At 39.4% G+C, this 60,948-nt stretch overlaps 1 protein-coding gene and 1 non-coding gene across 3 annotated transcripts; one reads left to right on the top strand and one right to left on the bottom strand.

Annotated features, from left to right (window-relative positions):
- Positions 1–31,886: 31,886 nt before the first annotated feature.
- LOC113000581 (small nucleolar RNA R71) lies at positions 31,887–31,993 on the top strand. The gene has a single exon (XR_003265914.1). It is a non-coding gene; the product is annotated as a small nucleolar RNA R71 (small nucleolar RNA).
- A 19,087-nt stretch (positions 31,994–51,080) lies between these two features.
- LOC102664051 (cell division cycle protein 48 homolog) lies at positions 51,081–55,508 on the bottom strand. Of its 2 annotated transcripts, none has more exons than XM_041012971.1 (9): positions 55,270–55,508; positions 55,087–55,163; positions 54,021–54,094; positions 53,678–53,887; positions 53,259–53,359; positions 52,077–52,161; positions 51,750–51,971; positions 51,576–51,647; positions 51,081–51,496 (listed from the first exon to the last, which is right to left on the bottom strand). In XM_041012971.1, the coding sequence occupies exons 2-9, from the start codon at positions 55,103–55,105 to the stop codon at positions 51,437–51,439; spliced, it is 843 nt and encodes a 280-aa protein (XP_040868905.1). In that variant the 5' UTR covers positions 55,106–55,163; positions 55,270–55,508; the 3' UTR covers positions 51,081–51,436. The 2 variants fall into 2 exon arrangements, with proteins under 2 accessions (XP_040868905.1, XP_040868904.1); XM_041012970.1 differs by having other exon boundaries at positions 52,077–52,170.
- Positions 55,509–60,948: the final 5,440 nt, after the last annotated feature.

Here is a 60,948-nt window from a genome sequence, read left to right on the forward strand (position 1 = left end):
GAGGAAGAAGAAGATGCAGCAGAGGATACAGAATCAGATGATGATGATTCTGATGCCACCCCATGACCATCAGACCTTTATTTTTGCTTTTTACTAGCTATAGGGGCATGTCCCTTTGAACAATTGATTGCTATTGGTCTGTAATATTTGCATGCATTCTACTTTTGTCAAATTCTGTCTAAAAAGGGGGAGTAATAGTATTATGCATGATTTATGATTTTGAGTAGTAGGATACTATGTATGCAATAGTAGTATTATGCATGATTCATGATGTTGAGGGGGAGTTGTATGTATATGATTTTGAGGGGGAGACTGCTGCTGCTGATGATGACTGATGTAAGCTACTGTAACTACTAGTAGCTGATAGAAGATGCTGCAGTAAGAGCATGGAGACAGGGGGAGCAGAAAGCTGATGTCACATGAGATGTCTTGACATCCTGGAAAAGACTGGTAGCTGATAGAAGATGCTGCAGTGAACTGCTTCACAGCAGTAGGAGCATGAAGACAGGGGGAGCAGAAAGCTGATGTCACGTGAGATGTCTTGACATCCTGGAAACGACTTGCAACTTGCAGAATTTTGCTGTCGCCACTACAGATACCGCTGTGCTTGATTACTCTGATAATGAAAGTTGCTGATCCCACTTGCATAACTGCTCGTACCTGCTCAGGAAGTGTCTAAGTATGTTTTAGACAAAATTTGCCAAAGGGGGAGATTGTTAGTGCTTAGCTCTACTGAGTTTTAAAAGATTGGCTAAAATTTTGTTAAAACATAAGCACTTAGACAATGAAGGAAAGCTGGAGTTGCTGCACATGATGTCCAACGTTATGTCAAGGAATCAGATTGGGCTGCACAATGCACAAGGCAAGATAAATGTCAAATGAAGAATTGAAGCTGCAGGATCCACGATGTCGGATACGATGTCCAGGACATCTTGCCCGAAAATACTGGACACATAAATCTGTTATATCTTTAACAGATTAATGTGCAGTTAGCAACAGATTGGCGATCTATCTTTAGGAACGAATTAAAAGATAATTAAAGTTCGAATTACAAACTTGAATAGTTCGTTCAGGGATTAAAGATTAAAGATAAAAACTAAAAGATCAAACTATATCTTTTAGATCTTTAAGTGCAGATTTTTCAGGAAAATGATAGATCTCATCCAGCGCAAGTTGTTGCAGCCCAGACACGCACACTGCTATATAAACATGAAGGCTGCACGAGTTTTCTACTAAGTCCGGGATTGAAGAGTTATTTTGTGAGTTTTGGGACTTGAGTGTTTTGTGAGCCACCTTGATGTCACCCTAACATCAAGTGTTGGACCTGAGTGTGTAGAGTTGATCTCTATTGTTCAGAGAGCAATCTCTGGTGTGTATTTGATTTAATTGTAAACACGGGAGAGTGATTAAGAGGGAGTGAGAGGGGTTCTCATATCTAAGAGTGGCTCTTAGGTAGAGGTTGCACGGGTAGTGGTTAGGTGAGAAGGTTGTAAACAGTGGCTGTTAGATCTTCGAACTAACACTATTTTAGTGGATTTCCTCCCTGGCTTGGTAGCCCCCAGATGTAGGTGACGTTGCACCGAACTGGGTTAACAATTCTCTTGTGTTATTTACTTGTTTAATCTGTTCATACAGTCAAATACAATCTGCATGTTCTGAAGCTTGATGTCGTGACATCCGGTACGACATCTGACCTCTGTATCAGAATTTCAGCACGTGTTATGCTCAGGAACGGATTTGAGCCCGGAATGGGTCTAGGCAAGGACTGCCTCGGGAATGCCGACGTGGTCGATATCAAGGGAAATCCATACAAGTATGGATTAGGGTATGAACCCGGGATGCCAGGGAGGAGGAACGTGCCGTCAAGATTTCGGGCGGACAGGGTGTGGCCCAGCCGTATTAGCCAGTGTTTCACCAGCGCTGGAATGGTGTCCGAGGAGGAGGTGGCCGCAATAGAAGAGGAGTTCCCTCAAGACCCACCAAGTTTTGTGCAACCATGCCACCCCGATTCCCAAGTGGGAAACTGGCGCGTGATAAGCCAGTCAGAAGTCTATACCGCCGATTCAATGTAATTAGAGCCTATAGATTTCCGTTCTCTTTTGTTTTGTGAAACCTACCTTATTAAATAAACAAAGAGATCTTGTTTCATCTGTTCTTGCGGTCCCACCTTTTCTCATATCATTTTGCATGTTTTTTGTTTCTTTTGTCTTGTTTGGTATAGATATGAGGGTCAATTCTTTGAGGATCCTAACAACGAGTGTTTGACAATTGATTTCGATCGAAATATAAGCCAAACGATAAACGAGGAAGAGGAAGAGGACGTCCTGTCACCAGAGTTGGAGAGGCTGGTCGCTCAGGAAGAACGTGAAATGAAGCCTCACCAAGAAGAAACCAAATTGGTAAACTTGGGGACCACGGAGGAAAAGAAGGAAGTAAAGGTAGGAACCGGCATGACCCCGCTTATCCGCCAAGGCTTGATAACCCTTCTTGAAGAGTATCAAGATGTCTTTGCATGGTCGTATCAAGACATGCCCGGTCTGGATTCCGACATTGTGCAGCATAAGTTGCCTTTGAATCCTGGGTCTTCTCCGGTTAAGCAAAAGTTACGAAGAATAAGACCCGAGATGTCTTTAAAAATTAAAGAAGAAGTGAGGAAGCAGTTTGATGCAAGTTTCTTAGCTGTGGCACCGTACCTGGAGTGGGTGGCCAACATTGTCCCAGTCCCGAAAAAGGACGACAAGGTTCGAATGTGTGTAGACTACCGGGACTTGAACCGAGCCAGTCCTAAAGACAACTTTCCCCTGCCACACATTGACATGTTGGTAGATAATACAGCCAAATTCGCCCTTTTCTCATTTATGGATGGTTTCTCGGGGTATAATCAAATAAAGATGGCACCCGAGGATGTAGAGAAGACCACTTTCGTCACTATATGGGGGACATTCTGCTATAAAGTGATGGCCTTCGGGCTGAAAAATGCTGGGGCAACCTATCAGCGTTCCATGGTGGCGTTGTTCCATGATATGATGCATAAGGAAATAGAGGTCTACGTAGATGACATGATCGCCAAGTCTCGGACTGAGGACGAACACCTTGTCAATCTGCGTAAGCTATTTGGAAGGTTGCGGAAATACCAATTAAAACTAAACCCAACCAAATGCACCTTTGGGGTGAAGTCGGGGAAGCTGCTAGGATTTATCGTAAGTCAGAAAAGGATAGAGATAGATCCCGAGAAAGTGAAGGCCATCCTTGAAATGTTGGAACCCCGCACGGAGAAGCAGGTTTGAGGGTTTTTGGGCAGGTTGAATTATATCGCGAGATTTATCTCACAACTCACCCCTACTTGTGAACCCATTTTTAAGCTATTACGTAAGAACCAGGCGGTCCTGTGGAATAGTAACTGCCAAGAGGCCTTCGAAAAGATCAAACAGAGTCTTGCAAATCCCCCGGTGCTCATGCCACCCGTAACAGGAAGACCTCTTTTCCTGTACATGACCGTTTTGGACGAGTCTATGGGGTGCGTGCTGGGTCAGCATGATGATTCTGGGAAAAAGGAGCAAGCTATCTACTATCTGAGCAAGAAGTTTACCGCATGTGAGATGAACTACTCAATGCTGGAAAGGACATGTTGTGCTCTGGTATGGGCATCACATCGGCTTAGGCAGTATATGCTCAGCCATACCACGTGGCTTATTTCCAAAATGGATCCCGTGAAATACATCTTTGAAAAACCGACCCTCACGGGACGAATCGCTAGGTGGCAAGTACTATTATCTGAATTCGATATTGTTTACGTCACCCAAAAAGCGGTAAAAGGAAGTGCCTTAGCGGATTATTTGGCGCAGCAACCTCTCCAGGATTATCGGCCGATGCACCCCGAGTTCCCAGATGAAGATATCATGGCCCTGTTTGAAGAGAAGCGGACGCACGAGGACATAGACAAATGGATTGTTTGCTTCGATGGGGCATCTAATGCTTTGGGCCACGGAGTAGGGGCAGTCCTTGTATCCCCGGATGATCAGTGTATTCCTTTCACAGCTAGACTAGGTTTTGATTGTACCAACAATATGGCCGAGTACGAAGCATGCGCCCTCGGGGTTCAGGCGGCCATTGATTTTGATGTAAAACTACTCAAGGTGTATGGAGACTCAGCTTTGGTCATACGCCAGTTGAAAGGAGAATGGGAAACTAGGGATTCGAAGTTAATACCCTATCAAACTCACATCTTGAGATTAGCCAAGTACTTTGATGACATTTCCTTCCATCACATACCGCGGGAAGAGAATCAAATGGCTGATGCACTAGCCACCCTGGCATCCATGTTTCAACTTGCCCCACACGGGGATCTGCCATACATCGAGTTCAAATCTCAAGGAAGGTCGGCATATTGTTATGCAATAGAGGAAGAGCGGGATGGGAAACCGTGGTATTTCGACATCAAGCAGTATGTCGAGAACAAGGAATACCCACCAGGGATTTCTGACAATGACAAAAGGACGTTGAGGAGATTGGCTACTGGTTTCTTTGTAAGTGGTACCATCCTGTACAAACGAAACCACGACATGACCCTCCTACGATGCGTAGATGCCAAAGAGGCGAACTTCATGATTGAGGAGATCCACAAGGGTTCCTTTGGGACACATGCCAACGGGCATGCTATGGCCAGAAAAATCCTTAGGGCCGGTTATTATTGGCTCACCATGGAAAGCGATTGCTGCGCTCATGTCAGGAAATGTCATAAATGTCAGGCATACGCGGACAATGTCAATGTTCCGCCACATCCTCTGAATGTTATGTCCGCCCCTTGGCCTTTTTCTATGTGGGGAATAGATGTCATTGGGGCCATAGAACCCAAAGCATTGAATGGTCACCGCTTCATTCTTGTGGCGATAGATTACTTCACCAAATGGGTCGAAGCAGCTTCTTATACTAACGTCACAAGGAATGTGGTAGTTAGATTCATAAAGAAGTAGTTGATTTGTCGATACGGACTCCCCAGGAAGATCATTACTGACAATGGCACCAATCTGAACAATAAGATGATGCAGGAGATGTACGAAGACTTCAAGATCCAGCATCATAACTCTACCCCTTATCGGCCAAAGATGAATGGGGTTGTAGAGGCTGCAAATAAGAATATTAAGAAGATTGTTCAAAAGATGACGGTGTCATACAAAGATTGGCATGAGATGTTGCCTTTCGCCCTACACGGGTACAGAACCTCGATGCGAACTTCTACTGGGGCAACGCCGTATTCCTTGGTTTATGGGATGGAGGCAGTACTCCCGTTTGAGTTAGAGGTTCCTTCTCAGAGGATAATGGCGGAGTCAGGCCTAGAAGAGTCAGAATGGGCTCAAGCACGCTACGACCAACTTAACCTTATTGAAGGTAAGCGTTTGGCCGCCATAAGCCATGGGCGTTTGTATCAACGAAGGATAAAGAACGCATTCGACAAGAAGGTGCGCCCACGCAAGTTCAACGAGGGTGACCTCGTGTTGAAGAAGATGTCCCACGATGTTAATGATAATCGAGGCAAATGGGCCCCGAATTATGGAGGGCCTTTCGTGGTGAAAAGAGCTTTTTCTGGGGGTGCTCTGATACTCACCCACATGGATGGCGAGGAATTGCCTTCGCCCGTGAACTCCGATGTAGTTAAACGATATTACGCTTGAAGTCTGGGGCAATCGAGGGGACCGTTGCAGTTTCTGTTAATTCTGAGTTTTTTGTTCTTCTTGGTTTCCTCCAGGGATTCCCTTCCTCTGTATTTGTCTCATTCTTTTAAGAAAAGATGGGCGAGGTTTTTGTCCTCCCTTTGGGTTCAAACCTTGTGTTTTAGATTTGTTATAGCTTGAGCCCTCTTCGCTCGGTGTATGGGGTGCCCCAAACGCTTATTTAAAATTGAATCTAACCAGCCCTCACTAAAAGAAAGTCATCGCATTAGGAACATTCATACATGCACATACACATGCATATTTTGTGGTAACAGGGGCAGGGCCTTCTTAGGTCACGGTTAGAAGTCAAGACAAGTTGACTGCGGAAATCAACCAAGGTAAGACGGTGACCGGACACGATTGGCCACGGATTTTGTTTCCTACTTGCAGGTATATAGGGACGGATGCAAGTGGGGATAGGGTCACGACCGACCGATCGTTGCCCCTTCCCGGTGGTAAACAAGCAGAGAACGTCGCTGCAAGGTAGCCCAGTATCCTTTGCATTCGCGGTTTCTTTTACTATTGTTTGTTTTAAATAAGTAATCGACGCCTAATTCTAGTTTTAGTAGGTTCAAGTAGGCAAACGCTAGCCCGTGAGGGAGGAGGGGACATGGTTAATGTTCCTCTCAAAAAAAAAATGTGGCAGGTTAGCTCGCCTGGGCGAGCAACCCCTGCACCCAAATTATAAAAAACGAGGGAGGGGAACGTTTTGGCATCCAAAAACTCCCCCCCCCCCCCCCTCCCCCTCATTCAAAAGATAAAGAACACGAAGGCTTGCGGTTTCTTGCTCCCCTAAGCCACTTTTGATCGCGTTTTGCTTTTGTTTTTGGTGTTTCTATTCACTCCAACAAGTAAGTATTCCATCCTTGATGTTTTTGCTTCCCATTGATGTGTTTTCTCCATCTTTTGGTGCCTTAAATTGTGAGAACATGCTTATATTTGTGAGACAGTTTTGGTTTGCTTTGGTGCTTGTTTTCTTGAATTGAGGATTTGAATGAAAAGGCCTTAGGCCTAGGTCGTATTCTGAAGCAATGGGGCATGCCACATTGCTCCCATTCTCTTGCAATTCATGTCCAAACATGCGCTCACCAAGTGTTCGGTGAAATGCCCCAATGGTGTATGAATATGATTTTGTAAAATTGGGATGGTAGGGCTGTTTTATGTATGTAGAGACAGCATAGGAAAGTCAAAATAGATGCCCAAATGCAATCCCAAGCTTAGGAGCCTAAACTTGTAGCTTCAATGCAAGGAAACATGCTTATGGCTAGGAATCCAAAAATTGGTTTTAGAATTAGAAAAGAATGAAAATAGGGACTTGTTTGTAAGAATTTGGGCTGCCCCCTGATTGGTACTTTGCACCTAAGTAACGTGGGAAATGCTTTTCAAATGGTGTGTAGATATATGTGTAAATGTAAAGGGCATGAAATTATTTGCAAAGGGTGAAGGAATATTGAGGTCCCTTCCTAAATGAATGTATGATAGCACGGGATTCCCTTTTGAATGCAAGTACGTGCATAATGTTAAATATCTTGCCAATATGCATAAGTGTGAGTGAAACAATGAAAGTTTGTATGATATATATATATATATATATATATATATATATATATATATATATATATATATATATTTTGAAGTGTGTATAGGTAGTTTGTGATAGCAAATGTTTAGGACATAGTTAAGTGTAAATTTTGACGCAAGGCCTTAAGCATGAGAATGTGTGTTCTTTTCAAAATGCATATATATGTATGACAATTAGAATGAGTTGGATGGCCTCTATGTTGATATGAATAGTAGGATATTCTACACATACGCATGTGCATAAATGTGTTACTTTAAACGTGCGCATGAGTTCGTTCTAAACCGGAGAGATTAGCATGACATTTTTTGCGTTAAGACAAGCATTATCTTGTAAAACTAACTTCCAAATGTTTGTTCTTGCAGGAGATGGCCTCGAGGAAACTTGCCTCAAAGAGATCTAGGAGGGATAAAGCGGCTGAAGGAACCAGTTCCGCTCCCGAATATGACAGCCACCGCTTTAGGAGCGCTGAACACCAGCAGCGCTTCGAGGCCATCAAGGGATGGTCATTTCTCCGGGAGCGACGCGTCCAGCTCAGGGACGACGAGTATACCGATTTCTAGGAGGAGATAGTTCGCCGGCGGTGGGCATCGCTGGTCACCCCCATGGCCAAGTTCGATCCAGACATAGTCCTCGAATTTTACGCCAATGCTTGGCCTACAGAGGAGAGCGTGCATGATATGAGGTCCTGGGTGAGGGGTCAGTGGATCTCGTTTGATGCAGATGCGATCGGCCAGCTCCTAGGATATCCTTTAGTGCTGGAAGAGGGCCAGGAGTGCGAGTATGGCCAAAGGAGGAACCGGTCCGATGGGTTCGATGAGGAGGCCATCGCCCAGTTGCTAAAGACATCCATGCAAACCCCTGAAAGTCTGTCTTCTTTTAATGAATGCCCTAGGCCTTCTTCACTTGCACAACCCTCCCTAACAGCCTATGAATGTGTAGTGGAATCCCGCAATGCGTCACTGAATTTGATGGCAGGCACAATTCTGGCTAGTTCTCCGCACTACTTTTCTGCGGTTGAAGACTATCATGCCTGTTTAATGAAAAACTGGCTGGCTCTGGCTACCTTGCGGAGCAAACAAAATCTCCCCCAATCACACTGCCTGTATGAACAAACAAACTTTGTACAACCAGCTTACGTGGAAAAGATTCGATATTCTTTCTATGCCAATAGACTCGTGACATCCATGTACTGAGTCGTCAAATGAGCCACGTTAAGAAAGCTCCCCAAAGAATATAGTATCGTCAGCAAATTGGAGCATATTGACTGGGATCTTTTTCTTCCCCACCAAAAAACTGTGATAGAGGTTTTTGGAAACAGCTTCCCTCATCATACCTGTTAACCCTTCAGCTACTAGATTAAACAAAAAAGGTGCCAAGGGATCCCCTTGTCTCAAACCTCTTTGGGGTTTGAATTCATCAGTAGGACTGCCATTCACTAGAATGGATATGGAAGCTGATGATAAACACTCGAAAATGGAGGACACATGGATGACAACGCAATCCATTCATCTGGCTCCGGAAAAGGATGAGAATGGAGGATTGCCTTGAGGGTCCTCTCTTAGGAAATCATGGAACACAGCTCCAAACTCGAAAATGGAGGACACATGAATGACAACGCAATTCATTCATGTGGCTCCGGAAAAGGATGAGAATGGAGGATTCCCTTGACGGTCCTTCCTTAGGCAATCATGGGACCCATCTCCAAACTCGAAAATGGAGGACACATGAATGACAACGCAATTCATTCATGTGGCTCCGGAAAAGGACGAGAATGGAGGATTGCCTTGAGGGTCCTCTCTTTGGCAATCATGAAACACAGCTCCAAACTCCAAAGTGGAGGACACATGAACAGCCCTAAGCAATAACATTCATGTGGCTCCGGAAAAGGACGAGAATGGAGGATTGCCTTGAGGGTCCTCTCTTAGGCAATCATGGAACACAGCTCCAAACTCAAAAGTGGAGGACACATGAACAGCCCTATACAATAACATTCATGTGGCTCCGGAAAAGGACGACAATGGAGGATTGCCTTGAGGGTCCTCTCTTAGGTAATCATTGAACACAGCTCCAAACTCGAAAGTGGAGGACACATGAACATCCCTAAGCAACATCATTCATGTGGCTCCGGAAAAGGACGAGAATGGAGGATTGCCTTGAGGGTCCTCTCTTAGGCAATCATGGAACACAGCTCCAAACTCGAAAATGGAAAACACATGAATGACAACGCAATTCATTCATGTGGCTCCGGAAAAGGATGAGAATGGAGGATTGCCTTGAGGGTCCTTTCTTAGGCAATCATGGGACCCAGCTCCAAACTCGAAAATGGAGGACACATGAATGACAACGCAATTCATTCATGTGGCTCCGGAAAAGGATGAGAATGGAGGATTGCCTTGAGGGTCCTCTCTTAGGCAATCATGCAACACAGCTCCAAACTCAAAAGTGGAGGACACATGAACAGCCCTAAGCAACAACATTCATGTGGCTTCGGAAAAGGACGAGAATGGAGGATTGCATTGAGGGTCCTCTCTTAGGCAATCATGGAACATATCTCCAAACTCGAAAATGGAGGACACATGGATGACAACGCAATTCATTCATGTGGCTCCGGAAAAGGATGAGAATGGAGGATTGCCTTGAGGGTCCTCTCTTAGGCAATCATAGGACCCAGCTCCAAACTCGAAAATGGAGGACACATGAATGACAATGCAATTCATTCATGTGGCTCCGGAAAATGATGAGAATGGAGAGTTGCCTTGAGGGTCCTCTCTTAGGCAATCATGGAACACAGCTCCAAACTCGAAAATGGAGGACACATGAATGACAACGCAATTCATTCATGTGGCTCCGGAAAAGGACGAGAATGGAGGATTGCCTTGAGGGTCCTCTCTTAGGCAATCATGGAACACAACTCCAAACTCGAAAATGGAGGTCACATGAATGACAACGCAATTCATTCATGTGGCTCCGAAAAAGGATGAGAATGGAGGATTGCCTTGAGGGTCCTCTCTTAGGCAATCATGGGACCCAGCTCCAAACTCGAAAATGGAGGACACATGAATGACAATGCAATTGATTCATGTGGCTCCAGAAAAGGATGAGAATGGAGGATTTCCTTGAGGGTCCTCTCTTAGGCAATCATGAAACACAGCTCCAAACTCGAAAATGGAGCACACATGAATGACAACGCAATTCATTCATGTGGCTCCGGAAAAGGATGAGAATGGAGGATTGCCTTAAGGGTCCTCTCTTAGGCAATCATGGAACACAGCTCCAAACTCGAAAGTGGAGGACACATGAACAACCCTAAGCAATAACATTCATGTGGCTCTGGAAAAGGACGAGAATGGAGGATTGCCTTGAGGGTCCTCTCTTAGGCAATCATGGAACACAACTCCAAACTCGAAAATGGAGGTCACATGAATGACAACGCAATTCATTCACGTGGCTCCGAAAAAGGATGAGAATGGAGGATTGCCTTGAGGGTCCTCTCTTAGGAAATCATGGAACATAGCTCCAAACTCGAAAATGGAGGACACATGAATGACAACGCAATTCATTCATGTGGCTCTAGAAAAGGATGAGAATGGAGGATTGCCTTGAGGGTCCTCTCTTAGGCAATCATGGAACACAGCTCCAAACTCGAAAATGGAGGACACATGAACAGCCTTAAGTAATAACATTCATGTGGCTCCGAAAATGGGTGTTTGGCGGGACCGAACGGTCCACCGGGTTTTTCCACCTAAAAGGATAATATGCTTTTTGAAAAAAAAAAAAAAATCATTCGCGAGAGCACCACATCTTAGAGAAACAATATACTTGTGCCAAGGGTAATCTTCCTTGTAACCGAGAATGAAGGGTAGGGTGTCAACTTCTAGCTTTCAAATGAACACGCAGGGGAAACATCGGGCTAAGCTGAAAATAAATCACTCATAGTGTATAAAACTCACAAGGCAAGTGTTTTATCCTACTTCCAAACCATAACTGCACCATGACTTCATTTTGCACACGATTTCCTATCGAATCAAAGATCAAACGTACAATCACGGACCAATAGGATTTTCTCGAGGATAGTGTTTTTTGGAGCGGAAGCTGGGTGTTTCGGTCTTTTCCTCTTTGTTAATGTGGGGTGGGATATTGCCAGTCAAGAATGATTCTGAGTGGCAATCTGTCTTTGAAGAATTTTTGTCCTCTTTTTTTCATTGATCGAGGATTGCTTCTTTTCCCTTTTCACTTCTTTTCAATCTTTGATCGGGAATCCTTCTTTCCTTTCTTCTGTTCTTTTCTTTATTTTCATTTTTCTTTTTTTCTTCCTTTCCATTTCTTCCTTTTCTTTCTTTTCACTTTTCCTTCCCCATCCCTTTCTTTGGGAAATCGGGTTTAGCATTCTATTTGCTCTCCCTTGAGGAGATTCCGCTGTCCTTTGCTTTGGGGGAAAGAATGAGGATTCCTTTTTTACAGGCCAAGGTTCAAAAAGGTCTAAGGTTGTGTTTCAATGGGGTCTTTTATCGTGGGAACCCAATCTTGATATCTGGGGCGAAACAAATTTGGGTGTCAAGATGTCGGTCTCGGGCCGAACTCCCCTATCACTCCATAAGGCACGCGTGACAATGATGATTCGAAAACAACGTGCAAAATCAGTCATGGCTACAGCCAGGTGGGCACTCAAGCATCCCTTTTATGGCATTGTGATACTACGGTTGGGAATTTACACAGATAGACCCAAAGTTTCCAAGTTATGTTCTTTTATTAGTTCAATGAATTCATCCATTCTTATCTCGGTTTATTCCAGAAAATAAACTCTTAGCATCGGTCCCTTGTTTCCAGAAGATACGTTTGCTCTTTACGAATGATTTATACTTCTTAACTATAACATGTCAACCATCGCGGTCTTTCTTTCTTTTTCCTTTTTTGTTTTATTTTTATATACGTTCACTACAACTATACACCTGTGGTCCTTTATGAGGAAAATCTTTCTTTGTACATCTATATTTTTATACATGACAAACCTTTTTTGTACACACATTGGAATTCTCTCTCTTGACATCACATGATCAAACCCTATTTACATTCCAAGATCTTTTTCGTTTTTCTCCAACACACACCTATGGCTCATACAAAAGTTTCTTTATATACATTCGTTGCTCACACACACAAGAATTTCTCTCCACGCATCACTTACACACACAAAAACCTTCCATACACACTTTCTTTTTACATACATGTATAAATAAAACCTTTTCTTTTCTCTATAAACATGACTTTTATTCACAACGCTTCTTTCTTTTTATTAGGATTTTTGGTTTATTTTATTTTTAGGACGACGTTCCTAAATGGAAAACTCCACACAAATCCGGAATTTCAAAAAAACACTATTGACAACAATGAAGTAAATACTAACGTAACAGTTCAAACGACATGTATGCACAAAACAAAAGTCAATCTAAACGAAACAAGCGTTAGTCCCTCAAGTCATAGAAACAAGATAACATACGAATGATAAATGATGGAACATACGGATTTGGGGATCCCACGGTCATGTAGCTCCGCATGCCACCGGACTCTTGGGACACGGTAACAAAAAGTGGGGTGGTCGACAAAAGCAGGGCTTTTGCTCCTACGTATCCTCAATTTGTGATGAGGAACTCAGACCTACGTAGTTCTTGACACTTGTGAGACTAAAAATAGTCTCAGTGTTTTCTTCTCCAAAATGCGAACATGCTTTAGTAAAGAGACAAAACTTCCAACTGATCAGAGCAACATATGCTTTTTGGATGAAAAACAATGTGTCTATCGGGGAAGGAGAGTATGCTGATGAAATTTTCTCACAACCGTAAATGAGATTTTGGATGTTAGCATTTCGTTTCTAAACGACCATTTAGAGGAAACACTGGGTCCAACAAAGATAGGAGAAAATCATTCAAAGTGTATCAATCTCACACAGGTAAGTGTTTTATCCTAATTCCGAACCATAGATATGTCATGACTTGATTTTGCAAATCATTTCCTATCAAATCAAAGATTACATGCGTGATCATGGATCAATAGTACTTATTTTGGGAATGGTTTTTAGGTGGGGAATTTGGCTTTGAGTGTTTTTGCCTTTTCCTTTTCTGTTTTTGTTTAGTGCGGGGCGAGAAAGTCGCTAGCGCACAGGATTTTGATTGGCAATCAAAGGGAGAGGACCACTTTAGGTCATGGTTTTCTTGTTTTTTTTTTTAGTTTATTTGGTGACAATTCTGTATTGTTCAGATATTGTCTGGTCTAAAGACCTTTCTGCATGTTTCTTCTGTTTTCTTCCGATCCTTGATTGAGAATTTTCCTTTCTTTTATTTTTGCTTTCTCCCACTCTTTCATTGGGAATTTTCTTTTTGTTTTGTGTCTTCTCCCTTTCTTGGATTGGGAATTCTCTCTTCTTTTTTTGTGTCTTCTCCCTTTCTTGGATTGGGAGTTTTCCTTCTCTTTGTGTTTTCTTCCGAGGGTAAGGATTATGGTGAGTTGGGATTTTGGCTCAAGGCTTGTAGAACGGCTGGTCATGATATATGTCAGGGTTTGGCCAGCGGTTCGGGGATAAAGGGGATGTCCTACATTATTTCCATGATACACATGCAACAATGATGATTAGGAAATTTTATGCAAAACTGGTCCCGCATGCACCCATGTGGACACTCAAGCATCAAGTTTTTATGGTCATGTGACACTAGGGCTCAAGATTCATTTTCCCTATTTTAAGTCAACCTAGTGTTTCCAAAATATGTTCTTTTATCAAATCATGCATTCATCCGAGTCTATCTTGGGTGTTCGAAAAACGTTTCGCAGCATTTACCCTTCAAATGTGTAAACACATTTTTTTTTTTGAAAAAAAAAAACTGGTTAAGATCAGTAAAATCTTTCAAAGAAAAGTTGGAAATTATCTCTTTTCACAAGCATGTTGTTTTTTAGCTAGACAACTTTTTATTTTTTATATCTTTTTTATTTTCTATTTTTTTCTTCCTTCTTATCCTTTTCTTGCTCGCTCTCTTTTTGCTCTCTTTTTTTTCCATGAGGTATTTTGCTACCTAAACATACGTATAATATTTTTGCTATATACATGCATATCCAAGGTATCTTGCTACCTAAACATACATATATATGTTTTGTGAGATATTTTTGCTATATACATGCATATCCAAGGTATCTTTCTACCTAAACATGCATATATACATATATTTTTTTGTGAGGTATGACTACCTTCCGAGCTTGTGCTTGTTTTATTTAAATTCCTAGGATCATGAGCAACTAGGTGTGTCCTACTATTACTTGAGAAACAAAGGTGATCAAACAAGCAGAGATTTAAAAATTACTAGGTTGCCTCCTAGTAGCGCTTCTTTAACGTCTTGAGTTGGACGCTTGATGGCTTGTCGGTCACGGACCTAGTACTTTGCTTACCTTTGGCTCTGGACTTGGTCGCCTATTGGTCGGCCATGGGTCGTAAGCAACGCTCTAACCTTTTTGTGGATGAGCTGAGGTGAACTCTAGAGGTGATGGCGGTGCGTCTGTTGCCCGCTGCCGGCCATCCCCAGGCTGCTGTGGTGTTTCACCCTACGCCTGCCTGGGGATGCAGTACTTCTTGATGAAAGCTCGATTAGTAGGGGGCCTGATGCCCTTGCTGGAGGTGACAGGTACTCCGTAGAACTGACAGAGACCCATAATTAGAGCTTGACAACTCCAAGACCCTGTTGGACTTCTTCGAGTCCACTGGGTGTCTTGCGGGCACAATCCCCATCTGCAGGGGGGAAACGAGTACCTTGTAGGACTACAGAGGCCCGCAACCAGAGCTGGAAACCCCAGGGCCCCGTTGGACTTCTTCGGGTCCACTGGGCATCTTGTGGGCACGATCCCTGCAAACAATAGATGACATCAGAAATCAATTGAGCCATGTGCATACTTACCTATGTCACGATGGCATGACCTCGCTGGGGGGAACGGGCACCCTGTAGGACTGACAGAGGCCCGTAACCAGAGCTGGAAATCCCAGGGCCCTATTGGACTTCTTCGGGCCCACTGGGCGACTTGTGGGCGCGATCCCTGCAAACAAATAGATGACATCAGAAATCAATTGAACCATGTGCATACTTACCTATGTCATGACGGCACAGACCAACCGATACATCTGCAGGGGGAGATTGGCATTGTGGTCGCCGGGCAGAATGTTACTAAATAGCAACGTCATCCATATCCATGTAAAAGTGGTCATGTTGGTGCACATGATCTGCACTCGTCTTTTTGCAGCGGCACGGGTGAAATCTTGCCCCGGTATGCATAGTAGATGCGCGATAGCCTCCCTCTCTGGATGTGCTCGCACAGTTGGTCGCCTTCCAATATCAGGGGGTGACCCAGGAACCATTGAAAGGAAACCACTGGCCCCTTAACCGGGAGCGCAAGTCTCGGTGAAGCATCTAAGGGCAAAGGACCTTATATTCTCTAAGGTGTGGATATGGAGCACACTGAAAATGAGGACGCGTAGCCCTCTAAAGGCGAGGGCGTGCAGCCCTCTGCAGGCGAGGACATATAGTCCTCTAAAGGTGATAGGTACTAGTACCCAAGGGTCCACCTTTATGAGAAAGCAAGAGATCGACTCATCGAGAAGGCAGGTCATCCAAAAAGATTGGACACGAGATGTAGGAACTCTATGCAGTTAACATGATTTTTAGGGATGCAGACGCATGCAACCTTTGTTGTGAAATTTGGTAATGCTGACCCCACATGAAACAATGCAATGCAATGGAAAGTTGTACAATGTTCATGACATTCTTTCCCTATTTCGTGATTTTGATTTTGATTAATTTTTTTTGGAAAAGACAGATTGATTGTCCTTTTGAAAAAGGTGATAATTCATGCAACCTTATCCTATCTTTTGCAAATCTCTCCGGGAACTCCCTCAGAGTGTATATTCTGTTTGATTTAGTCACTTGACCATTTTGGAGTGACGACAATGGAGCCGTTTGACGTTTAATCAATCTATTGAAATTCCAGGGTTTGTCTCCCCCTCCCCCTTTTTCTCTGTTAAAAAAACATCGACGGGTGAGAACTTTTGATCTGCCCCTATGTTCACTTGAGGCTCATGCACAATGCCCCTCATTGCCCCAGTGTACCAATTGTCATCTTTCGTCATGACCTTGTAGTTGGGAACCTATTGGGTGAGAACTTCTAATCTGCCCCTAGGTTCACTTGAGGTTTTTACATGGTGCCTTTCATTGCCCCAGTGTAGGGCTTTGAGGTACAATCGTTGTCTTTCGTCATGACCTTGTAGCAAGGAACCTATTGGGTGAGAACTTCTAATCAGCCCCTAGGTTCGTTTGAGGTTTATGCATGGGGCCTTTCATTGCCCCAGTGTAGGGCTTAGAGGTACCAATTGTTGTCTTGTTTTCACAACCTTGTAGTGATGAAGATTGAAAGATGCAGTTGATTCTTGCAAAAAGAATTTTCCAAGGACGAGAAATAGTTGAAGGATCTTTCAGTTGATGGATTAAGTCAAATGACTCCTATGTAGAAGCAAGATGTTTTGATGTCTTGATGATGCTAAAGGATCAAGTGCTTCTAAGTTTTACTCAAGACAAGAATCCAAGAAAATCAAGATATATGATCAAGTTGATCTCTAGAATCTTTAGGAAGAAGTTTCCAAATTGAAAATACAAAAGGTTTGACCAAAGAATTCTATCATTTCAAATTGAGATTTTCTCTATGGTAATCGATTACGAGCAGTTGAAAATGTTTATCACAGTCACTAGAAATTTGAATTCAAAATTTATAATGTGTAATTGATTACCAGAGGGGATTTTCAGAAAATAATTGCCAAGAGTCACACCTATTCAAATTTTTTATGAATGACCATCAAAGGTGACTTGGAAACATGAACTTAAAGGGAGTTTTCATTGCCCAAAAAGTTTTATCCTCTTAAAAGATTAAGAGTTTTTCTGAACTGAAATATTTTATCCTCTCAAAAAGATTCCTTGGTCAACCACTTGCATATTCAATAAGGAATTTTGATTGATCTTCATTGTACAATCCATCTCTTTTAAGATAGATCTCTTCTTCTCTTCTTCTTATTTCTGAAAAGGGATTAAGAGACCGTGGATCTCTTGTTGTAGAGGATTCTTGAACACAAGGGAAGGGTTGTCCCTGTGTGCATTGTTAATCCGAAAAGAGAGAGTGAAAGTTTAATTGGGGAATAGTCTCTGTATCTTAATTCAACCCCCCCCCCCCCTTCTTAAGGTAACTGAGGTCCAACTTCCTATTCTTGATAACTCACTTCTCTCTAAAAAGACAAACTTTCTGGAATGAGGTCACATGAACGTCTTGAAAACACAGCCAATCAAATGCTTTTTTTTTCTTTTTCTTTTTGAACCCTTTTTTTTATTAATTAATTTTTTTTTATTTTGAAATTTATTTGTTTTGAACTTTACTTGTTGTTTTATGGCACCCCCACCAATGCGCAAGACGAGTAATCTCTGATTGAACGGTCTTGGAAGTCCAAACTCAGGAGCACAGGTCGCTTGAGCAAACAGACCAATGGCTTGCACCCACATTCCGGTGAAAGTTGAATAAGCAAAGATGCGTTTGTGAGAGGATGAGGGACAAAGATATCAACTTTATCCATTTTAACATTGTAACCGTGGTTTACAATAATGGTATAAACTTGAAAATCCTGATGAGTCATTTAGAGACATCTAACAAAAACTTTCAAAATTGCCTCATGTGTGGCATCTCTTGTCAATGTCAGGATGTACACACGATTCTCCTCAAATTTCAGCCAGCCCATATCAATTAGACCTTGCACCTTACGCTTCAGAGCCCTACAATGCTCAATGGAACGCCCCGGGGCTTCTCCGTGACAAGCACACGTTGCGTTCGAGACGTATTCTCGGAGAAATGGAGGTTGATGAACCTTGACTAGGGTTATGGCTACCATTGAATTATCAAGTAGATATGGGAGCAAGTCAGCATAGGATACTGGAGTTGGGGTGAATTCTACAGGCTTTCTCGCTGCAAAATTCATTTATTGGTTGGTGTTTTGGTTTATGCTAAAGGTGGTGTTTGTCATTGGAAGTGCGGTAGGTAGGCTTTGTGGTTGATTTTAGGGATGGCCTTTGTGGATAACTGGGCGGTGAGTAAGGAGAAGGTTTGTTATTGGCTGAGTAATGACATTGTTGGGTTGGTGGGAAACTTGGTTGTATAGGAATGGCAGTCACAGCATGGGTTTCTCCCTCATTCTTACACTCTTCATTTGCCCTAGTTTTCTCATTCGTCCAAGCAGGATGACTAAATTTGCCTTTTTTCAGACCCACATTGATCCTTTCACTAGCAAAGACCAAATCCGCAAAGCTTTGAAGGTGCGTAGCCCACCATTTCCCATAGTAGAATACTGGTAATGTGTTTATTATCATTATCATTTTTTCTCCGTCATTGAGGTGCCACTTGAGCTGCCAGGTCTCTCCACCTTTGGGCGTATTCTTTTGAAGGATTCGTGCCCCCTTTTTGCACATGTTTTGTAGTTGCATCCTATCCGAAGCCATTATACCGACACTGCCTAGCGAAGGCAACCATTAGGTCCTCCCAGGAATAGACTCGGGAAGGTTCCAAGTTAGTGTACCAGGTAACAACTACCCCAGTAAGACTTTCTTGGAAGGAATGTATCAACAATTCCTCATCTTTTGCGTATGCCCCCATCTTCCGACAATACATCTTTAGATGGTTCTTGGGGCAAGTAATCCCCTTGTACTTGTCAAAGTCCAGCACCTTGAACTTGGGAGGGGTGATGATATTGGGTACTAGGAACAACTCTTCTAGGTTAGCAAAGGCATAATCTTCACTTCCTTCAATGGCCCTGAGCCTTTCCTCTAGATGATTCAGCTTTCCCATTTCTGCCATAGCATGAGGGTTTTTACTTGTCGTGGAATGCAAGAGGTGTAGTTGTGGGTGATACTGAGGGCCTTCCGAAGTGTTTTCAAGAGGTATACCACCAACTGCTTGCCCTTCAGTGGCATATACGAGGCAAGGCTCGAAGTCGGCTAGATTGTGGCGGGGAATTTCATGTGTCTCCCCCACGGTTTAAGAGACATGTGCATGATCAGTTTGGGTTTGTTGGCTCTCAATGGGTATAGGAGTGGAGTTATTGACATTCTTATTGGGAGTGTACGCCACATTGGGTGGCATATAGTTAAGAGGCAAGCCATATGGTGGGAAGGCGTGCTTGTTTTGAATTTGCACATCATGGGGGCCGCCCGTACTTCCCAAATCTTTGCCTACCATATCTGAGGTTGGATGATTCATTTGGTTGATGCCGGATGGGGACATCAGGTTCACCTTAGCAACAACGCTGGTAGCGGTAATTGCAACCGCATTGGCTTCCATTATCTTCTTCACGCTCATCATGGCCTCCATCATTGCGGCCATTTGCTCTTTCATGGCCTCCATGTCGGCCTCCATCTACTCTTGTATCTCCTCTACTTCACCCATTACTCTAGCTCTAGCACAAGTTCGGTGAGGGCACCGTAAAGCATGTTTTTTTTCTTTTTTATAACAATGATTAAGTTCTTCTTTTTTTTTTTTCAAGGAAAGAATGCAATGAGCAATGCAACCAATGAACAACATGGATGTATGCGAATGATGCACAATTGAAGTATTGCAAATTTTTACACAGGATATGGGGTTGAATCAATTTAGATTTTCAACATGGTCCATGACATCTCCGTCAAGGTGAAACTGGAAGTAACAGGGACATCAACAGCCCTAAATGTGTTTGGCAGTAGACGAAGGAGCAATGTAACACGATCCATCTTTTGCCCCAATTTTTTGCAAGATGGTTACTTCCATACTTCAACTTGACTCGATGAACCTTTTCGTAAAAGCACGAGCTTGGTTCAACCCCATAACCCAGAGAATGGCAATTTCGATCGCCAATACTTCAACAACATTTCATAGGGATGAAAGACTCGAGAATACGCATGCTATGCATGGAAAATGTAATTATGAGATTGAGATGCCCGAAGAGACATCCTTTCTTAATTAACCACGCATTAGGTACCATGCTCAATCATTTTGTTTTGTTATTTGTATTTTTTTTTTTAATTTTAGAAATGGGTTTATGATCCCAACATGGTTGGCTCATGGTACCTAACACATGCAACTAAGAATGCATCATGAATTTTCATGCTTCCCTTTTTTTTGTCAGTTGAAGGGGAAAACGCAAAGGTCACACACGAGCAAACATGAAAACAATTAGTATGCAATTTGTAGATCAAAAAATTTTGTTGAACGCATATGCATGATGATGCAATGACTCATGCAAAATGTGATGCTGGAATATGATAACGGACAAATGTAGGAACGATATGTTCGTTATGATGCCATGAAGAGATGCTTATGTGATGCATGATATGAATGCATTTACGGACACGAGAGCCCGGAAAATCATTTCTCCTTACTTGCGCATTCGGGGACGCAGTGCCCCATGTGTGCAGTTAAGAAGACGATATGGATCTTCCGACTTCCCATGACAAAAGACGATACAAACATACAACGCGTGCGTGACGACATGATGTAGACGCGCAAAAGCATAACACGGGGAGAAAACACAACAAAGGGGTAATTTACATATACGAGACCAAAAAGATCCAACTTTAATGCTACGTTTTGGGCATGATGGCGCCTCAACGTAGTATTAAAAAGGTTACGTATTACTCTAAAGAAACCAAACATCACTAGCAAAACTATAAACTAGTGTTATTTACCAAAAAAATGCATGAGAACAAATGGCACGGAGCGTGTTTGCTTTTTGCCCCTATTTGGGAACCTACAGGACAATATCTAGGGGTCTCTAATAACTACTTCCCAACGATTTATAACTCACACGGTTGTTTTCTAGAGGTATCATCACTTAAGATAATAATATTGTGGCGGTATGGAATACCAGCAACAACACATTATAAAGAGAGAAAGCTCTAGACAAGGTTTTACTATTATCAAGCAAGTCGGAGACCTAGCATGATGATAGCTTCACCTCCACTCCTTAAATTCCCATGAACCCGGGTATAGGGCCCCTTTTTTACTCAAACCCGTGGGTGCTTAGAATGCAGTGTAAAGAATGCGAAATAGACAACAGTTATTTACATTTTACACAGTTCAACAAATGCACACACGAAGTTTCACAAATCCACAATTCCTTAAAATAGGCCTAACTCACAAAAATAGTCCCCAGTGGAGTCGCCAACTGTCACAACGTGCCCTTCGCGGGCGAGCGAGGGCGAGGCTCACGGGTGCGCTTTCCAAAGGAGGAAAGATGCGCAGAGTCGCCACCAACGTTTATTTGTGGAAAACGTCGGGAAAACCGAAGGAAACCGGTCAAAATGAAAATTCTAAGTTCGGGAGTTGTATTTACGCTTGAGGAAGGTATTAGCACCTCTCACGTTTGTCTCAAAGGACAACAGCCTATTTTTTAGAATTGTGGAATTGTGTTATCTTAACTTTTGTTTCTTTTTATTTTTTGAGGTCAACAAAAGTGGGGCTTTTGCTCCTACGTACCCTCCTTTGGAGAGGAAATCAAACCTACGTAGTTCTTTCTTAAGCGTGAATCAAGTGATTCTTTTTACTTGAAAGGTGATCATTTTAAGGCGTTGGACCTTAAAAATGATCCATTTTACTTGGTTAGAAACTGAAATGATAAACTTTCAAAACCCTATTTTTGTGGACGAGCTTGACTAGGCGAGTTGATTTTAGCCTTAGTTTCACTTTTAATTATTAGTCAATTCAATTAAGAATGAGAAATCCCAAAGAGAAAACGTCCGATTGATTTTTGTGCTTCATTTTACTAAAAGATATTTTTTTATTATTATATTATTATTTTACCTCTTTTTTGATTTCCAACGTGGTTACGGCACGACCGAACGATCGGAATTCATTTTAACAAAAATTAACGAATACTACAATTAAAATGAACGGTGGAAATTTATTTTATTTTTAGATTAGGCGAGAAACAACTTAAATAAATGACTGAAGCACGTCAAAAGGGGGTATAGAAAGCGAATGAAAACAAGAATAAAAATACACAAAACAAATGGGGACCACCACGGGTACATAGAAGGAATTGAAAAGCTCGATTTGGAAACTTACCCGTTGAAGAACGAAGAACGGATGAAGAACGGTGAATAACGGAGGAAAACCTTCACGGATTTGCTTACGGAAACCTCTCGGAAGCACCTTGGCTTGGATTTTCTTCACGGAAACAATTTTTTCACCCAAAACAGCTGAAATACCTCACCAGGGGCATTCGGGATCCTTAGAACAGCCCCCTTCAGCCTATTTATAGGAAAAAAGGGGAGGAGGTTGCCGCCCAGCTCGCCCAGGCGAGCTGGGTTGCTTCCTCCAGAAGCAATCCAGCTTCAAAAAATATTCTGGAAGGTCCAAATCAAATTTTCTAAATTGCTATTTGCACCCCCCCCCCAATTTTGATAAGTTCACCCCCCTTCTTTCGTAATTTACGGAAAAGTTACGGAAGCCTTACAGAAGCATATAGGACTTGATTTTCTTCTTTTTTTCTCTTCTATCTCACCCGTATTAAGTTAATTATGCTTATTTAGGATTATGGGAATTTTACGGAAGCATTACGGGTATCCCAGAAGCCCCGGAATCCCATTTTTCAACAAAACGGGGGGTGTGGTGGCCACCTAGCTCGCCCAGGCGAGCTCAGCTCGCCCAAGCGAGCTAGGTTGCTTCAACCTTAAGCAAGAAATTGCCCAGAAACCTCTAGAATGGCCCAGATTCGAAAGTTACTATTTGCACCCCCCATTTTACTAAATACACCCCCCTTTGCTGTTTTTTTGGTGATTCTTTTTCCGTAACATTACGAAACTTTACGAATTTTGTAACGATACTTACTTTCCTTCCGCAAGGTTATGAATCCTTACGGATTATGTATTTACTCTTTTTTAGCTTTCGAAAAAGTTACGGAAACCCACGGATTGCGCAAAAACACCTCTTTTCGACTTCCGCCACATTACGGAATTTCACGGATCGCGCAAGCCTGCTTCCTTTTGACTTCCGAGACGTCTCGGGACTTCATTTATTGTGCAACAAAGGACGCCAAGTATCTCAAAGCGGCTAACCAAAGGTTGCATGTCATCAAGTAATAATCCCCGGACGAAATTAGGGTATGACAGTAGCGACTCCGTGCGTATTCCTTTCTTGGAACACGCACCCGCGAGTCACGCGTCGCCCTCCCGCCGAAGGGTAGGTTGCGACAGTTGGCGACTCCACTGGGGACTGTTTTTAGAGAGTTAGGCCATTTAATCTTGTGCAATGTTTTATCATGACTTTCTCCTTTGTTGGTTTCCCTTTATTTTTCTTATGTTCTTGTGTATATAACTCTTTGATGCTTTTAGTGTGTTTTAAAATGTATGCATGAGGTAAATATTTATTCATTTGATGCACACAAACACCAACACTATTTGCACACACGACGAGTTGAAAAAAGGGCCCTATACCCGGGCTCGTGGGAACATAAGGAGTAGAGGTGAATCTGTGATCATGCTAGGTCTCCGACTTGCTTGGTTACAGTGAACCCTCATCTAGAGTTTTTCTCTTTGATAACATATTGTTGCTAGTAGTCCCTACTGCTGCGATATGTTCTTCAAAGGGGATGATACCTCTAAAGACCATCAAGACAGATCTGACCACCTTGGGAATTATCACTAAAAGCCTAGTTAGCTCCCTCCCATATAGGCCCCTTGAATAGGGGCACGAAGCGGACTTGTTGCGTGCCATTTTTTCACACCACCATGCATAAGTGTCATGTACCCTTTTGCTTATATTTTGTGCATATTATCATACTATGTACATTCCCGTGTTGCGCCTTTCGCATATGCATCACGCACGGGTTCTGTCTTGATCCCCTCTCTTTAACAAACCAACGGAGGGTCTGTGTCACTAATCGAGGCCATACCCGAATCAAATAAACATGATAATGCAGTAACTAGGAAGTGATCCTAGGTCGTTTCCCATCGAGCAATGATAAACCAAATGTTCATAATATACTTGCACTAACAGTAACGATTGGGGGGGGGGGGGTTTGTTTGTTTTGTGATTTAAGGAGCAGAACAAGTAAACTGGAATACAAAACTAATAATATTAAAAATGGGTTGTTTCCTCTGATTCAGAAGTCATTCTCTTATCCTGGGTTATGGAGAATTTGTCCCTAACAGTAACCACTTAATCCAACCCTATTTCAATTTACTAAGCGAAAATCAACCTAGGGTTGTCAATACGTGATTAGGCACCACATACACCAGTTAGCCCTTCGTCCATTAAGCATGAACGCAAGTTAGGCTCAGAGGCAATTAATCGAACACGAAGCGTGCACTGATTAATGTTCACGAATTTGGGTTAACTAGTGAAGGGAAAACTGCCAGGGAACCACATTATAAACAAAACCTCAAAGAGAGTTGGGCTTCTTCCTCATAAGGAAACAACACCAGAATGATTAGCCTTCCATAGATTCAAACAGAAAACGTAAATGAAACATGAAGCAGAAATGTAAATAACAGAAACGTAAATGAGACAGAAACGAAAATGAAAACAGAAACGTAAATGAAAGTAGAAGAAGAAACAAGAACGAAATTGTAATTAGAAGCAGGAAACGGGAAATTGCATTAAGAACGAAAACAATAGCATTAGAACAGAAAGAACTTAAAACCCTAAACAAAGCTCTGAATAATGAATGGCATAACAGAATGCCTTGCATGAATCCCAAGGCTGCTATTTAAAAAGAGTCACTCAAAGTCACTGGGCCCTATTACAATACTCTGGCCCAAAACGAAATAAACACTAAACCACATAAAATAAAATTGCAAAATTTCCTAATTAAAAATTAACTAAGGTAAGCGCTGCTTTATTTTCCCTCTTCAAGTCCACAACCAAAATCCGGATTAAGCCCAACGTTTCATTAATTCCTGAAATTAGATTAAAAACATCAAATTAGCTAAATGAGACCAAATAATAAAACTACCTAATTAATTGACAATTAAGACCAATCAGTAATTAAAATGGTGCAAAAAGGGTTTAGAAAATAGAAGAAAATGATGGCACATCAAAACCCCCCATACTTAGCCTTTTGCACTCCTGGGCAAAATGAAACAAAGAACAAAATCCAAGGATATCAAAGAGAGGCAAACGAAAACATTCACATATTTCTCAATGAACATCAAGGAATGAAAGGAATGGGTAACATCTAACATAAGGAGATCCGAAAAGTCAAGACATTCATGAAAATCATCCAAGCAACCCAATCATGGCAAAATAGTTAATCAGCTCAAGAATGAAAAGTGATAAAGCCTCACAAGATATACACTCTATCTCTCAAGTGTCTAGGCTACTATTTACCCTCAAAGCACCCATGAAAACAAACACCACATAAACTTGGCAAGATTCTAAGATTGACAATCAACCCATAAACACAAGCACATGAGGATCAAAAGGTCTTTTAAGGTTGTAATGGGGCCAAGGACAAGGTATGGAAAAATATGGAATAAGTGGCTGAATCCCAAAGGAATAGAGGAGCAATGGGGAATAAGTGCATATTAAGAAAACATAAGAAAATAAAAAGAAGTAAAGATAAAATTTAAACATAAAGAGTAGAACCAAGAGTCTCATCATTCTTTTCTTATTCATTCACTCAACTTTACTGTTTTTCTTTTTCTTTTTCGATTTTTTTTTTTTTTTTGCTTTGTAGCCTTTTGAGAAACAGCATCATATTCAGCATGTCCAACATTTAACCAATATGCAATGTATATCAAGTATGGCTCAAAATATATCATGAAGCATGGCCAACAAAACATGTTATCCAATGAAACAAAAACCCCCCTCACTTATTCCCAAAACAATTCCAAAGCTCCAAAATTCCTTAAGGATATGGTGATATCATGGTTTTTCACTTAAGGCTTGTAGTGAGCTTCAAAACAAGGAAAGGGAAACAAGGCTCAAAAGGGCTTTCAAAGGAATTAAGTCAAGGTAAGTCCATTTGGCTAGAAGCTTATAAGAACAAAAATGCCTCAATCATATCCAAATATGCATGTGAATTAGGAAGCATCAACAAGAATCAAGCCAAGGCTATTGTGCACGCAATCAATGGGGCAAAACACACCAAATGATTATGATGATGGATGGCTCAAATTCTCACAAAGGTAAACTCATCACTTTCAAATTGAGCTTTCAAAACTATCATGACATGTAGAGGAGAATCAAGGATTTCAAGTCACAAAATGTCAAAAACTTTTATTTTCAAAAAAATTACCCATTTCTTGAACATATCCTATGATTCAAAGAAAAACATGCAAAGTCGTACATGCACACAGAATTGACCCAAAATATTAAACTAAAAATCCGACGAAACTAATCAACATTAACAAATTAACACAACTAACAAATTAACAAAACCAACAAAACTAACAAAAACCAAAGAACACTCCCCCCCCCCCCCCCCCCCATACTTAAACAACACATTGTCCTCAATGTAGCACAATTAAGAGATTAAAACAATTAAACCATCAAATAGAATTGGACAAGTGTAATAAAAGCAAAGAAGGAGATAGGAAAAGAAGAACTCCCTAAGTCATGGTGGAGGAAGAGTAGGGTGGAGTAAGGAAGTCTCTTCCACCACTACGTCCACTAAAGAAGGGTTCGTGAGGAATGGCTTAAGTCGATGTCCGTTGACCTTGAAGCTCTTGTTTGTGGAGTTGCTTTTGATCTCAACTGTACCTTAAGGAAAAACATTAGTAACAACAAAAGGACCAATCCACTTAGACCTCAACTTACCACTCATGAGTCCAAGCCTAGAATTATACAATAGCACTTTTTGCCCAACCATGAAGTCCTTCTTAACTATCATGCTATCATGGAACTTCTTGGTCTTTTCTTTGTAGAACTTGGCATTCTTGTAGGCTTCTAGGCGGATTTCATCTAACTCACTCAGTTGCAACTTTCTTTCCTCACCAGCTTGATCCATAGAGAAGTTGCAAGTCTTCACTGTCCAGTATGCTTTGTGCTCAATTTCCACTGGAAGATGACATGCCTTTCCAAAGACAACCCGATAAGGAGACATTCCTATGGGTGCTTTGTAGGCAGTCCGATGTGCCCAGAGAGCATCATCAAGCCTGGTACTCCAATCTTTCCTGCTTGGCTGCACAATCTTCTCTAAAATTCTCTTGATCTCCCTGTTAGAAATTTCTGCCTGTCCATTGGTCTGGGGGTGGTATGGTGTGGATACCCTGTGTACCACCCCATACTTTTTAAGCAGGGCATGCATTGTTCTATTGCAAAAATGGGTTCCTTGATCACTAACAATTGCTTTAGGTACTCCAAACCTACAAAACAGATTAGACCTGACAAAATCTGCAACAACCTTAGCATCATTAGTTCTAGTGGGCTTGGCTTCCTCCCATTTTGAAACATAGTCAACTGCAAGGAGAATGTAAACATAACCAAAAGAGACAGGAAAAGGGCCCATGAAATCTATACCCCCAGACATCAAACACCTCACAAAATAGCATAGGTTGCTGAGGCATTTGTTGTCGCCATGTAAGTGTCTTTCCTGCTCTCTAACACTGCTCACAAGTGCTGCAGATCTTCCACGCATCTTTAAAGATGGTGGGCCAATAAAAACCACAATCAAGCACTTTGCAAGCTGTCCTTTGAACACCCAGATGACCTCCCGGTGCGGAAGAATGATAGAACTGCAGGACTGAGTTAGTCTCATGATCTGGAATGCATCGTCTAATGACCTGATCACTACACAATTTCCACAAGTAGGGGTCATCCCAAATAAAATGCTTAGCATCACTTTTAATTTTATCTTTTTGGGCCTTAGATGCTAAGGGAGGAAAAACAGAAGCAACCAAATAATTGACAATGTTAGCAACCCAGGGAGTAGAAAGAGAGTCAGAAATACTATACAGTATATACAAATGATCATCCGGGAAATCATCACGAACAGGTGAATTCGTATCCGATACTCGTTCGATCCGACTCAAATGATCAGCAACTAAATTTTGTGCTCCGCTCCTATCACGGATCTCCAAGTCAAACTCTTGAAGCCAGAGCATCCATCGGATCAACCTAGGCTTAGAATCAGCCTTCTTCAACAAGTACTTTAGAGCTGCATGGTCAGTATAAACAATAATGCGGGTACCAAGCAAATAAGATCGAAATTTTTCAAGAGCAAAAACTATGGCTAGAAGCTCCTTCTCAGTAGTAGTATAATTCGCTTGGGCAGCATCTAAAGTCCTAGAAGCATAATATATCACCCTGGGCAATTTATCAATTTTCTGAGCAAGGACAGCCCCCAATGCATAATTTGATGCATCACACATAAGCTCAAAAGGGGCTGTCCAATCGGGTGCCTGGATGATGGGGGTGGTAGTCAGCGCTCTTTTGAGGCAATCAAAAGCCTCTTTGCATCTGTCATTAAAGTCAAACTCCACCTCCTTTTGGAACAAGTTGGACAGTGGAAGGGCTACTTTGCTAAAATCCCTTATAAAGCGCCTGTAGAATCCTGCATGACCAAGAAAAGATCGCACCTCTCACACACAAGATGGGTAAGGCAATTGTGAAATAACAGAAATTTTTGCAGGATCTACTTCAATACCCTTATTGGAAATAATGTGGCCTAAAACTATACCTTGCTCAACCATAAAATGACATTTTTCAAAATTTAGAACAAGGTTAGTTTCAATGCATCTATTCAAAATTTTTTCCAAACTATCCAGACAACCATCAAAAGAGGATCCATACACAGTGAAATCATCCATGAACACCTCTATGCAATTTTCTAAGAAGTCACTGAAAATACTAATCATGCACCGCTGGAAGGTACCAGGGGCATTGCACAGGCCGAAAGGCATCCTCCTATAGGCAAAAGTGCCGAAGGGGCAGGTGAATGTGGTCTTTTCCTGATCCTCAGGAGCAATAGTAATTTGCATATAACCAGAAAAACCATCAAGGAAACGATAGTGAGATTTACCTGCCAGGTGCTCAAGCATCTGGTCAATGAATGGCAGGGGAAAATGGTCCTTTTTGGTAACTTGGTTCAGCCTCCTATAGTCAATGCAGACTCTCCAACTGTTCTGCACCCGAGTAGGAATCAGCTCCTCCTTCTCATTTTTGATCACTGTGAGGCCGGTCTTCTTCGGGATTACCTGGACAGGACTCACCCATTGGCTGTCGGAGATAGGATAAATGATTCTAGCTTGCAAAAGCTTGGTTATCTCCTTCTTCACTACATCAAGAATCACTGGGTTGAGTCTTCTCTGTGGCTGTCTTACTGGTTTAGCTCCATCCTCTAAATTTATTCGATGCATACATGTGGATGGGCTAATACCAGGAATGTCCGCCAGGGTCCAGCTTATAGCCTTCTTATGCTTCTTGAGAATAGACAACAACTTCTCCTCTTGCTCATCAATAAGGGAGGCAGATATAATCACTGGAAAACTTTTGCTATTATCCAAGTAAGCGTATTTTAAATTTGATGGCAGAGGCTTCAATTCTGGTGTGGTTGGCTGGGTAGTGGTAGAAGGAGATGGTTTCTCAGCCTGTACCTCATAAAGAAAGTCAGAGGTATGTGTACTTCCTGAAACATGGTTAGTCCTATCTGACTCTATAAAATCAATCTCAAGAGGTAAAACACCACCACCAGACATGCAATCAATATCACTTTCAGCATCAAATTCAGACATATGATCAAGTACAATTTCAGACTGAATGCATGAAGAGTGAGAGGTATGCAGATTAGAGTAAAGATCAGTCATGTATTCATCAACAACATGGTCAATTATTTCAGCACGAAATACAGAAAGATCTTCAGATGGGTATTTCATAGCATCCAGAATATTAAAATGAACAGTTATATCACCAAACTCCATGGATAGTGTGCCTGTATAAACATCTATCTTAGTTCTAGTAGTTTTCATAAAGGGTCTGCCTAGAATGATGGGAACTGATCCTTGAGAAAATCCATCTTCCATATTCAAAATATAAAAATCAACAGGGAAAATCAGTTCGTCAACTCTAACTAAGACATCTTCTATGAAACCAACAGGATACGCAACACTTCTATTAGCTAAATGAATTGCCACATCAGTTGACTGCAAGGGACCTAGAGATAGAGAATTAAAAATAGACAGAGGCATAACACTACCAGAAGCTCCTAAATCTAGCATGGCATTGTCAAACTTACTATTCCCTATAATACAAGGTATGCTGAATGTACCTGGATCTTTACATTTTTCAGGAATTTGGGGAACAGATTTACCAATCAGTGCAGAGACATTTCTGCCCATCCTAATTCGTTCACTTCCTTTAAGCTTCCTTTTATTAGTGCACAACTCCTTCAAGAATTTGGCATATCTTGGAATTTGCTTTATTGCATCCAGTAGAGGTATGTTTACCTCTACTTTTCTGAATGTTTCCAAGATCTCTTTCTCTGCCTCTTCCATTTTTTTGTTGGAAACTGCTCTTGGAGGGAATGGAAGAGGAGGAATGTGTTGCTTCTGCAAATCAAAATTACCAGTGGAAGATTCACCTGCACATAAATTGTTAGGTAAATTTTTGTCGTTACCTTTTTCTGGAGTAGAGTGAAGTTTGGCAGGTTCATTTGCAGATGAGGAAGGTGTTATGGGTTGAGGTCCTTGACACTGCTTTCCCGACCTCAATGAAATGGCACTACATTTTTGGGATTTTGGACAGCTTGGGAAGGCAGCTTGTCAGAATTCTGGGACTGTTGTTGATTCAATTGTGTAGCCAATTGTCCCATCTGATTGGTTAAGCTCTGAATGGAGGCTCTGGTCTCTTGTTGAAACTGCATGTTCTGCATAGTCATTTGCCTCACAAGTTCTTCGAGGGAAGATTGTGGAGGAGCCTCAACTGTTGGTTTTTTCTGGGGTTGTTGCTGTTGTTGGATTGGTGGAGGAATGTATGGTCTGCTTGGGCCAGCAGCATTTTGGAAGGAAGGAGCAGGTTGTTGTTGTTGTTGCTGAGGGCTAGACCATCTGAGATTAGGGTGGTTCCTCCATCCAGGGTTGTATCTGTTGTTGGAGAGGTCATAATTGTTCTGCTGAGGTTGATTTTGCTGCTGAGGTTGAGGAGGTCTATTGTAAATATTAGCAGCATAAGCTTCGGGCTGCTCAATTGCTCCAGGTTGCTGCATGGAAGGGCAAAGGTCTGTATGGTGGTCAGCAGAGGAGCACAAACCACAGACCCTTGCAACAGGTACAGATTTCTGGTTCAAGGCCAGCTGGGTTACCAAGTTAACCAATGCATCCAGTTTGCCTTCAAGCTTCTTACTTTCAGATGATGCAGCTAAGTTTGTAGCTACCTCATGCACTCCTCTAATGACTATAGCATCATTTCTGGCGCTAAACTGCTGGGAGTTGGAAGCCATCTTCTTAATTAAATTTCTGGCTTCAGCAGGAGTCATGTCTCCAAGGGCGCCACCACTGGCAGCATCTATCATACTTCTCTCCATATTACTGAGTCCTTCATAAAAATATTGGAGAAGCAGCTGCTCTGAAATCTGATGGTGAGGGCAACTGGCACATAGTTTTTTAAATCTCTCCCAGTATTCATTCAGGCTCAATCCACTGGGTTGTCTAATACCTGAGATATCCTTCCTGATGGTTGTGGTCCTGGAAGTAGGGAAAAAAATTTCTAAGAATACTCTCTTCAGGTCATCCCAGCTCGTGATGGACCTTGGAGCAAGGTAATACAGCCAGTCCTTTGCCACTCCCTCTAAAGAATGAGGAAAAGCCTTCAGAAATATATGATCCTCTTGGACATCTGGGGGTTTCATGGTGGAGCAGACAATATGAAATTCCTTCAAATGTTTGTGCCGGTCTTCACCTACAAGGCCATGAAACTTTGGAAGCAAATGAATCAGTCCAGTTTTAAGAACATATGGGACATCCTCATCAGGGTATTGGATGCACAAGCTTTCGTAGGTGAAATCAGGTGCAGCCATTTCCCTTAGAGTCCTCTCACGAGGTGGAGGTTGTACCATGTTCTCAGAATGCTCAGAATCAGAATGCTTAAAATTGTAATGCTCAAAATCAGGATGTTCAAAATCACCAATAACAGAATGCACAGATTCACCAGTAATGGAATGCTCAGGATGATCAAAAGGTATAAAATGATGCCTAACTAATCTATGAAATGTCCTATCTATCTCAGGATCAAAGGGTTGTAAGTCAGATGGATTGCCTCTAGTCATACACTACATTCAGCATGCACAACTAGTTGCTTTGTCATGTAAATAAAGGTGCAGATTTGAACTACAGCTACCCTCAAATGATATCCAAATGACTTGAAATTTTGTGAGCAACCTTATAAAATGATGAGAAGATAGCACAAAAAATTTCAGGAAAAAATTCAAAGTCTAACTATGGAAGCTAAAAATGGTAGGTTAAGAAAAATAAGTGAATAAAACTTGAAATTGACAGAATCACTATTTTTGGACGATGGAGACCTCAGACGGCCTATGGCAGGCTTCCACGGCGTAGGAAATTTTTTTCTACCCCAAATACATATATAATAATTGCGATTCTGATAACCGGAGCAAAAGTTATGGCCGTTTGAAGTTTCGACAAACACAAAATTTGCTACTTTTTTGGAACTTTCAAATCTGACCAAACTAAAGGCTCTAGCTATTTTTCCCACAAAATATAGATTAAAAGAAGTTACCACAAAAAAATTCAGCCAAAAATAACAACTCTAGCTACTAAAACAAAAAATCTCAAATAATTCAGCATGGGTGGTCGCTAAAATCCATCTCTACTTGATTTCTACTACTACTCTGTTTTGCCGCAAGCAAAAGTGGTTGCTAAGTCCGTCGCAAAACACTATTCACAGCAAAACACCCAAAACTGAAACAGGGGAAGCGCTTAATAGGAAAACTGAAACAGAACACACACTAAACAAAATACCAGGACACTAAACAACACTAACACACATACTAACACAATACTAACAATTAAACATAAAACATGAAGGAATTAAACACACAACACTAGCTAGCTATTATGAACCTTTGGACACTGCTCCCCGACAACGGCGCCAAATTTGATCGAGGTCGTACCCGAATCAAATAAACATGATAATGCAGTAACTAGGAAGTGATCCTAGGTCGTTTCCCAACGAGCAATGATAAACCAAATATTCATAATATACTTGCAGTAACAGTAACGATTGGGGGGGGGGGGTTTGTTTGTTTTGTGATTTAAGGAGCAGAACAAGTAAACTGGAATACAAAACTAATAATATTAAAAATGGGTTGTTTCCTCTGATTCAGAAGCCATTCTCTTATCCTGAGTTATGGAGAATTCGTCCCTAACAGTAACCACTTAATCCAACCCTATTTCAATTTACTAAGCGAAAATCAACCTAGGGTTGTCAATACGTGATTAGGCACCACATACACCAGTTAGCCCTTCGTCCATTAAGCATGAACGCAAGTTAGGCTCAGAGGCAATTAATCGAACACGAAGCCTGCACTGATTAATGTTCACGAAATTGGGTTAACTAGTGAAGGGAAAACTGCCAGGGAACCACATTATAAATGAAACCTCAAAGAGAGTTGGGCTTCTTCCTCAGAAGGAAACAACACCAGAATGATTAGCCTTCCATAGATTCAAACAGAAAACGTAAATGAAACATGAAGCAGAAACGTAAATAACAGAAACGAAAATGAAAACAAAAACGTAAATGAAAGTAGAAGAAGAAACAAGAACGAAATTTTAATTAGAAGCAGGAAATGGGAAATTGCATTAAGAACGAAAACAGTAGCATTAGAACAGAAAGAACTTAAAACCCTAAACAAAGCTCTGAATAATGAATGGCATAACAGAATGCCTTGCACGAATCCCAAGGCTGCTATTTAAAAAGAGTCACTCAAAGTCACTAGGCCCTATTACAATACTCTGGCCGAAAACGAAATAAACACTAAACCACATAAAATAAAATTGCGAAATTTCCTAATTAAAAATTAACTAAGGTAAGCGCTGCTTTATTTGCCCTCTTCAAGTCCACAACCAAAATCCGGATTAAGCCCAATGTTTCATTAATTCCTAAAATTAGATTAAAAACATCAAATTAGCTAAATGAGACCAAATAATAAAACTGCCTAATTAATTGACAATTAAGACCAATCAGTAATTAAAATGGTGCAAAAAGGGTTTAGAAAATAGAAGAAAATGATGGCACATCAGTCACCTTCTTAAATACATACGTTGGGCACTTTGCTACTCCAAGATGTTGTATCTAAGAAGGAGACAATTTCCCGGGCTCCCGTATTCATAAATTGCATCTGTGTCATATGCATAGGATCAAGTGAAATGCCTTCACTTAAAAAGAGGTTCTATCAAGTAAAGGTCAAGAGCCTAGGGATCACCAGTCTAAAAGAGTTAGGGCAGTTGATGGGTCAGCTCCAGCGGCAAGCTTTTCGCAAAGCTTACGGTAAAATCTGGGACCTAGCCATGGTAGAAGTCTCCACAGAGGCCATTGCCTCCCTCGCCCAGTATTATGATCAGCCGTTGAGGTACTTCACCTTTGGGGACTTCCAGCTATCACCCATGGTGGAAGAATTTGAAGAGATCCTAGGATGCCCTCTAGGGGGGAGGAAACCATACCTCTTCACAGAGTTCTATCCCTCATTAGCTAGAATGTCCAAGATAGTCCAAATCTCGGCATAGGAATTAGACCACAGGAAGCATGTCGAAAATGGGGTGGTTGGAATACCGAGAAAATATTTGGAGGAAAAAGCAAGAATCTTGGTAGGTAAAGGTGAGTGGGCCCCGTTCATAGATTTTCTCACACTGTTGATTTTCGGAGGAGCCCTCTTTCCGAATGTGGATGGGTTGGTGGACCTGGCAGCGATTGACGCTTTTCTCGCCTATCATAACCATAAGGAAAGCTCGGTTGTCGCTATGCTAGCCGACCTATATGACACCTTCGACCGAAGATGTGAAAAGAGCAATACAAGGATTGTTTGCTGTACTCCAGCTCTTTATGTATGGTTAGTTTCACACCTTTTTCGCCAAGAGGTGAGGCATGCTTGCCCGCTAGAAAGCCACTGTTCATGCACAGAGAAAGGAGGGGCAAATTGGGACCAACTCTTAGCAAGCAAAGAAGGAGCATCTGTCAACTGGTTCCCTCGATTGAAGGAAGGAAGAACCGGAGTTCTTATTTCATGTGGAGGATTTCCAAATGTTCCCTTGATGGGGACGAGGGGTTGCATCAGCTACAACCCCGTTCTTGCTATAAGACAACTTGGCTACCCTATGAGAGGGGCGCCACTAGAGGATGAGCTCGCGCCTGTCATTTCACGAGGCTTCAATAAGACCAATGTGGAGACACTTCAGAAGATCTGCAAGGCATGGGAGGTGTTGCAAAAGAAGGACAAAGAACTCAGGGGCAGTAACAATGGGCCCATCGGTGGCTACCGTAAGTGGTTGAAAGCCCACGTGCAAGGTTTGGATTGGCTCCCGAGTTTGAGAACCGCTAAAAAGGAGGAAGTTGAGGCACCGGAGGAAGATGAAGAGGTGCAGGCCCTTAGGATGGAACTCAAGCAAGCTCAAACAGTCAAAGAAAGGTTCAAATCAGCAACTCTTAAAATCTGAAAGGAGAATGCCGAACTGAGAGATATAAATATAGCTACCACCAATGCTTTGGAACAATAGACCAAGAGGGCTCATAGGGAAGAGCACGGCCAGAACAAGTTCCGAGGGGCTCTGTGGGGCAGCAACAACGAGCTTAAGCTCCAGAGAGAGGAAAGGGACCAATCGCGAGTAGACAGTTTGATCTTGAAAGATGAGTTGAAGGTTTGCTCAAGGTCCAAAAGAAACTTGTCTTAGCGGTTATGCGAGACAGAGACCAACATGCTAGCCATCGTCAGCAAGTACCAAGAAGAACTAAATCTAGCCACGGCCCATGAGCACAAAGTGGCAGACGAGTATGCTTGAGTGTACGCATAAAAGGAGGCTAGAGCAAGGGTGATCGACTCGTTACATCAAGAAGCGACAATGTGGATGAACCGATTTGCTCTTACCTTGAACGGGAGTCAAGAACTTCCCCGATTACTAGCCAAGGCCAAAGCAATGGCGGACACCTACTCCGCCTCCGAGGAGATCCACGAACTTCTCAGCTATTGTCAGCATATGATAGACTTAATGGCCCATATAATTAGAAACCGCTAGGAAGTTTGTATTGTCACTCAGATCTTGACTAATTATAAACTTTCCGAATAAAATGAGTTTATCCCGCATTTTTACTCCAAAGATCAGTGCGAATCAAATCACTCCCGCATTTCATCTCTAGCATGCATTCATATCATGCATCGCATAAACATCTCTTCATGGCATCATAATGAACATATCGTTCCTGCATTTGTCCGTTATCATATTCCAACATCACATTTTGCATGAGTCATTGCATCATCATGCATATGCGTTCAACATACTTTTTGTTCTACAAACTACAAACCTTTTGTTTTCATGTTCACTCATGCGTGATCCTTGCATTTTCCTCTACAAAAAAAAAACAAAAAGGGAAGCATGAAAATTCATGATACATTCTTGGTTGCATATATTCAGTACCATGAGCCAACCATGTTGGGATCATAAACCCGTTTCACTTAAAAACAAAATGAGTGAACATGGTACCTAATGCATGGTTAACTAGGAAATGATGTTTCTTCGGGCATCCTAATTTCATAATTACATTTTCCATGCATAGCCTAAAGTATGCCCGAGTCATTCGTCCCTATGAAATGTTGTTGAACCAAGCTCATGCTTTTACGAAAAGGTTCATCAAGTCAAGTTGAAGCATGGAAGTAACCATCTTGCATAAATTGGGGCAAAAGATGGATCGAGTTACATCGCTGCTTTGTCTATTGCCAAACACATTTAGGACTGCTGATGTCCTTGTTACTTCCAGTTTCACCTTGACAAAGATGTCATAGACCATGTTGAAAATCTAAATTGATTCAACCCCATGTCCTGCATAAAAATTCGCAATACTTCAACTGTGCATCATTCACATACATCCATGATTTTCATTGGTTGCATTGTTCATTACATTCTTTCCTTGAAAAAAGAAAAACAAACTTAATCATTGTTATAAAAAAGAAAAGAACATGCTTTACGGTGCCCTTACCGAACCCGTGCTAGAGCTAGAGTAATGGGTGAAGTAGAGGAGGTGCAAGAGCAAATGAAGGCCGACATGGAGGCCATGAAAGAGAAAATGGCCACAATGGTGGAGGCCATGATGAGCATGAAGAAGATAATGGAAGCCAATACGGTTGCAGTTGCCGCTACCAGCGCTGTTGCTAAGGTGAACCCGATGCCCCCATCTGATCTCAACTAAATGAATCATCCAACCTCAGCTAGGGTAGGCAAAGATTTGAAAAGTACAGGCGGCCCCCATTATGCGCAAATTCAAAACAAGCACGCCTTCCCGCCATATGGATCGCCTCCCAAGGAGGATGTCAATAACTCCGCTCCCATACTCATTGAAAGCCAACAACCTCAATTTGATCATGCACATGTCTCTTGACCCATGGGGGAGACACATGAAATTCCCCACCACAATCTAGCCGACTTCGAGCCCTGCCTCGGATATGCCACTGAAAGGCAAGCAGTTGGTGGCATACCCCTGCAAAACACTTTGGAGGGCCCTCAGTTTCGCCCACAACCACAACCCTTGCATTTTGCGGTGGGAAGAGCCCCTCCTGCTTTGGCTGAAAAGGGAAAGTTGGATCATATAGAGGAAAGGCTCAAGGACATTGAAGGAGGCGAAGATTATGCCTTTGCTAACCTAGAAGAGTTGTTCCTAGTACCCAAACATGGTCATTCCCAAGTTCAAGGTGCCGGACTTTGACAAGTACAAGGGGACTACTTTCCCCAAGGACCATCTAAAGATGTATTGTCGAAAGATGGGGGCATACGCAAAAGATGGGAACTGCTGATACATTTCTTCCAAGAAAGTCTTACTGGGGTAGCTGTTACCTGGTGCACTAACTTGGAACCTTCCCGAGTCCATTCTTGGAAGGACCTAATGGTTGCCTTCGTTAGGCAGTATCAGTACAATTTTGATATGACTTCGGATAGGATGCAACTACAAAACATGTGCAAAAAGGGGCACAAATCTTTCAAATAATACGCCCAAAGGTGGAGAGACCTGGCAGCCCAAGTGGCACCCCCAATAATGGAAAGAGAGATGATAACCGTGATAGTAGACACATTACCAGTGTTCTACCATGAAAAGATGGTGGGCTACACACCTTCAAGCTTTGCTGATTTAGTTTTCGTCGATGAAAGGATCGAAGCGAGTCTAAAAAGAGGCAAATTTAATCATCCTACTTGGACGAATGAGAAAACTGGGAGGGTGAGAATGAAGGATAAACCCATGCTGCGATTGTCGTTCCTACATGGAAACTTCCCACCAGCCAAACAATGTCATTACTCAGCCAATAAACAACCCTTCTCCTTACCTACCACCCAGTTATCCACAAAGGCCATCCCTAAATCAACCACAAAACCCACCTACCACACAACCAATGCTAAACACCACCTTTAGAACGAACCAAAACACCAACCAAAAAAGGAATTTTGCAGCAAAAAGCCTGTAGGATTCACCCCAAATTCCAGTGTCATATGTTAACTTAATCCCATATCTACTCGATAGTTCAATGGTAGCCATAACCCCAACCAAGGTTCCTCAACCTCCATTTCTCCGAGGATACGACTCGAACGCAACATGCGCATATCATGCAGGAATTTCGGGACATGCCATTGAGCATTGTATGACCCTGAAGCGTAAGGTGCAAAGTCTAATTGATGCGGGCTAGCTGAAATTTGAGGAGAATCGCGTATGAGTCCTGACATTGACAAAAGACACCACACATGGAGCAATTTTAAAAACTGTTGTTAGATGTCTCTAATGACTCATCAGAATTTTCAAGTTTATGCCATTATTGTAAACCACAATTACAATGCTAAATAATGGATGAATTTGACATCCTTGTCTCTCTCATCCTTTCACAAACACATCTTTGCTTATTCAACTTCCACTGAAATGTGAGTGTAAGCCATTGGTTTGTTTGCTCAAAGTGACATGCACTCCTGAGTGTTGACTTCCAAGACCGTTCAATCAGAAATTACTCGTGCTACACATTTGGTGGGGGTGCCATAAAACAATGGGTAAAGTTCAAAACAAATAAGTTTCAAAATAAAAGAAGAAAAAAAGGAATTTGATTGACTGTGTTTTCAAGTAAAAATATAGACATTCATGTGACCTCATTTTATCGTCCCTAGAGAAGTGAGTTATCAAGAATAGAAGTCATTTGACTTAATCCATCAATTGAAAAATCCTTCAACTATTTCTCGTCCTTGAAAGTCCTTTTTGAGAATCAATCGCTTCTTCCTTGCTACAAGGTTGTGAAAACAAGACAATGATTGATACCTCAAAGCCCTACACTGGGGCAATGAAAGACACCATGTATAAACCTTAAGTGAACCTAGGGGTAGATTATAAGTCCTCACCCAATAGGTTCCCTACTACAAGGTCATGACGAAAGACAACAATTGGTACCTCAAAGCCTTATACTGGGGCAGTGAGAGGCATCGTGCATAAGCCTCAAGTGAACCTAGGGGCAGATTAGAAGTTCTCACCCAATAGGTTCCCAACTACAAGGTCATGATGAAAGATAACAATTGGTACCTCAAAGCCTTACACTGGGGCAATGAGGGGCACTGTGCATGAGCCTCGAGCGAACCTAGGGGCAGATCAAAAGTTCTCACCCGTCAATGTTTTTAAACAAAAAAAGGGGGGGACAAACCCTGGAATTTATATGGATTGATTAAACGTCAAACGGCTCCATTGTCGTCACTCCAAAATGGTCAAGTGACTAAATCAAACAGAACATACACTCTGAGGGAGATCCCGGAAAGATTTGCAAAAGATAGGATAAGGTTGCATGAATTATCGCTGTTAGAGGACTACACGTCCTCGCCTTCAAAGGACTATACGTCCTCACCTTCTAAGGACTATACGTCCTCACCTTCAGAGGGCTACACGTCCTCACCTTCAGAGGGCTGCACTCCCTCGCCTTCAGAGGACTGCACGTCCTCGTCTTCAGAGGACTACACGTCCTCACCTTTAGAGGACTACACGTCCTCGCCTTTAGAGGACTATACATCCTCACCTTCAGAGGGCTACACGTCCTCACCTTCAGAGGGTTGCACTCCCTCGCCTTCAGAGGACTGCACATCCTCATCTTCAGAGGACTACACGTTCTCACCTTCAGAGGGCTACACGCCCTCACCGTCAGAGGACTACACGTCCTCGCTTTCAAAGGGTCATGTACCTTCGCCTTTGTAGGGCTACACGCCCTCACTTTCAGAGGACTACAGGTCCTCGCCTTTAGAGGACTACACATCCTCGCCATCGGAGGACTACTCGTCCTCCACTTCAGAGGACTACACGTCCTCGCCTTTAGAGGACTACACGTCCTCGCCATCAGAGGACTCCACGTCCTTGCCATCAGGGGCTTATGTCCTCACCTTCAGAGGACTACACGTCCTCACCTTCAGAGGGCTTCACGCCCTCGCCTTCAGAAGACTACACGTCCTCCACTTCAGAGGACTACACGTCCTCACCTTCAGAGGGCTTCATGCCCTCGCCTTCAGTGGATTCCACATCCGCACCTGAAGAGAATTTAAGGTCCTCTGCCCTTAAATGCTTAACCGAGACTTGCATTCCCGATTAAGGGACCAGTAGTTTCCTTTTATCAGTTCCTGAGCCACCCCCTGATCCTGGAGGAGGGCCACCTATGCAAGTACAACCAGAGGAGGAGGCTATCGTGCAGCTACTATACATACCGGGGCAAGATTTCACCTGTGCCGCTGCAAAGACACGAGTGTGGATCATGCGCACTAACATGACCACTCTTACACAGATATAAATGACGCTGCTACTTAGCAACATTCTGCCCAGCGACCACAATGCCGATCTCCCCCCTGCGAAAGTATCGGTTGGTCTGTGCCGTCACGACATAGGTAAGTATGCATATGGTTCAACTGATTCTTAATGCCATTTATTATTTGCAGGGATCGCGCCCACAAGACACCCAGTGGACCCGGAGAAGTCCAATAGGGCCCTGGGGTTTCCAGCTATGGTTACGGGCCTCTGTCAGTCCTACAGGGTGCCCGTCCCCCCCAGCAAGGTCATGCCGTTGTGACATAGGTAAGTATGCACTTCTCTCAACTGATTTCTAATGTCATCTATTGTTTGCAGGGATCGCGCCCGCAAGACACCCAGTGGACCCGGAGAAGTCCAACAGGGTCTTAGGGTTTCTAGCTCTGATTACGGTACTCTGTCAGTTCTACAGAGTGCTCGTCACCCCCAACAAGGTCATCAAGCCTCTATTAACAGGGCTTTCATCAAGAAGTATTGCACCCCCAGGCAGGCAGAGGGAGAGACACCACAACATCCTAGGGATGGCCAACAACAGGCAACAAATGCACCACCGCCACCCCCAGAGCCCCTCAGCTCATCCACAAAAAGGTTAGAGTATTGCCTACGACACATGGCCGACCAATAGGTGACCAAGTCCAAAGCCAAAGGTAAGCAAAGTACTAGGTCCGTGACCGACAAGTCATCAGGCGTCCAGCTCAAGACGTTAAAGAAGCGCTACTAGGAGGCAACCTAGTAACTTTTAAATTCCTGCTTGTTATTTGATCACCTTATGTTTCGCAAGTTATAGTAGGACACACCTAGTTGCTCATGATCCTAGGAATTTGAATAAAACAAGCACAAGCTCGAAAAGTAGTCATATCTCACAAAAGATATATATGTATGTTTAGGTAGCAAGATACCTTAGATATGCATGTATATAGCAAAAATACCTCACAAAGTATATATATATGTATGTTTCGGTAGCCAGATACCTTGGATATGCATGTATATAGCAAAAATACCTCACAAAAAAATGCACGTGTTTAGGTAGCAAAATACCTCAAAAAAAGGAAAAAACAAAAACAAACAAGAAAAAGAAATAAACAAATGATAAAAGAAAAAGAGAAAAGAGAAAAATAAGTTGTCTAGCTGAAAAACCAACATGCTTGTGAAAAGAGATAATTTCCAACTTTTCTTTGAAAAAATTCACTGATCATAACTAGTTTTTGAAAAATGTGTATACACTGAAGGATGAATGCTGTGGCAATTTTCCCGAACACCCAAAAATGGACTCAGATGAATGCACAAATTGATAAAAGAACATATTTTGGAAACACTGGGTTGACTAAAATAGAGAAAATGAATTATGAGCCCTCGCATCACATGACCAAAAATTTTTGACACTTGAGTGTCCACATAGGTGCATGCATGACTAGTTTTGCATAAAATTTCCAAATCATCATTGTTGCATTTGTGTCATGGAAATAATGTGGGACATCCCCTTTTATCCCTGAACCAAACCAAACCCTGACATATATCATGTCCAGCCGTTCTACAAGCCTTGAGCCAAAATCCCAACTCACCATAAACCTTTCCCTCAAAAGAAAACAAAAAAAGAAAAGAAGAGAAAAGAAGAAAAGAAAGTTCTCGATCAAAGAATCCGAAGAAAGCAAAAAGAGAAAATTCCCAATCAAAGATTGAGAGAAAGAAAAAAAAAGAAAGGATCGAAAGAAAACAGAAGAAATATGCAGAAAGGTCTTTTGGACCAGACAACATCTGAACAAATACAGAGTTACTACCAAGTTGCTATCTCTAAGACTCAAAGCATGATAGCACGTAGAGACTAACGTCGTCTTCTGCACCCTTTGTCAATCGCGGCCAACAAGCCCGTTGACACGCGGAGATTTACGTCATCTTCTACGCAGACAATTTTTGTCATACTGACACTAGAGTCACGTGATATGCGGAGATACCCGAGTGGTTATCCGTTTAAACTTTCTTTTGCTATCTCTAAGACTCAAAGCATGATAGCACGCAGAGACTAACGTCGTCTTCTGCACCTTTTGTCATCCAGAGGCGGCGGGCCCGATGACATGCGGGAACCAGTTGGTCCCGCATTTATACCTTTATCATTCAAGAGCAGCAAGTTGGGTGGTAAATGCGCATAGACGAATTCTGCGCCTTTGTCACCCAGGGACAGCGAGTCAGTTGTATGCAGAGATATCTTATGGTCACCTTCGACTTTCGTCAACAGAGAGGAACGAAATTAATGTCTTATCTTTACTTCCCTTTTATCTCCAATAAAAGACAAGTAAAGAGGGGCAACTGTCATACCCTAATTTCATCCGGGGACCATTGTTTGGTGGCATGCAACTTTCATTTGACCACTTCGAGGTACTTGGCACCCATCGTTAGGCAATTCGTGAAGTTCCGAGACATTCCGACAATCAAAAGGAAGCATTGTTACGCAATCCGTGAAATTCTATAACATGCCGGAAATCAAAAGGAAGTATTGTTACACAATCCGTGAGTTTCTGTAACATTCTGAAAGCTAAAAAAGGAGTAATTACATGGCCCGTAAGGTTCCGTAACCTTACGGAAAGAAAACAAGTGTCGTTACGAAATTCGTAAAGTTTCGTAACGTTATGAAAAAAGAATCACCAAAAAAAGGCAAGGGGTGCACTTAGTAAAAATGGGGGTGCAAGTAGCAACCAGGCCCACTTGGGCTTTCCAGGATGTTTCTCCAAAAGGCGGTTGCTTCTGGAGGAAGCAACCTAGCTTGCCTGGGCGAGCTGGGTGGCAAGCTCCTCCCTTATTTTCCTATAAATAGGGGGAGGAGTGAAGGAGAAAAAGGTTCAGCCCTCCTGGTATTTCGAGATCACTTGAAATTAGTGAAAAAAATTGTTTCTGTGATGAAAATCCAAGCCGAGGCGCTTCCGTAACGTTTCCGTGGGTGATTTCACGAAGATTTTCAATCGTTCTTCGGTCTTCAACCGGTAAGTTCCCAAAATCGAACTTTTCAATTCATTCTATGTACCCTTAGTGGTCCTCATTTGTTTCACGTGCTTTTATTTTCATTTCATTTACTTTCCGTACCCCCTTTTGACGTGCTTTAGTCATTTACTTAAGTCATTTTCTCGCCTAATCAAAAATAAAATAAATTTTCACCGATCATTTGAATTGTAACATCCGTTAATTTCTGTTAAAATGAAATCCGACCGTTCGGTCATGCCGTAACCACATTGGAAACCAAAAAAAGGTAAAATAATAATATAATAATCAAAAATATCTTTTAGTAAAATAAATCAAAAAAACCAATCAGACGTTTTTTCTTTGGGATTTCTCTTTCTTAATCGAATCAACTAATAACCAAAGTGAAACTAAGGCTAAAATCAATTCATAAACCAAAATTTTTGTCATCACCTAAAAAAGCCATTTTCAAAGGTCCAACGCCTTGAAATGGTCTTTTCCGCTTTTATTGGTTAAACGTGGATTTCTAAAGCCTAAAATCAACACGTAGCTTTGTCACCTCTTTCAAAAAAAACAAGAGATCATTAATGGTCCAATGCCTTAATGTTTTCTCACTTTTCAAAAGAATCGAAAGATTGTCTAATGGTCCGACGCCTTAAATGACCTTTCATTCAATAAAAATATATCTTGCAAAAAAGGATAAAAAGTAACTTAACCAAAAACACTTTGTTCACAAAAGAACTACGTAGGTATGATTTTCTCATCACAATTGGGGAATACGTAGGAGCAAAGGGAAACGCCCTTGTCGACCACAAAAAGATAAAAACATAAAAAGGCATAAAAAGGACATAAGAACGTAAAAAGGGAAAAGAATATAAATTGAAGTCATATTTGCACATTTGATTAAAGGCTGTCGTCTCTTGTGACGGACGCGTGGGGTGCTAATATCTTCCCTGTGCGTAAATACAACTCCCGAACCTTTCACTTAAAGTTCGTAGATCACGTCTTTTCCGGTTTTTCGACGTTTTCCTCAAATAAACGTTGGTGGCGACTCCGCGCGTATTTCTTTCTTGGAACACGCACCCGCGAGTCACGCGTCGCCCTCCCGCCGAAGGGTAGGTTGCAACAATGTTAAAAAGGGTTTTGAATTTGAATTTAGAACCTGTAATCAATTACTAGATATTTGTAATCGATTACCAGCAACAGAACTCTTGAAATTCAAATTCAAAAGTCATGACCCTTCAAAATATAACTGTGTAATTGATTACGAGAAACCTGTAATTGTTTACCAGTGAAAAATTTCAGAAAAAGCTTTTTGAAAAGACACATCTCTTCAAACCATTTTGAAAAGACACGAAGGGTCTATATATATGTGTGTCTGATTTCAAAAGGCAAGAGAGAGATATTTCAAGAGAACTTCATTGCCAAATGCTCTCTCAACAACTCTTGGACAAACACTTGCAAATCTATTAAGAGTTCATCCAGAAACTTCAATTGTAATATCCTTTTCTTAAAGAGAGCATTCTTCTTCTTCTTCTTCTTAATCAAAGAGATTGATTAAGGGATCGAGGATCTCTTAAGTTGTAAGGATTCTTGAACATAAGGGATAGGTTGTCCCTGTGTGGTTCAGACTTTGCAAAAGGATTTTACAAAGAGAATGGAAAATCTCAAGTGGGTTGCTTGAAGACTGGACGTAGGCACGGGGAGTGGCCGAACCAGTATGTATCGAGTTTGCATTTCTCTCTTTCCTTATCTCATTTATTTTATTGCAATCAATTTTGTCTTGCATGTTTAAAGAACATTATTAATTTGATTGTTGCTTCTTCTTCTGCATTCTGAGCCTATCATTTAGAAGGGGGTTAAAAGTTTGTTAGTGGGAAATTAATTCACCCCTTCTTAAACACGATAAATTAAGTCAAGAATAGACACAACCTGGTCATTCAAATGCAAGAACCTTTGCTTGATTGAATGAATCTCTTCTTGATCTCACAAGATGTTAAGAACTTACTTTTTACCATGAATACTTCAGAAAATGAAGTCTTGAAGGTGTTGGCAAACAAACTTATTCTAAGCACTTTTTCTTATCTCTTAAAAGTGAGAACACAAGGTGGTTATTTATAGAAAAAAATAGTTATAACCTTCTGTAATCGATTAAATCGCCAATGTAATCGATTATTTTGAAAAAGTAATCGATTACATTATCATTGTAATTGATTAAAGTGTTATTCACAACACCTAGAAAGCTTTCAAGAACAATGTAATTGATTAAATTGTTCTCGATCACTTCTGTAAACACTTTCAAGAACGAAGTAATCGATTACGATCACCGAGTAATCGATTAAAGCAAGAGACTCATGAAAAACTAGATATGGTCTCAACTGAGCTATGTAATTGATTGGGGATAACCGGTAATCAATTAAACCGAAACTAGAATCTTTCTGCAAACTACAAACAAGTTGTGTAATCTATTACGAACAGTCTGGTAATCGATTAAAATAAAGAATTTTATGCACAAAAGAAGTTTCTAACTTTAAAAACAATCTTCCTATCTCTACATGATGATGCATGATGTACATATAGAAATATAGAGACTAAGATGTAACAATCAATACAAACATTACTTCAAAGAGTTGGAAATATAAAAAGACAAAACCTTTTCAAGCTTCAAAGCTTAATCTTTATGTTGGTCCCCTATCTCTAACAATAAAGATGATTATAACATAGATCCCTTAAAAGTATAAATGATCTCCTTAAAATATAATCTTCTTAAAGGTATACAAGTTTTTCTATCATATAACCATGCGTGTTGGTTAAGAAAACAAAAAAATATTTATTATATGAAAATATTTTTTTAGTAATAAAAAATATTTAATAGAACACATTGAATGTTACTTATAACTGATATCCAATCTAAGGATATACATTCAAAAAATTATCCAACTTTATGAATCATTTATATTTATATATATATATATATCATAAGTATAATTAAGATATGACATCTTTAAAATAATAATTATTTCTGCTTTTAAAAAAATAAATTATTCCCGTTTTGTGAATTTGCTAATCTTATTTCATGATTTTCTTTTCTTTAAATAAAAAAGAAGCAGCATTTCACAATCAAAAGACTCAAAGGAACATCCTAGATTGGGTATGTAATTGTAAACTATTTATAAATATTCAAAGGACGCTCCGCTCCACCCTTCTTGTCAAGGACTTTATCAACGTATATGGGGAGAGGGGAATGCAAAGCAAACGCGACCCTACCATCCATCACCACTCACCGGTAATGTATTTTTATTAATCAATACGGTTAAATATTTTTATTGTCATTTATAAATGGTTGAATTTTATTGTGGATCTCTAATAATTTCTTTTACTGTTTTGAGTCTTTGATATATTACAATTTTTATTTTGAGTTCATATAATCGGTTGAGTAATAACGTGATACTATCATAATTATTGATAATATTAAAAATATCAAGTTATAAGATTTTACATCATCAATTAACTAATGACAAGGATTTAAACCAAAAGTTTTAATATATAAAGACTCAAAACATTAAAAAAAATATAAAAAAACCTATAATAAAATTCGATAATTTATAAGAGACCTTAAACATATAGTGTTAATTATATTATATATGTGTGGTTTTTATATTTTTATTTACAAGATTGAATTTTAGAATCTTAGATAAAACATGATTTTCCAATAAGATTACCAAACCATAACTTCTTCTTCTAGTTACTAATTCAAATAAATAAATAAATAATATATTATATAAAAATAATTAAAGGTTTAATGAAATATGTGATCCTTATATCTATACTAACTTCTCGATTTAGTTCTTACTAGTATGCAATCCATGCACATGCACGGGTTGTTTGTTAAGTTACTTCATGAGCTTTTTTTAATTATAATATAGGCTTAAAATTAAATTCAGAAGTGAATTAGGAAGAAAGTTAATATTTATAATTAACTAATTGTTCAAACTACATTTCTCAAAAATTGTAAACTACAAAAGGTAGTTTAATCATTGTCACTATCATCTCAATCCTTTTGTCTTCTAATTATCAATTTATTTTCTTGCCTAATCCTTTTTATTTATAATAGTAACAATAATAATAATAATAATATAAATATTTTCTTGACTCTTTCTCTCTCTAGGAATTGTCGCTACCTCTTTCAAAATCAAAGAATTGAACAAATAATAAAAGTAATTTTAACATTTATAGTATAAATGTTTACAACAAACAAAAATCAGACAATTGCAAATCAATACGCAGCGAGTGTAACAGAGTATGAAGTTAATTTTTTTAAGCAAATTCAAGTGAAAAAATGAGAGGAACACTAACGTATTTAAATCCTGTGGTTGTCCTGACCTACTCATGGTGGGGAGAAGAAATCACAAAAGCGAATAAAGAACAAAGAAATATGAGAATAGTATGACTGCAATTTTAAAGAAGAAAATGAAACACAAATTAATAAGAATGAAGAAAGAAGAGATAAATCTATAGTAGAATAGCTTGAAATTTGAAGTTGAAGTACCTCTCAAATAGCTTCAACCTTCCATCAAAATAATAATAATAAACATGCATAAAACAAAGCATAAAGAAAGAAACTTATCTCATCTGGATGCTTTTCACCTTGCAAGCGGGAAAATCAGAAAGGGAAAAAAAACAGGAAAAATCAATAAGGAAGGAAAAACATGAAACAAACAACTATAACTAAATAATAATAATAATAATAATAATAATAATAATAATAATAATAATAATAATAATAATAATAATAATAATATTGTCTTTTCCTGATATTGCGCCTCAAGTTGCACATCCACTCAACAAAGCAACAATTTATTTTCTTCCCTAATCTTTTTTGTTTATTCTATGATTAGAAAATAAACTAAGAAACTATAGAAGAATAGAACCTACATAATAATAATAATAATAATAATAATAATAATAATATAAATGTTTTTTTAGCAGAGTTTGTTATCTTCTTCTCCAATTTCTTTTTCTTGACTCTTTCTGTCTCTAGGAATTGCTGCTACCTATTTCAAAACCAAAGAACAAATAATAAAAATAATTTTAACATTTATAATATAAATGTTTACAACAAACTGAAATCAGGCAATTGTAGATCAATACGCAGCGAGTGCAATAGAGCATGAAAATTTTTTTATAAAAAAATTCAAGTTAAAAATGAGAGAAACATTAACATCTTCCTGTGGTTGCCTGACCCACTGATGGTGGAGAGCATAGATCACAGAAGCGAATTAGGAATGAAGAAATATAAGGATAAAGAAGGACAATTTATCAAAATGGTGTCCACAATATAATGAATATCATCAGGAATGAAAACATTATTATAGATGTATACTGCTACTCGCTTACCTTGTTCAGTATAAAAAAATGTATATAGTATCTACAATACTTTCCATCCCTTACACCCCTGATTATTCTATCCAGATATAAACGTGTATAATTCTTTTAAAATAATTAAACCAATTCAAATTAAGCTTTTATAATTTTCCTTAATTATCATTATTTATATCTTATTTAATCTTAAAATATTCCTTTCTATCTTTTTTCATCTTTTCGGTTAACGGACGATTAGAAGGATAATTCTGTTATCCCTTAAGTTGAAATACATGTCTACGTATTTATCTCCAAATTAAATGATTAATTGATTGAAATCAATTTTTTTATAATTGTAATTATAATTAAAGTAATTAATTTTTATAAATCCTATTTTATAATTAATGAATGTAAATCATTTATTTTATTTTATCTTCTAATTTAAAAAAATTTCACAATCATATTTATATTCAGTATTAGTATTTAATTAAAAAAATTAGTATGGAATTTTTTTTTGTAAATAATTTAATTGAAAATTAAAATAATTATATTGAAATAAAATATCAAATTAACTATTTAATGATCAATTGATAAATTAAATTATTGAATACATAAATTAAATATTAAATTATTGAAATTGAACGGTCAATTATTAATACATAAAATATAATAATTTGAAAAAAATAATTTTAATTATTAATTTATATAAGTTCAATATATTTCAAATATTATTATTGTTCAATTTCAATCACGCGATATAAAATTATTATATTTCCTTAAATACTAACCTAATGAATGACGATGATAATAACACATTACTAAATATTGATTTAGATTAATTGAAAATTTTAATTATTAATTTATATTACTAAATATTCAAATTAAGATAATTTGTAATATTCTTGATTTTAACATTCAAATCATTCCATTTTCAAAATATTCAATTGTTGTTATAAATACACTTAGTAAACAACCAATTCCTTCTTCACAAGAGAAGTTGGAATTGATTGTTTAATTTTTAATCATTCCATTTTTTAATTTTGACTTCATAGCAAAATTTAAGAGTGTCATTATCTATATAATCTTTAAAATTTTACGGCTTTTCTTTTCATTTTTTCTCTCATGTAGTATGTTGACCGTAGAGTTTAAGAGTGTAATTTGAAACTTTTGGGATTTTTTTTTTCATTTTACTTTCCTCATCCTTTTATTGTATATGTAACTTTTAATTTAGTTTGTATTTTAACATTATTTTATATTATTTGCCATTTCAATTATTAAGGTGAAGTAAAGACTTGAAAAAAAAAAGAAAGAAATGGTGGTGCACTGTTCTCTTGAGATACAATGTTTTGATGAGTGTCTCAGCCTCCCAGGTGCGCGCAACATGCGTTGATGATACTTTAGAACATTTCTAGGAAAAACCAACTTAGACATAGGAAAAACATCGTGTTACATTATCTCCTTAAATCATCTACAGATTTGGCAACAAAATCATACAATTTCTTTTAACCAAGCCACATAATTTAATTCAACCTGGCCTGCATGGATGCGAAGTACAAAAATAGACCTGAGTAGCAATGGAATCAAGCTCATCAAAGAAGAGGACACATGGAGCTGATTGTTTGGCCTTGTCAAAAATTTCTCGAACATTGGCTTCACTTTCACCAAACCACATAGTGAGCAATTCTGGGCCCTTCACACTGATGAAGTTAGCTTGACATTCATTAGCAATTGCTTTGGCCAACAAAGTTTTTCCACATCCTAGAGGACCATAGAAGAGAACCCTTTTTTATGGTGACATACCAAACTTCTCAAATTTTTCTGGGTGCTCCACAGGATATTGAACAGTCTACATCCAGAAATGCAAAATCTTTTCAGATTAATTTGACATAAAACTAAGTAAAAACGCTTAACCAAGAATAGCATACCTCTTGCAGCTCACGCTTGACATTCTCAAGGCCTCCAATATCCTCCCAGCTGACATTAGGCACCTCAACAACCTATCAACAAAGATTGCTAATTAGGGGAAAGAACAGCAAAGACAGAAAGCCTCACCAGCTAAATAATAATTTAAATTTAAAAGAATTAAAAAAACTACTAACAGTTTCTCGTAAAGCAGATGGATTGCTTGTTCCCAGAGCAGTATGGAAATGCTCATTTGAAATTGCCATAGAATTTAGTACTTCAGCATCAATACTCTCATCTTCCAAATCGATGACATCCATTTTCTCCCTGATGCATTGAAGAGCAACTTCAGTGCAAAGGGCAGCAAGGTCAGCACCAACATATCCATGAGTATCTTTTGCAATTCTCTCTAGATCAACCTACAGTAGGAGAACCAGTACAGTAAGTTAGACATACCAAAAAATGATAAGAAAAAATCACAAAAATCCACCAACAGAAATGGAAGTTAAGCATGTTGAACTTACATCATCTGAAAGCTTCATGTTTTTCGTATGTACGCGAAGGACTTCAAGTCTTCCAACTTCATCAGGAACACCAATATCAATTTCCCTATCAAATCTACCAAACCTTCTCAATGCAGGGTCAATGCTATTTGGTCGATTTGTAGGTAGTGACAATGAAATTAACCTCAATTATATACCAAAAGATATCCACCTCATATGCCGCTTGGGGCTATAATCTACACATAAAGGCACAACTAAAAATCTATCGAGGACCACGTAGAGAAACTAAAGCCACCAATAAGTGTAAAATGCTCAGATCAAAGATAGCCCACCAATAAAAATGAGATTTTTATTATATATGTATGCAAAATTATGAAAGGAAAGGTATATTTGTTTGATAATCCTAGCTGTCAAGGAATTACTTTTTATAACCATTAGATTAAAAAAATAAGAGGTGATATAAGGAGTAACTTTTTAAGAGTTATTATATGTCTTGAAGTTTCCGAATAACCCCTCCAAGATAACCAACGGCAGCTTCTTTCTCAGAATACTGCCGAGATGAAATTGTGATATAATAGGAATGCATTGAGGAAATTCATTTTCCAAGTACCACATTCCAGAGCAACACACCACATTGACATACAAATACTTTGAGCCTAAGAAGACATATATACTTACTAACTTCAGCAATACAACAGTAACAGAATCAAATTTAAGAAGTAATACGCAATATGTGACCAATGTTTTGCATTGGCATAATAATCATGATAAACACATAAAAGCAGGTAATTAAGGAAGAGCAAAAAAATGAATGGTTCCTGTTTTGAGTAGGGATGTCGGGTGCAGAGCAGAAGAGACTTTAACAACAAAAGATGACATTAAGCTTTAATGGAAATATTTCAAAATTATTATGTGTAAATTGAGGCGTAACGTAACATACAAATTCAAACATATTTTATGAATGAGCATAGCTTCTATAACCAAGCCATAGTACATCATGAACAAAAAGTTGTTCCATGGGGAACTGGTTATCTGTTCAAGGATCACCTAATAACAGTATATTTCATTCATGAGAGCATTAGTTAGAAACTTGTACCAGAGCCAAGGAAATTACAGAACATAACACAATACAAAATACTGTCCCTATAAGTGAAAGAGCCAGAGGCCAAACCAACAAACAACAACATCACAAGCTTACAGTACCTTCTTAGCAACAGTGTCATTGCCTTTCTCCCCTTAAATATTTTATCCATCAATTTGTGGAGAAAATGTCCAAAGGGCCCAGAGTAGGTGAAACCATAGAGCTGCAAATCAATTTGATTTCAAAACTGCTCAGTACTCAAAAATTTTCACTACAAACTTCATTTCTGCTTCATCTTTTGAGAAAAGGTGAAACAGTTAGCATAGTATGTTGATTTTTTTTTTTTCATATGATCATTGGTTGAGAGTTATGAAATGGTTAATGGTAAAGACCATACTCTAGTTACCTTCACGGAAAATTCTGGTTGTTAGAAAATTCGATCCAGACGTATAATGTCCAAATTGAAAATGAAATTGAAACAGTGATTTCCCACATATAATAAATAATTTAGAAGAAGCACAGTTAAGTCAAATGGACATACCATGAAAAGAAGTACCCTTCTAACTGAAGTTTCTTGGCGACGAAGAAGAAAAATCCAAAAGCAATCCCATCTGTGTGTTTGCATATCAGAAGAATCCAGTAAATAGTTTAAATGTTGTTGGCAAATTCTCTTAGGACCAACCCAAAACACATCAGACTTCTTTGTCCTGTAAAGACTTGGGTCTATAATTAAAGGCATTGCTCGTTTTTCCTTGCATAGTAAGGGACAATTTGTTATGTACATATGAAGATTGTATATATCAAAGGAATGGAACAATTTATCATTATGTGCACAACTACATATAAAAATTGATTATGTGGGGGGGGGAGAAAAAGAAACTTACTGCTTCCACCCCAAACGACTTGTGTGCAATGAAGTTAAGGCTTCTGTCTACCTCAGAAAAAGTATCTAGAAGATCTGCACAAACACATACCTATATTAGCCTTAGTGTTGCATAGATACGATTGATGCGATACGACAATACAATTATTCTAAAAATATATAGGATACAGTACGTGGAAAATATGTAAAAAAAATTTCATAAAACATAATAAATACGTATATCTTGGACATTACAAAAAAAAATTATAAATCATTGTCATCATAAATCGCATCCTATTGATTTCAAATAAGATTAGTATCAAATATCAATCTCATTCCTGTCCTATAATTATCCATAAAGAGGACAAATTCTATTTTTTGATTCATTAAGGGATAATGTTTTTTTTATTTCTATATTATACATGTTTTTATATCTCATATATAGCTACATCAGATTTTCGAAATTCTTTTTAAAGGCTTGGATACTTCACAGAAACGTGCTAGTGAAATATCTAATAGTATTGGTATCCGATACATATAGGATACAAATATGGGAAGCAAATAAAAGTATCGATGGTTCATAGTCTAACTATCATAAGCAAAAATAGTTGTTTCTTCAACAAAGAATCATGAACCCGAGAAATGTAAGAACCATATCTCTTATCTGTCTTAGTAATATTGCCATACCTTCAAAACAAAAGTAAAATAAAACAAAAATAGGATCACATCTATAAAATTATTGCACCAGATTTCACAAACAACCTCAAAACACTCAAAATTGGAAGGAGAAAAAAAAAAAGGATGAAGCACAATACATATGAACCTATCAATATATCCCCCATTGACATGATACGCAAAATGATTTCAATACTTAAAAGCACCATTAATCTATGACGAAATTTGCAGAGATATGGCACATTTGTGAATCAGAAATCAACAATTAAAACCAGCGCCAGTAAGGAATCAAATTGAATTTCTCCATATATATATACTTCAAAGAAAACAAAAGACTATGGGAAATCAATTTCCAGAATAATCAGATTAAGAGCAATTTAACACGAAGACAAAAACCAAATTAAATATTAGACCTCCCATGTCAGTGGCCATTAGAATCCCATCTTTGTATTTGGTAGCGACTACAGAGGATCCAGTACCGTATGGGTACCTAAGGGTTAAAACGAAAATTAGGGCAAAAAAATATGCATTTAAGAGTAAAATCAAACTATTCAATGTGAAAACCCTAAAATCGAAAAAGTGAGCATCATCGTAACCTATCATATATAGCTGTAGAAGAAGGTGAAGCCCTGCTCCATCTTCGTCCTCCTCAGAACCATTATTCGTCCAGCAAGAGAGACTGCAGTGACACTGTTGGGTTAATGAAAGGGTTTCATTTTTGTTCTATCAATAAAAATCTCGATCTCTCTGTGGAAAACAGAAAATGCAACATGCATAGGAAAGAGATGAAGGCAGAGGAAAAATACGCGTCAACAAATGAGGCAACCACGTAGCTGAGGGGCAAATTTCTCCATTGGGGGTAGTTTTACAAACTATTTTCACAGATGGGTTGTTTTCAAATTATTTCCGATAGGGGGCAATTTTTAACGTAAAATGCATGGGGCATGCAGCCAAACCGCCATTGCCAATGGCGAGTTTGCTGCGCAAAGCCCACGTGGTAGGGAAACCGCCACTCTTGTTGGCGAGTTGATGGCAGGTGGAACTCGCCACCTCTGCTGGCGAGTCTGGTGATGCTTTCCTAAACCGCCAATCAAACTGGCGGTTTTGCTTTGCAGGAGGTGCAGTCAGTCGTAGGCAGGCGTAGGCATGTTGACAAGGAAGCTTTTTCAGAGAAAGGGGAGTTGCAACTGCCATTAACGATTTGAGTGCAAGTTGCAACTCCTCCTGGCGAGGTAGGGCAAAGAAAATAGTCATCCCTGTTGGCGATTTAGGGCCTATATATACGAAAAAAAATTACAGTCTCACAATCACAGCTTTGAGTTTTCTGAAGTAGCTTTAAGTTTTCTGAAGTACCTTTGAGTTTTGTGAGTGTTTAGGGATATCCGCTTAAGATTTTAAATTTGTTTCTTGAGCTTAAATATTTGAATCAGATTTGTAGTTTTGAAATTAATAATTTGTGTTAGAATTTTTTTTTTAACTAATTTGTAATAGCAGTTAGAAGGTATAGTTTTGATTAATTTTTTAATTAAATTAGTTTTATATTTTTATTTCGTAATTGTAGTAAAATATTTTGTATTATAATTTTTTTAAAGTAATTTTTTGTAGCGGTTTGAATGTATAGTTTTTATGAAATTTTTAATTAAATTAATTTTATATTTTATATGATTGTTTGTGTGTAAAAAATAGAAGAACAAATTTTTAATTGGTTTGAAATTTGGTTCTTGAGGATTAAATTTGTGAATGAGGTTCGTAAATTTCAGTAAAATAAATTATATTATAAAATATTTTTGAAGTAATTTTTGAGACTAGTTTGAATTTATAGTTTTTAATAATTTTTTAATTAAATTAGTTTTATATTTTACATGCTTGTTTGTGTGTATAAAATAGAAGAAATATGTGATGATATTTATTTAAAGAAAATATTTGAGTCCCAGGAAAATTTGGTAAATATGAAATTTTGAGTATATTTTTAATTAGATTAGGTTGGTTTTGATAGTTTGTTAGTGTGTTAAAAATTAATGAAGCATGTATTGTCAAAAGTGTGTGAAAGTAAAAAAAAATTGTAACATCATAATTATTTGAAGTAAGTATTTTGAGTGTCCAAATTTATTTTAATATAAAGTTATATTAATTTTTTAATTAGATAAGGTTGATGTTCATCATTTGTTGGTGTGTCTTAAAAATTTATTTGCATTCAACTTGAACGGTATTTAAAATTTAATTTTTTTCCCATTATATTTATTTGAAGTATGTATTTTGAAGTTATAATTGTGAAAATTAATTATTTATAAATAATACTAACTTTGTTTATGGTTTATTTGGGCTTTAAAGTTATTACCTTGGAATCGTTTTTTTTTTTCTTTTGAAGTGTTTACCATCCAAAATATTTCAAGTTAATAAATTTTTATAGAAGAAAGTTTTAATGTCAAATTGTGTTGAAGATAATTTTTGTGATTACATTTTACTATTTTGAATTTATTATTATTAATTAATTAAAATATTGTTTTTGTAGGTACACGATGAATTCGGTTATAACAGTGTTGTATTTCAATGGAAGGGTATATGAAGATAATGATGGTGTAATATTTGAAGGCAGTAAAAAAGCGATTCAGATTAAACGTGGAATTAGTTTCAATGCTTTGAAGAAAAAAATTGGAGACAAGGTAAAATTACAAAATAATAAAATTATTTCTGCTATCAGTTGTAGATTTTTAGTGTCAGGAAAATATATTGCCTTGCAAATTTGCGATGATGAAGACGTTGAAAAGATGCTGGAAAGTTTTAAACAACAACAAGAAATGTCAGTTCTAGAATTGTACATAGAAAAGGATGTGGCTGGTGGTTCAATGTTTCATTCTGCAAATTCGGTTACATCATGTGAAAATTATTTATCTAATGATGACACACAACCGCCAACAAATATGAGCAATTTACATCTTGACGAAGATGATGATGATGATTATTATTATCTTGTATCTAACTCATACGTTGAAGAGTCTTTAGACGAAGATGACAGTGTTGACGGTATATCTGATACAGACAATGAAGTCACCGAAATGATTCCACCAGTAAGAATTGTTCACCCAACAAATGGTATAATTTCCTCTTAAAAAATACTTCACTCAATGCATTTATTATTTCACGACAATTGTATTTAAAGCCAAATAAGTATGATTTGAATTTTTTTTGGACTATAAGGTGTACAAGGAATTTAGAATCCATTTTGGAATGATGCTTTGCATTATAATAATATCAACTGGAGTCATCCTGATGAGGAGGACATTTGTGGTTTGGAGATGCCATCCAGTTTTAATGTTGGCCAAGAATTATATGTTGGCATGGAATTTGATAGTAAAGATGCTGTCAAGAATGCGCTCAAACAATATGTTATGAAGGTGCATCAAAGTTTCAAAGTGGTTGAAAGCAAATGGGACAAGTATGTGGTTTGTTGCTTGAATAAAAATGCAGATTGTCCTTGCCCTTTCTACATGAGGGCAATTCTATCTAAAAAAACTAATTCATGGAAAGTCACTCAATGGGGTGGACCACACACATGTCTCAATATGACCATGACCCAAGATCACGAGAAACTTGATTCAGATTTAATTGCCACTTGTATAGTAGGTACGTATTTTATGTTCATATTATGTTATTGTTTAGCCTTAATTGTCATTTAAATTTTTGTTATTCTATTGACAGGCATGCTCAGAGAAGATCCATCGATAAAAATTTCATTGATTCAAGAGAGGATTAACAGTCAATTTGCGTACAAGGTGTCGTACAAAAAAGCTCGGTTGGTGAAACAGAAAGCCATTGCTATTGAATATGGCGATTGGGATGAGTCATATGCGAAACTTTCGTCGTGGCTAACACATATGCAAAATCATTCTCCTGGATCGTATTTTCAAATACTACATGATGATTTTATCGTTGGAAATACGGTTAGTCGCGAACATCGCCAATTTCATAGAGTTTTTTGGACTTTTGGCCAATGTAAAGAGGCTTTCAAGTACTGTAAGCCAATCATACAAGTTGACGACACACATTTGTATGGCAAATACCGTGGGACCCTCTTAATGGCCACATCACAAGATGGGTGTCCTTCCTCTAGCATTCGCGGTGGTCGAAGGTGAGACGTTGACAGCGTGGTCATGGTTTTTGGCACACTTGTGTGAACATGTCACAGATAAAAATGGTATTTGTTTGATATCTGATCGACACGCAAGTATAAAGTCCGTTGTCGCTAACGAAGCACTTGGCTGGCAACCTCCCCACGGTTATCATGTCTACTGCGTGCGACACATAGCAAGCAACTTCAATCGAAAATTCAATAATGCCAAACAAAAAGAAATGTTGAAGAAATTGGGTAAGATTTCATATTTGATGGTCATGTTTATTTTACTTTCATTTTTACTTAAAATTGTTATTCATAACTAATTTTATGCAGCCTACACTCCTTGCAAGCACATTTTTGATCAAAATTTAGAAAAATTTCGTGAACTGAGTCCAGCAATAACAACATGGATTGATCGCATCTCAAAGGAAAAATGGACGATGGCTTATGATAGAGAAGGACGTCGATATGGCCACATGACAACGAACCTCTCAGAATGTATCAATAAGGTTTTAAAGGATTGTCGCAACATTCCCATAACAACATTGGTGAAATCAACATACAATAGGTGTCGAAAGTACTTTGTTGAGCGTGGCCGCCAAGCCCAAAGACAGTTAAATGAAGGCCAAGTATATTGTTCAAAGCTTGTTAAAGAACTGAGGAAAAATCAAGAACAAGCTTGTATGCACATCGTTCGCGTGTATGATATCCACTCCACAAGGTTTGAAGTAGAGGAGAGCTTCAACCCTATAACGCAACGTGGTGGACAAAAGTGGGCAGTAAACTTGAATGGTCGTCATTGTCAATGCGGAAGGTATTCTGCGCTTCACTATCCATGTTCACACATTATTGCAGCTTGTGGTTACGTGAGCATGAACTACTACCAATATATAGATGTTGTTTATACAAACGAGCACATCTTAAAAGCTTACTCCGCACAATGGTGGCCTCTTGGGAATGAAGCGGCTATTCCTCCTTCTAATGACGCATGGACACTTATCCCTGACCCAACTACAATTCGTGCGAAAGGTTGGCCAAAATCAACAAGGATAAGAAATGAGATGGATTGGGTCGAACCATCTGAGCACCGACCAAAATGTAGTAGATGTGGAGCCGAAGGGCATAACAGGTGTCGCTGTCCAATGCAATCTGAGCGTGGGAGTTGTTCAAATCGTTGATTTATGTATGTTAGTCGAGTCACTTATATTTGTTTACGTTCTGTTCAATGTATTGAATTTTTGGGGTTCAATGAATTCGGTAGTTAAAAACATTTTGCCTTTTGTACATGACTTATTTGTGGGGTTCAATGAATTCTTAGTTAAAACCATAAACATAAACCCTAAACCTAAACCACTAACCCTAACCACTAACCCTAACCACAAACCCTAAACCTAAACCACTAGCCCTAAACCTTAAACCTTACCCGCAACCTTAAACCTAAACCACTAACCCTAAACCCTAACCACTAACCCTAAACCCCTACCACTAACCCTAAACCTAAACCACTATCCATAACCACAAACCCTAAACCCTAACCACAAACCCTAAACCCTAACCACTAACCCTAAACCCTAACCACTAACCCTAAACCTAAACCATATACTTAGTTTGATGCACGACATAAAAATAGTCATTATGATTACTACCGTTACTTATTTTGATTTGTCTACTTTAATTTTTCTTTATGTCTTTATTTATTATTCTAGTTTGATGCGCGACATAAAAATAGTCATTATGGTGTCCGTGATGGTGATTTCATAACAAATGGTCATTGAAAACACAATTCCATAACAAATTCCATAACAAGTAGTATGAGATACCATTAATTAAGTCGGAAATTCATATTACAAAGATACAACACAAATTTCAAATAGAGACATAAATATCAGTCATTATGGTGTCCGTGATGGTGCGAGGATGTGCCACATGGTCGATCCCACCTTTGAGCTTGACGATCCGGATTTCTTCTTGCGCGCTGTCTCTACCCTTATTGCTCAGCCTCTGCAGAAAACTCGTGACGCAAATCAACACCTAATAAGTCACCCATATCAGGTATTGCTCCGGGTACATCCCATTGCAGACCTAATGGGGCATTAGGTGTTGCCATTGGGGCATCATGTTGCTGCGAAGGGGTCATGGTCGGCCATGAAAAATGAGGATG

Source organism: Glycine max, chromosome 19 (genome assembly GCF_000004515.6).
Source record: "Glycine max cultivar Williams 82 chromosome 19, Glycine_max_v4.0, whole genome shotgun sequence".
Lineage (NCBI taxonomy): Eukaryota > Viridiplantae > Streptophyta > Magnoliopsida > Fabales > Fabaceae > Glycine > Glycine max.

What these genes read in the sequence shown, in the direction of transcription:
- LOC102664051 (XM_041012970.1), bottom strand. An exon ending in GAAGGGTACTTCTTTTCATG is followed by an intron (nt 53,360 to 53,677) that starts GTATGTCCATTT and finishes ATTGATTTGCAG; the next exon opens with CTCTATGGTTTCACCTACTC. An exon ending in ACATGAAGCTTTCAGATGAT is followed by an intron (nt 51,972 to 52,076) that starts GTAAGTTCAACA and finishes CTCCTACTGTAG; the next exon opens with GTTGATCTAGAGAGAATTGC.